This window comes from Pleurodeles waltl, chromosome 10, assembly GCF_031143425.1.
Source record: "Pleurodeles waltl isolate 20211129_DDA chromosome 10, aPleWal1.hap1.20221129, whole genome shotgun sequence".
Classification (NCBI taxonomy): domain Eukaryota; kingdom Metazoa; phylum Chordata; class Amphibia; order Caudata; family Salamandridae; genus Pleurodeles; species Pleurodeles waltl.
Genome location: NC_090449.1, coordinates 574,954,420 through 575,026,508, shown reverse-complemented (window position 1 = coordinate 575,026,508; position 72,089 = coordinate 574,954,420). Strand labels below are relative to the sequence as shown.

The 72,089-nt window shown below is 43.9% G+C and overlaps 1 protein-coding gene across 1 annotated transcript; it reads right to left on the bottom strand.

Moving 5' to 3' along the window:
* Positions 1-21,549: 21,549 nt before the first annotated feature.
* On the bottom strand, positions 21,550-64,382 carry IBA57 (iron-sulfur cluster assembly factor IBA57). Its single transcript, XM_069211029.1, has 3 exons — positions 64,047-64,382; positions 28,876-29,222; positions 21,550-22,255 (listed from the first exon to the last, which is right to left on the bottom strand). Exons 1-3 carry the CDS (start codon positions 64,298-64,300, stop codon positions 21,837-21,839), a joined length of 1,020 nt encoding a protein of 339 aa, XP_069067130.1. The 5' UTR covers positions 64,301-64,382; the 3' UTR covers positions 21,550-21,836.
* Between the last annotated feature and the right edge of the window lie 7,707 nt (positions 64,383-72,089).

Here is a 72,089-nt window from a genome sequence, read left to right as displayed (position 1 = left end):
AATGTCCACAGAAAACATAACCCATGTCAAGTGCCAACCTACTCCAGCGCACAGACGTCTGGGTGACAGTGGTTGGTCAAAGGCAGTGGCCTATGTGGAGAGCCTGCTGTGCATGACTGAAGACCTTGCCCATTGAGTTCCAGGGCTTAGGTGTCAAGTGGGTCTAGGGGCCAGGCCCTGCACCTCGAGTTCACTATGCATTACCAGAATGGAGGGACACTTGGAGCCTAGGAACAGGGCATTACTGGTGAGGACCTTACTTTATTTATCTCAATTCCATTTTAGTGTGGCTTGTTGCTTCCACCACCCTCACCACTGCTGTTCGAGTTAAAACTTATTGGAGCAGGGCCAAGGCTGATTTGCATATGGCTGAGTCTACCTGAAATGGCATGGTGGGGGAAAAGTGTTGGAATGCTACCCTGAACGAACGCTAATAGTTAGACAGACTATTTGCAAGTATTTCTCCAATCTTATTTTGTGAGTTTGATGTCTAACGCCCTAAGGCACCAAGCCCCAGACATGGGCCCCATGCGCACTTTGACACGGACTCCATACTGCACGTGACTGAAGAGGGCTAAATAGGCCAAAACCACCAGTCCTGGGTTGCTTGTGCTCTAGTTCAAAAACCTGGGTTGACTGTTTAGGCTGGACTGTCTTATTGGGTAAGGAACAAGGCTGATTTGCATGTGGTTGGGTATAATCTGATGTGTCATTGTGGAGAAAAATACGATGGGTTGGAATGCAACCATGATTGATCGTTCGCGGTTAGACTATTTGCTAAAACTTGTCCCATCATCTTTTGTGTGAGAGGTACGACCACAATGCAAAGCAGCAGGGGGCTAATAGAGTGGACTCCTACTGCACTAACAGAGTGACAAATCAAAAAATATGAAAATGAAGATCACAGGCTCAAAATCCCACATCAATATTACATCTCTTTATGTTTTCTTGTATTTGATACTAAAGTGCACTCAAATATTTTACAGAAATATTCTGACTACATCTTGATACTCCACAAGGCATACTCACCACATTGAATTTTTTATTTTACATGAAACATATCTGTCACCTGTTATCATGTGCACTAGTATATTTAAGAATGTACAGGAATGATCAGTGGAGTAAGGAAACAGCACATCTCATCAACAACACCCAACATTCCTGTCTTCTGACGCACAGAGGATCAACTGCCAACCCTAAGTCAGGTTGCCTCACAGGCAAACAAGTGATATTACTATCACCTTCACTGCCACCATTAGCACAACCACTTCCAAAATGACACCCGCCCCCCTTATCAGCACCAGTGATACCACTACGCCACCACCAACATTATCACCCTTATCTCCGATGTACTATGGAACAACTGGCAGAGCCTTGTAATTTTATTTAGGTTTGATTTTTTTCACAATGGTCTGCTCAGAAATACAGTAATATAAGCATCTGCTTTAATACGGTCTAAGCGATGGACTCTTGCCCATCTTCGCAATGAGGATATAGCTATCAATTTTGCAATATTTGAATATTACTGTTACATCTTGTGTTTAGATAGACTTTCATTATGAGGTCATTGGAGAGTAAGGTCAGGCTGATTTTAATCCAAATTTGAAACTCTGAAATAAAAAGCAAAAAAATAGTAGGTATGGAACTACTAGGACGGTGAATTGTCTATGATTGTTCACAGTGAATTATGGAAATTGTTGTATTTCAGAAGCGTTTCTGATGCAGTTTCCTCATGTTTCGGAGGATCTCAAATCATTTGACAAATGGAGGCATGGATAGCTGAAGATGTCTGTGCCTCCATTTGGATGTGTGAATTCCCATCCCACTTGGAATCACCACCTTTTTCTAGATTAGAGTCCGAAAGAGGTACCCCTCATTCCTGTCTCAAGGACAACTCTTAAAGCCTTTTGCTGGAATTTCAAAAACGTTTCGCATTGAACAGATTGTTAAACAAGTGGTAAGCAGTGAAAATGTAACAGTGACTACTATCTTGGAGAGCCTCCCACAGTCCTCAAGTGGCCTTCACTCCAAGTCAAAAACTGATAATTATGTGAACGAAAAACAAATACCATTACCTTGCACTGCAGCACAGCTTTGAAAGTCTTCTTGCAGCAGAAGATAGGAGACTTTCAGAAGCAACGTCCATATTTTGATGTTAAGGCACATAAAGCTTGAAAGGATGCAACGAAGGGCCCGGAGATCATTAGAAAGCATTACATTTAACAGTATTCAGTCATTCCTGTGTACATTTCAATTATCTAATTATAGACCTACCTCCCTGTCAATATCCACAAGCTGGTTTTTTGAAAACCGTGAAAATGATTTATTCAGCAAAACAGTTGTCAGACAGAATCAAAACATCTAAACGAGGCCTCCTATTTTCAGTGTTAATTGTGTGGATTCAGAGGTGTTTTCCTAACTTTTGGAGATTCGACTAAATCTATCCTTATTGAGCTGTTCCATCAAAAAATACACAATAGCACTTTTCCAGTACTCACAAAACATATGCTTGCATTATACCACATGAATATTAAAGGTAATAGTTTTCTTTGTCAGTTTGGGTAACTAACTTATGTTAGTGTTAAGTATAGTCATCATGTCCATGGATTTATGTATCTTAGTCAACTCTGTCCTGCTCATACACACTTTTTGGGGCATGTATGACTTTAAAATGGGTAAAGATTTTGTCATATTCAAATAATATTTATTAAACAAACGTGCAGAGTTGGATGTTATTCACCCAATTGCACCTACATTTGTACAGGTAGTCACCTCTTTCCAAAAGAGGATAACCTGTGTAACTTTTAAACTCCACAAGAATAAGAGCCTGATTTCTATGTTGGTGGACAGGGAACTCTGTCAAAATGGCGACACCGTACCCCTTCGCCAACCTGAATGCCCGCCTCATTTAACACCCCCCCCACCCAAGTTTTTTTTAATTGCCCATCACACCAATGAAAAATGTGGCGGTAAGAGACAGTGACAACTTTTAAATGACACCCTTCTGCCCCCCCCCCATCCACCAGTGAGGGAATGCTCTCATGGCGAGGGGAGGTCGTTCTATTAATTTTCAAAAAGGTAATCCCACTTTGAGATTTCCTTTTTGAGAAAAAGAAATTGTGAGTTTGATATACAGCTCTGTCATGCTGATGAGTCATCCGTCAAACTTAAAGTGCAATTCCCAGGAACCACGGTGAGGGCGATTCCTGGAAATGTGAGAGATATCTGCAGGTGCAGCAGGCATCTCTAAAAACAGCTGCGGAAAACCATCGCCATGGCGGGAGAAAAGTACTTAGTTATTACTCCGTCGCCCCATTTATAAATCAGCCCCAAAGTCATACCTCTCCTTTTTAAAATAGGTACAGGTATCCCCATTCAGCATGCTCTCCATTATTTTCAGCACTCTTTCCAATAGAGACAGTTCTAAAAAAATAGTAGACAAATCTAAAAACATATTTGTAAACAACACATCTTATCGCAACCAAAGAAGAAAAGGAGAAACAAAAGAAGAAACATACTTCATTGACATCACAAATCAAGAAGACTAATCTTATACAGTTATTCTTTGCTGCTGTCTGTATCAGTGCTGCATTGTCTGGTTGCTTCAGAAAGAAATCAAAACGTCCACATGCTTCATTTTCTTTTGATGGCATTTTATTTCACCGTTTGTCTGTTTACAGTGATGAGGAATATTTACCTTTCGAGGGAGGGTTTACCTGTGCTTAAAGGTTTAAATTGTAAATAGAAAGGCATATATTTAAAAAAATATATATCTGCCTATGTGGAGGGATGATCACAGTCCTTGAGCCTACCTCCGAAAGCAGTGCTGTGCAACGCTCCATAAAGTAATGTATTTTAATTATTGTTATCTTGGCACTAACTGGCTATACATATATATGGTGCAAGAAGCAGGTTTGTGCAGGATCGCTGTTACCCTGTTGGCTCCTAAGCCTTTCACGTACCCAAAGCTGAGCCTTTTTTTTTTTTTTTTTTTACATCTGTGGCACTTTGTGGGAAAAGAAGTTAGGAGTGCTTCAGCGCAAACAGCATCCAGGCTAAATTTTCCCATATCTGTGGGGATTCTAAAGTTACACTGGAGGGATCAGAGAAAATAGCCTAATTTTTTTTAAATAGGAAAAAGTACTCTGCAAGACAGTATGTTTTTTTCTAAAAAAATGGCATGAATAAAAGGTTGTCTGTGCTAAGATCACCATCTTCTCAGCTCACAGAAACAAGCAGAGCTTTAGAAAAAATGACGAGAAGGCCAAGTTGAGTTCAATTGGTCACAGTTTTTGTCCATTGCTGTTGCAGACCCTAGGCTCAGCCTCCCAAGTGGGGTTCTGTTTTTATTGGGAGATGGGTGGGAATGCTAGTTGGCAGGTGGTGTGTGGATTCCTGTGGTTTCTGTAACTTTGTCCTATAGAAATGTGAGGAGGGGAAAGTGTGATTTAGTCAAATTTGAGGTTTACAAGGCATTGTGGGTTACAATAAAAAAGGTAGTGGGATCCTAGCAAGTGGAATCATCCTGGAATCCCCTTAGCTTCTTGCTTTCACAAATGCCCAGGGTTCATAGGGCTGCCTGGTTGCCACCTGACCCAGAGCCCGAATAGTGTGGCCGTTTATTAAGGCGAGTGAGAGGAAATTGAATTGAACTCCCCCAGCACATGTCAAATCTACTCCCAGAATAATCCAGTTCTTCTTGCGCTATGGGCAGGCTCTAGGCCGAAGGGAGGATGAAAGACTATTGGGGCTTTAGGAGTGGGATTCACTGTCTGATGCCTTGGTAGACTGCCCCACCCACTTATTATTATTATTATTTTTTTTACTCCATTTTCTTTGTTGCTTAGTGGGCTTTCTACCCTCCCACCACCCCCGGGGGAGCAGATAAGGGGGTAAAACTCCCCAGTCTGTCCCCCAGGGAAGCAGAAATACTGCTGGGGGCATGACCTGATGCCTAGTTGGGCCACCACCTTTATTAGATTGGGATAACTCCCACACCGCGAATCAGCACCCTGAGGAGACAGAAACAGTTGGGCCCCTCTGGGTATAGGGGCACAGTCATGTTTGGGTATACCAATCCCATCTCTTTTTTTTTTTAACTTTTATTCCCTGGTATCTAGTCTGCTTTCTGCATCCCTGGGGTAGAGTGGGGTGGGTCATATTGTGGGTAAGCCCTACTAAATCATAAAGAGTGTAAAGCACCTGAGGAGTGTGCATTGTATAGGCTGATATCCCTGTTCAACATCAAGTAAAATTTGGGCTAAGGTACTGCCCAATATACTGGATTGGTTAGGCAGTGGAATGATTCACCCAGACCTGTTGGGAATTATTTGTATTTAAGTATTTTAAGGCGCATTCTGGCCTTAGCATCGAAGCGCTAGAGTAGGTACAGTGAGAGTCCGAGAGAGAGGGCTCGCTGCCGAAACAGACAATTAGCGAGGAAACAGCCAAGTTTTTACCCACCTCCTGAAAGTCAGGAAGTTGTCCTCCTTCCTAATGTCCCAAGGGAGCGAGTTCCAGTGCTTAGCCGCCGCCACTGTGAACGCTCTGTCCCCCCATCTTGCCCTGCGAGTGCAACGAACTTGAATCAAGTGAACATTTTTAGATCTAAGTTGCCGACATGGCCTATACCACCGTAGTCTGGCAGTTAAGTAGTCTGCTCCTCCTCCATGTACCGCCTTAAACGTTAAACATAGAGTTTTAAATATAATCCGCTTCGCAACCGGAAGCCAATGCAGTAATTTTAGGCTATTGCTGGCCGAAGCCAAGCGAGGGAGATCTAAAATCAATCGGGCTGCAATATTTTGAGTCAATTGGAGCTTTCTCAATGACATTTTATCCAGGTCCAGCAGCAGAGAGTTACAGTAGTCCAGTCTGGACATTACCTGTGCCAGAATAACCCTAACTCTCTCCTCCTGCTGCAGATAAGGAAAAATGTTGCTTAATGTTTTTAAAACCCAATAGCTTGTTTTGTCCATGGTGTTTACTTGAGGCTTAGAGCACAGACAGTTATCAAAGATAACTCACAAATGTTTCGTGGCAGTAATGGGGGTGGGAAGCTTCCCACACTCCAAAGGCCACCATTGAGAATTCCACACCTCATTATGACAAAACACAATCTCCAGAGACTGCTATATCTTGATGCTGAAGAAAAGTTACTTCTCTCTTTCTGATACTGTAGGAAAGTACCATCTTGCCTGGCATGTTACCCCCATTTTGTGCTTGTATGAATGTTGTTTTTGCCTGTGTCACTGGGATCCTGCGAGTCAGGACCCAAGTGCTCATAAAGTGTACCCTGTATGAGTTCCCTGTGTGTTGCCTAACTGTATCACTGAGGCTCTGCTAACCAGAACCTGAGTGCTTATACTCTATCTGCTTTTAAAATTGTCACTGCAGGCTAGTGACTAATTTTACCAATTCTCATTGGCACACTGGAACACCCTTATAATTCCCTAGTATATGGTACCTAGGTACCCAGGGTATTGGGGTTCCAGGAGCCATTTTACACTGCACTTAATTAACTTATAAGTCACCTATATGTCTAACCCTCACTTAGTGAAGGTTAGGTGCAAAGTTACTTAGTGTGAGCTCACCCTGGCACTAGCCAAGGTGCCCCCACATTGTTCAGGGCAAATTCCCCAGACTTTGTGAGTGCGGGGACACCATTACATGCGTGAACTACATATAGGTCAATACCTATATGTAGCGTCACAATGGTAACTCTGAACATGGCCATGTAAAAATGTCTAGGATCATGGAATTGTCACTGGACCTGGCACAAGGTGTAAGTACCACTAGGTACCCACTATAAGCCAGGCCAGCCTCCTATATTGGTGGTGCAGCGGTGGGATAAGTACTTGTAACTGCTTTACCACTTTGTCATTGGTGCTTTTCATAAGGAAAACATATACCAAATACTTCAGAATATACACAGTAACCTAAACAGTTTACTTTCCTTCTCTAAAACGTTCTGAAAAGTTTCAAAAGTTTTAAAAAGTTTTTCTCTGTTCTTTAAAAAGTTCCAAAAATGTTTTTTCTCTCTCTGTCCTAAACCTTTTCTATCATGTCTGCAGTAGAACTTACTCCCACAGTTGTCCAGGCAACATAAGGGAATCTAAACTTTAAAAGTTTGAGGGGTCTCTGCATACAAAGAGGTTTAGCAATTGGTAAGAATCCTACAAAAGATCTCCTTAGCCTTCGCCTAGAAAGTTACCAGAACCAGTCTGGCCCATCACAGGATCAGGAGGTAGAGGAAGCGGGTACCCAGCCAGACTCAGAGGAGTCCCCTGAGGATGCTGGGGAGGGTTCTTCCAAGGAACTGTCAGCTAACAGGCCATCTAGTGACACTGGTAGTGGGAGGGCGTCACACACTAGTAGGGCACCTTTAACTCCTAAAGGCCAGGTTACTAGAGTCCAGCCAGTTAGGGACAGGTCTCTCTCTGCCAATTCCCACATTTCTTCTGTGTCTCACAATTCCCAAGCCTCCCAGCCTGCGGATAACTTAATGCAAAGGGAACTCAGAAAGCTGAGGTTGGACGAGGCCAGGCTGAAGCTTAAACAGCAGCAGCTGGCCCTAGCCAGGGAATCTCTGGATGTGGAAAGGGAAAGGCAGAGGTTAGGGTTAGTACCCCATGGCGGCAGCAGCAGTGTTTTTGATAGCAATCCTGTTAGAGAGCAAGATTCCAGAAACCTGCATAAGACAGTCCCCCCCTTACAAGGAGGGGGATGACATTAACAAGTGGTTTTCTGCACTTAAACGAGGGCCTGTATGGTACCGTTGGTCCGTCAAAGGCAATGGGCTGCTATCTTTCACTGGTAAGGATAGGGATAGGCTCCTTACTGTCAGTTAAAGTGATGCTAATAACTACAAAGTTTTGAAGGATGCACTCTTGAATGGATTTGGCTTAACCACTGAACAATACAGGATTAAGTTCAGAGACACCAGAAAAGAGTCCACTCAAGATTGGACAGACTGTGTAGACTGTTCAGTGAAGGCCTTGGAGGGTTGGTTACATGGCAGTAAGGTGACTGTCTATGAAAGCCTGTATAATCTTATCCTGAGAGAGCATATTTTGAACAATTGTGTGTCTGATTTGTTGCACCAGTACTCAGTAGACTCAGATCCGATCTCTCCCCAAGAATTGGGAAAAAAGGCAGACCAATGGGTCAGAACAAGAGTGAACAGAAAAGTTCATACAGGGGGTGACAAGGATGGCAAGAAGAAGGATGGTAAGTCTTCTGACAAGGGTGGGGACAAAGATAAAAAACAGTCTGAGTCTTCATCAGGCCGACAAAAATCCTCTGGGGGTGGTGGGTCCAAATCCTCTTCTCACAATCAGAAAAAGCCATGGTGTTATTTATGTAAAGTAAAAGGCCATTGGGCAAGTGATGCTACTTGTCAAAAGAAAAACACCAAGGCTCACACTACCACAACCCCAACTGCAACCCCTAGTGCCCATAGTAATAGCAGTAGTGGTGGGAAGTCTACTACAAATAGCCAATCCAAGGGTGTAGCTGGGCTCACCATTGCAGTGCAGTTGGGGTTCGTCTTGTTAGGGAGACCACAGAGGCTATTTTAGTCTGTGATGGTGGCATTGACCTTGCCACCTTGGTTGCCTGTCCCCTTAATATGGGTAAGTACAGGCAACTTCCCTTAATCAATGGTGTTGAGGTTGAGGCCTACAGGGACACAGGAGCCAGTGTAACTATGGTTATAGAGAAACTGGTCCACCCTGATCAACATCTACTTGGTCAGCAGTACTAAGTGACTAATGCTCACAATAACACACTTAGCCACCCCATGGCTGTTGTGAATCTCAACTGGGGGTGGGAGGTGGATGGGGGGTTTACCGGTCCAAAGAAAGTTGTGGTAGCCACTGAATTACCTGTAGATTGCTTAGTAGGCAATGATTTGGAGACATCAGCTTGGGCTGAAGTGGAGTTGGAGGCTCATGCAGCAATGCTGGGCATTCCTGGGCATATTTTTGCTTTGACAAGGGCTCAGGCCAAAAAGCAAAAAGGACAGGGAAACTTGGATCCTGGAACAATGGACCCAGTGCTCCCAAAAGCTAGGAGTAGAAAGGGTAAATGCTTGCCCAGTATCCCTCCCTCACCAGAAGATTCCCCCTTCGAGGAAGGGGAATCCTCTCCCTGCGCAGAACCTAAACCAGATGAGCTGGCAGCAGACACTGCTGAGCTTTTGGGTGCAGGGGGGCCTGCTAGGGAAGAGCTGAGTGTGGCACAGCAGACCTGTACCACACTAGAGGGTTTGAGACAGCAAGCTGTCAAGCAGCAGAATGGGGATGTCAGTGATAGCCATAAGGTGTATTGGGAAGACAACCTCCTGTATACTGAGTCAAGGGACCCTAAACCTGGAGCTGCCAGGAGATTGGTCATCCCTTTGCAATACAGAGAGTTTCTTCTTACCTTGTCAGATGACATTCCCTTGGCTGGGCATTTGGGCCAAAGTAAAACTTGGGACAGGCTTGTTCCCCTGTTTCACTGGCCTCATATGTCAGAGGACACCAAAGAGTTTTGTCGCTCGTGTGACCTGCCAAGCCAGTGGCAAGACTGTTGGCACTCCGAAGGCCCCCCTAATTCCACTTCAAGTGGTTGGGGTACCCTTTGAAAGGGTAGGGGTTGACATAGTTGGCCCCATTGACCCTCCAACAGCTTCAGGCAATAGGTTTATCCTTGTGGTAGTGGCCCATGCCACTAGGTATCCTGAAGCCATCCCCTTAAGGACCACTACAGCTCCTGTAGTAGCAAAGGCCCTCCTGGGAATCTTTTCCAGGGTGGGTTTCCCTAAGGAAGTGGTGTCAGACAGAGGTAGTAACTTCATGTCTGCATACCTCAAAGCAATGTGGAAGGAGTGTGATGTAACTTACAAGTTCACTGCTAATCATCATCATCCACAAACAAATGGTCTGGTTGAGAGGTTTGATAAAACTCTCAAAGGTATGATAATGGGACTCCATGAAAAACTCAGGAGGAGATGGGATGTCCTGTTACCTTGCATCCTTTTTGCTTACAGGGAGGTACCCAAAAAAGGAGTGGGCTTTAGCCCCTTTGAACTCCTCCTTGGGCACCCTGGGAGAGGTCCCCTTGCACATGTTAAGGAGGGTTGGGAACAACCTTTAAAAGCTCCTAAACAGGACATTGTGGATTATGTACTTGGCCTAAGATCAAGAAAGGCGTAGTACATGAAAAAGGCCAGTAAAACCCTTCAGGACAGCCAGGAGCTGCAAAAGCAATGGCATGACCAAAAGGCTGTCCTGACCCAGTACCACCCAGGACAGAAGGTGTGGGTATTGGAGCCTGTGGCCCCAAGTGCACTCCAGGACAAATGGAGTGGACCCCATCTAATTGTTGAGAAAATGGGTGAAGTTACGTACTTGGTAGACCTGGGCACCGCCAGGAGTCCCCGTAGGGTGCTCCATGTCAACCGCCTGAAACCCTACTAGGACAGGGCTGATCTCACCCTGCTCATGGCAACTGATGAGAGACAGGAAGAAGAGAGTGACCCTCTCCCTGATCTCTTCTCCACCACTGAAGCCGATGGCTTAGTGGAGGGAGTAGTACTGGCAGGTTTTCTTACTGCTGAGCAGAAAGATAACTGTGTAAATCTTCTAAGTCAGTTTTCTGAACTCTTGTCACGGATACCAGGTACCACTACTTGGCGTGAGCATACAATCAATACTGGAGACTGTTTACCTGTCAAGATTAAGATCTATAGGCAGCCTGACCATGTCAGGGACTGCATTAAACAAGAGGTTCAGAAAATGTTAGACTTAGGAGTGATTGAGCCTTCAGAAAGCCCATGGGCTAGCCCAGTGGTGCTGGTTCCAAAACCTCACAGTAAAGATGGTAAAAGAGAGATGAGGTTTTGTGTTGACTATAGAGGGCTCAACCTAGTAACCAAGACAGATGCTCATTCTATACCCAGGGCAGATTTGCTGATTGATACACTGGCTTCTGTCAAGTATCTGGGCACTTTTGATTTAACTGCAGGGTATTGGCAGATTAAATTATCAGAAGATGCTAAACCAAAAACTACATTTTTCACCATTGGAGGGCACTATCAATTCACTGTGATGCCCTTTGGTCTGAAGAATGCACCAGACCCTTTTCAGAGGTTGGTGAACACAGTCCTGCAAGGTTTGGAAGCTTTTAGTGCAGCATATCTAGATGATATAGCTGTCTTTAGCTCCAACTGGGATGATCACCTGGTCCACCTGTGGAAAGTTTTGGAGTCCCTGCAAAAGGCAGGCCTCACTATCAAGGCCTCAAAGTGCCAGATAGGGCAGGGGAAAGTGGTTTATCTGGGCCACCTGCTAGGTGGGGAACAGATTCCACCACTGCAGGGGAAGACCCAGACCATTATGGAATGGGCTCCCACTACAACTCAAACCCAGATGAGAGCGTTTTTATGCCTTACAGGGTACTACAGGAGGTGTATTAAGAATTATGGCTGCATTGCAGCTCCTCTTAATGACCTCAACTAGTAATAAAATGTCTAAAAAGGGATTGTGGACAGCTAGCTGTCAAAAAGCTTTTGATGAGCTCAAACAGGCCATGTGCTCTGCACCTGTCCCAAAAAGCCCTTGCTACTCCAAAAGGTTCATAGTCCAGACTGATGCTTCTGAATTGGGGGTTGGGGCAGTGCTATTACAGCTTAATACTGAGGGCCAGGATCAACCTGTTGCTTTTATCAGCAGGAGGTTGACCCCCATAGAAAAGCGTTGGCCTGCCATATAGAGGGAGGCCTTTGCTGTGGTCTGGGCACTGAAAACGTTGAGACCATACCTGTTTGGTACTCACTTTATTGTTCAGACAGACCACAAACATCTACTTTGGCTAAAACAAATGAAAAGTGAAAACCCTAAATTGTTGAGGTGGTCCATATCCCTACAGGGAATGGACTATACAGTGGAACATAGACCTGGGAGTACCCACTCCAATGCAGATGGACTCTCCAGATATTTCCACTTAGACAATGAAGACTCATCTGGGCAAGGTTAGCCTTATTGTCCTTCGTTGGGGGGGCATGGGGGAGAGATGTGTAGGAAAGTACCATCTTGCCTGGCAGGTTACCCCCGTTTTTTACTTGTATGTATGTTGTTCTTGCCTGTGTCATTGGGATCCTGCTAGCCTGGACCCCAATGCTCATAAAGGGTGCCCTGTATTTGCTACCTGTGTGGTGCCCAACTATCACTGCGGTTCTACTTACCAGAACCTCAGCGGTTATGCTCTCTCTGCTTTTAAATTTGTCACTGCAAGCTAGTGACTAATTTTACCAATTCTCACTGGCACACTGCAACACCCTTATAATTCCCTAGTATATGGTACCTAGGTACCCAGGGTATCGGGGATCCAGGAGATTCCTATGGGATGCAGCATTTCTTTTGCCACCCATAGGGAGCTCAGACAATTCTTACACAGGACTGCCACTGCAGCCTGAGTGAAATAACGTCCACGTTATTTCACAGCCATTTTACACAGCACTTAAGTAACTTACAAGTCACCTATACGTCTAACCCTCACTTAGTGGAGGTTGGGTGCAAAGTTACTTAGTGTGAGGGCACCCTGACACTAGCCAAGGTGCCCCACATTGTTCAGGGCAAATTCCCTGGACATTGTGAGTGTGGGGACACCATTACACTCGTGAACTACATATAGGTCAATACCTATATGTAGCGTCACAATGGTAACTCCGAACATGGCCATATAACATGTCCAGGATCATGGAATTGTCACCCCAATATCATTCTGGTATTGGGGGGGACAATTCCATGCGTCCCTGGGGCTCCAGCATAGAGCCCGGGTACTGCCAAACTAACTCTGGGGTTTTCTCTGCAGCTACCGCTGCTGCCAACCCTCAGACAGGTTTCTGCCCCCCTGGGGCCTGGGCAGCCCAGTCCCAGGAAGGCAGAACAAAGGATTTCCTCTGAGAGAGGGTGTTACACCCTCTCCCTTTTGGAAATAGGTGTAAAGGGCCTGAGAGGAGTAGCCTCTCCTGGCCTCTGGAAATGCTTTGAAGGGCACAGATGGTGCCCTCCTTGCATAAGCCAGTCTACACCGGTTCAGGGATCCCCCCCAGCCCTGCTGTGGCGTGAAACTGGACAAAAGAAAGGGGAGTGACCACTCCCCTGACCAGCACCTCCCCAGTGGAAGTGCCCAGAGCTCCTCCAGTGTGTCCCAGACCTCTGCCATCTTGAATGCAGAGGTGTGAGGGCACAATGGAGACCTCTGAGTGGCCAGTGCCAGCAGGTGACGTCAGAGACCCCTCCCGATAGGTGCTTACCTCTCTTTGTAGCCAATCCTCCTCGGAGGGCTATTTAGGGTTTCTCATCAGATAACGAATGTAAGAGCTCACCAGAGTTCCTCTGCACTTCTCTCTTCGACTTCTGCCAAGGATCGACCGCTGACTGCTCCAGGACGCTTGCAAAGTAGCAAGAAGACTACCAGCGACATTGTAGCGCCTCATCCTGCCGGCTTTCTAACAATTTCCTGGTGGTGCATGCTCTGAGGGCTGTCTGCCTTCACTCTGCACTGGAAGCCAAGAAGAAATCTCCCGTGGGTCGAAGGAATCTTCCCCCTGCCAATGCAGGCCCCAAACCTCTGCATCACCGGTCCTCTGGGTCCCCTCTCATCCTGACGAGCGTGGTCCCTGGAACACAGGAGCTGGGTCCAAGTGTCCCCGACAGTCCAGTGGCCCTTCTGTCCCAATTTGGTGGAGGTAAGACCTTGCCTCCCCACGCCAGACAGTAATCCTTTGTACTGCGTGAACCGCAGCTGCTAGGGCTTCTGTGCACTTTTGCAAGACTTCCTTTGTGCACAGCATAGCCCAGGTCTCCAGCACTCCGTCCTGCAGTGCCCAACTTGCTGAGTTGGACCCTCTTTTGTTGTGCTGAGACGACCGCCATGCTCAGATCTTCTGAACGCCTGTTCTGGTGCTTCTGCGGGTGCTGCCTGCTTCTGCGTGGGCTCTCTGTGTTGCTAAGCACCCCCTCTGTCTCCTCCTCCTAGGGGCGATCTCCTGGTCCTTCCTGGGCCCTGGCAGCAGCCAAAACCTTCAACCGCGACTCTTCCAGCTAGCAAGGCTTTTTTGCACTCTTTCTGTGTGGAAACAACTCTGCATCCTCCAGCACGCCGTGGGACATCTTCTGACCAAAGGAGAAGTTCCTGGCACCTTCCGTTGTTGCAGAATCTTCAGCTTCTTCCACCCGGAGGCAGCCCTTTTGCACCTTCATCCGGGTTCAGTGGGCTCCTGCCCCCCCGGACACTTGCGTGACTCTTGGACTTGGTCCCCTTCCTTTGCAGGTCCTCAGGTCCAGGAATCCGTGTTCAGTGCTTTGCAGTCAGTTGTTGTCTTTGCAGAATCTCTATCTCGACTTTACTGTCTTTCTGGGGTAGTAGGGTAACTTTACTCCTAAGTTTCAGGGTCTTGGGGTGGGGTATCTTGGACACCCTTCGTGTTTTCTTGCACTCCCAGCGACCCTCTACACACTACACTAGGCCTGGGCTCCATTCATGGTTCGCATTCCACTTTTGGAGTATGTGGTTTGTGTTGCCCCTCGGCCTATTGTCTCCTATTGCATTCTATTGTGTTCTACAGTGTTTGCACTACTTTTCTAACTGTTTACTTACCTGATTTTGGTTTGTGTGTATATTTTTTTTTATATTACCTACCTCCTAAGGGAGTATATCCTCTGAGATACTTTCGGCATATTGTCACTAAAATAAAGTACCTTTATTTTTTTTGTAACTCTGAGTTTTGTGTTTTCTTGTGATATAGTGCTATATGATATAAGTGGTATGGTAGGAGCTTTGCATGTCTCCTAGTTCAGCCTAAGCTGCTCTGCTATAGCAACCTCTATCAGCCTAATCTGCTAGAACACCTCTAATCTACTAATAAGGGATAACTGGACCTGGCACAAGGTGTAAGTACCACTATGTACCCACTATAAGCCAGGCCAGCCTCCTACAGATACTGACTCTAACAACATCTTTTGAATATTCCCCAGGTGTCAGACTGGATCCAGAAACTTTTGAGCAGTACCTCCATGCACTGGAGGTGGCATTGTGTGCAACCACACTGATGTTGTTCTGCCCCGGAACTGACGAGCGGTTCCCATATAGGCGCCACTCTTGAACGCTGACGTCAGTTGTTTAGAGGCTGTCCACGCCACCAGAAGAAGAGCCCCAACAAAAAAAACAGACAGGTTGATAGACTTGAGATCTTATTAATGAGGGTTCAATTCACAGAACCGGGAAGCCTGGAAGGCGGGAGAGGAATCTGTGGTTAGATAAGAGTCTCTACCAGGTAGAGCATTAATAAATGTAAGTAACTTTTTCCCTTGACAGAAACGTCTAACACAGATTACTCGCCTTTTGAAAAGATACCAGAGCTCCAACTAAAAAGTCCTGCAGGACTGACTGGGTGAAATGACCTTCTTGCCGAATCTGGCTGTTGAGACAATATGTTTTTTTCAATGTATGTAATGACACCAACGTAACTGTCTAGCAGATGCTTAGGACCGGAACACTGTGTCCCAGTGCAGCGGTAGCAGCTTTGGCTCTAGCAGAATAAGCTCAGGTCCTTCTGGAGGCTGCTTTTTTGGCCAATGTGTAGCAGATCTTTAAGAAGTACACAATCGAACAGGAGACCGTCTGCATCTGCACGGCCTTGCCAATTTTCACTCCAGAGAAATCCATAAAGAGCTGATCATCCATCTGGTGTTCTCTGGTATTATTGATAAAAATGCTCAGTGCCATTTTGGGGTCCAACCAATAGGATCTCTGCTCCTCCTTAGAGGGGTGAGGTGGAGCATAGGTCACTGGTAAGGTGATAGCTTAACCAACGTGGAACTGTGTGATGACTTTCGGCCAGAAGGACATAAGCGTCTGCAGAACATGTTTGTCTGGGAAGATGGTGATGTATGATGGGTTAATAGGGAGAGCCTGACGCTCACTCACTTGCCGCGCCTATGTGGTGGTGACGAGGACCACTGCTTTGAAGGCAAGAAGCTTTAAAGGTAGCTGTGAACCTGTTCAAAGGAAATGCACATCAAATACGTGAGGATCATGTAAGGTCCCACAGTCTGGCACGTACTGCATCAATCCATAAATGTATGCCAATGATAGGTGTATACTGTTCAAGTTAAGGGACCACAGTTTGACAAGATGAAATGCACCATCTGTGGAAGAAGGTGAAAGGTGTTCAGCTGTCGACACTCAGACTCCAATTATAAAGCTGGAGATTGTGAAGGCCTGGATGTAGAACCTTGCCCTGTTGTTGATCCAGATGATCGTTCTGGAGGGGCAGCCTTAGTGGAATAAAGATGCTGAAGCCCAGGAGCTCTAGATACCATACTCTCCATGCCCAAGCTGGGTCCACGAGGATGACATGGGTCTGTCAGTTCTGATCATCTTAAGAACTCAGGGAAGAACAGGTATTGGTAGAAAAGCATACAGGAGTCCTGAGTTCCACTCTATGCAGAGCGTGTCTCCAAGAGACAGGCCCCTTGGCAACTACACTGCACAGAATTTCTGACGGTGCGTGTTCTCAGTGGTGGCTAATAGACTGAGCCAAGGTTTTCCCATTGTGCAGATGAGACTTTGTGCCACTTCTGGATCAAACTGCCTCTCGTGATCTGCTAGGTATCGACGGCTGAGGTTGTCCGCCTTAGCTTTCAAAGATCCTACCAGGTAATTCATCACCAGGAAAATCACTTGATGGTCCAGCCATTTCTACAGTCATAATGCTTCCTACAAGGGGGCCAAGACCCCATTCCACCCAGCTTGTTGCAATACCACAAGGCAGTGGTGTTGTCTGTAAGCAGTTGTAGCAGCCTCTTGTGATGAATTGAAGCAAGGCATTCAATGCCAAATGAATTGCTCTCAGGTCCAGGAGGTAGCTACGGAGCTTGGACTTCGCCGGTGACCAGAGAATCCTGGTTGCCATCACACCCATAAGTTACGCCTCAGTCCCCACTGTCAGCTCTGTGTGGGGTCAGGAGAGGAGTCTGCCATTGACGCAATTGCAGCCTAGCAATCACCACTGCAGACCTTGTGCAGTCTCCTCTACAATCTGGATGTGGCCAGAGAGGTCCTGTTGATGTTGGGCCCAACGAGTCTTCGGATCCGCATAAAAAGGCCGTATAAGCCACATACTGTGCTTGACCAGGAGGTCATCAGACTCAGTGCTGACCTCACTGAAATCCAGGACAGATGCTGAAAGATCAGGATCAGAGCCTAAATTTCCTAGCCTCTCCTTTTCTGGGGAAAGGCACAAAACTGAACCATGCACAGAATGGCTCTGATGGAGAGAGTCTGAGGTGTCAGGAGTGACTTCAGCAAGTTGACAGTAAACCCAGAGATGACAGGAGGTTCACCGCAGTCTGAAGGTGGTTGATGACTGCCTGGGGTGAGCCTGCCTTCAACAGTCGTCAAGATAGGGGAAGACTGGGACCCTGGACCTCCAAAGATGTGCTGTCATCTGCACCATCACTTTTGTGAACACTTAAGGGGTTCAGTGAATTGAAAATGCTCCTGTCACACCTTGAATTGCATGTAGCACCTATTGGCCTGCTGGAGAGGTATATGCAAATAGGCATGTATTGGATCTAACGCCACACTCCAGTTTGTAGAGTCGAGAGCAGGCAAGACATAAGCCATAATGAGCATCATGAATTTCTCTTTCCAGAGGAAGGTGTTGAGAGGGCGTAGGTCTAAAACAGGTCAAAGGCCTCTGTCCTTCTTTGGCTGAATATAAGGAGTAACAACCACAACCTACTTCTAATACCAGCATTCTCTTGACAGCCCTTTTGGTTAAATGAGCCTACATTTCCTGCCACAGAACAGAAGGTCCTCAGTCAGCTGTTTCAGAGATCGTGAAAGGTGCAGTGAAAAAGTTAAAAAGGATAGGGCATACCCCTTTTGTACAATTTGCAGGACACATTTGTCTGATGTTATAGTCTGTCAACCTGGTAAGAACAACTGGAACCTGCCGCCAATGGGTTGGTTGTGCTCTAGTAGGGGTGTGCTAAAGGGGCTTGGCAGGTAGTGCAGCAGGGGATGCCGTGACATGACTGGTGTGGTATAATTGACTGTTGGGCTTGTGGGTAACACAACCTCAGCCACAAAACGATTAGGTACCTTTCTAAGGTTGAAGCAGCTGTCTGTATCGGATACAGCTTTCCAAGCTGCGAAAACAATAAAGCGGCTGCTATGCCGGAACAAACAGGACCAAGGAGAGTGCTGTGGCCATGCTCTCTTTGAAGTGCAGAGTCATGTCAAAAGGCATATCGCTAAAGGACAACTGGACATTGGCAAAAAAAAAACCTGTTGATCGCAGCTAGACATAGTGATGAAAAGCAACGCTAATGTTAATAACTTGCTCAATGACAACGCATTTCATGCATGTAAAAGGTTACTAGCCAGCTTGGTAACAAGAATGTTCTAGTTTGAGTCCCTATTGTAGAATGTCAACCCAGCATGGCAGGAGAAGAGGGACACACCCCTGTAGTCACACAATCCTCAAGGGTGCAGTGTTGCCTGGTACCTATCTTGGCCCTCTTTTATGCCAGCTCCAACACCTATTGGCCATATTCCACAATAGGGAATCACATTTGAACATTCCCATTACCAAGTGATCTATTAAGCTTTTACATGCATGAAATGTATGTTGCATGTGTATTTATCCATCCTCTATAAGGGAAGCTGGACGGTTAGTAATAAAATATTTTTTCCAGGGCATCTTTTTGTCCTGTTGAAAACCATGAACCTTTAAGGCGTTTTATTTGGGGCAGAAACATGTTGACAATCTTGAGAGGGCAATAAGATCATTATATCCCTTAGTTTACCCTAACTATTGGTGTTTTAATCATACCTGAGGAACCCCTAATAAAAGGGATACCTTGGTGTTCTAGGTATTTGTAATTGGGAAATACCCCAGTTGCAGTTCTCCTTGGAAAATGGTCGAGCCCATCCTGTTTTTTTTAGGGACCTGGATGAGACCTGCTGATGACGCATGCTACTACTAGAGTGGCTGAGAGTCTAACAAAAAAAAAAAAAAAAAAAAAAGTGTTTTCTTTCCATTGCATATGGTGACACACTGGTTTAAAAAAAAAAAATAAAAAAAAAAAAAAAAGGTTGAGAAACCTTTATGTATGTCTAGATTTAGAAACAGGAAGAATGCTACCTCATCCCCTAAAATAAATGTTCTCTCTCCACTCCCCTGAGGAATGGTTTACATCCCTCTGGGTTTTATGGTTACAGAGTACTTCAGAGGTCTACATAGAATAACGAAAGGGAGGTGGGGATGGGATACCAAGGTAATGGTCCTGTGGTTATGTAAGCAGACTCTGAAAGGTAACAGGTTGGGAGTGAACTATTAAAAAGGGAGACAACCCTGTGGGACAGTGCCTACGGGCCGGAGTACGATAAGTACAGAGAAAATGGGAGACATATGAAAGAAGGCAGACATGAAATGTTTTCATTTCCTGAATGTGGAATTTTCCCTCCAAGATACCCAACACTAAAAAAAAAATATATATATATAACAACTCCAACGGATCCAAAAAGGTGCGCTCTTCTCATGTCGGTGCCTGCATGTGGGAAGGACCTATTCCCATCAAGACTTGTCAAGACCGTGAGGGTCGAAACGCGTTGGTGTTAGTTTGTATGGGGTCCTGTCATGAAATAAAAGTAACCTGCTGTAATCCTGTGAGTGCCGCAATTTTGACTCAATTGACAAATTGAGGCATGTCCTAAGGTGATACAGGGACAAGCGGATAACTCACTGAATGGAATACAGAGTGACTTAAGAAACGATAATGAGGAAGACAATATCCAAACTATACAAACGGTTACTTTATAATATCCCCAATATGCTAGGGAATTTGAGAGCTAAGTGGGAAAGAGATGTTGGAGCAGTGGAAGATGCAGACTGGGAGACAGCATGTATGTATACCCAGGAAGTTGCAATACGAGCGGGATTTGAGTTGAATCAGCTGAAAATCCTACATCTTGTTTATTTCATGTGCACACAACAGCTACATTTTAGTAGGATCACAGGAGGGAGTTTCAGAGGACTTTCCGAGGTGAAGGAACCTTCTTACACGTTCAATGGGAGCAGTTTGTGGCTTTTCGGGACAAAGTTGTGGATTGGCTATCTGAGGTGACAGAGAACTCAGTTGATCCTTTGGCATGGCTTGCACTGCTGGGGTTTGGAATAATGGGATCCCACCAAATTATGGAAAGAATCTATACTATTCAGGGATGGAAATGCCACTACCAGATTGTGGGGTTCGCAAGTGCACCAGAACTGGACGTATGGTGTGGCAACATGAACTGGTGCACGAGGGCCCAGAAAGTCATTTACTAGGAGAGGAAATGCCCGAAGAAATGTGCTAAGATCTGGGTAGGAGAAGGAAGAAAGCCAAGAACGACAGTGCAACATATATTAAAATAGATTGGTCACAGCATCAAAACAAGATCGGGAACTGGGTGGCGGCGTAAAGAAAGGCATGATGCAGAACGATGAAAGATACCATTTGCTAAGATAATAATTGGACTGATATAACTGATTGCACATTACTTTTTCATCATGTGGCTGAATCACTATTCACGTAACATACTGTGTCACAATGCTGCATGCCAAGTGATTGGCAAAAGTCCATAAAAATAATATAGAAAAAAGGATACAACAGTAAGGGGGCTCAAAAAAAGGCAGATGAATTGGACTACACTAATTCAAGACGGTTTGGATTTACAATGGATTCCATCTGTGAAAAGCTACAGCTTTGTCAGATATGCCATTGTTGCTAACCTCCTACCCCTTTCGGCCGTTCTGCTAAACACCATACATCCTTTTAATGGCATTAACCCAGGATTCATGACTGGAATACCGGACTCCCAAAAAGGCATAGATGTATTAGAAGAAAGACCTCAGGTCTGCTAATGTTTAGCTAACCGCTAATCGGAATAAAGATGGACTTTCAATTATGTCTGACATTCTTTCTTTCGGAAATAAAAATCAAGTGACAAAAATACTGCAGTTCAGACAAGGCACAAACTTCTTGCAGAAATACATCATTGCTGTTAACAGGGTGTAAAACTCAAAGCATGGTAAATGAAACAAGTGTCCACGAACTTTAAACAATCCAGAAGGACAATCTGATTGAAATGTATTTTTCCCTTTGCCTTGGTATTTTGCTTCTTGCTAAAAGTATACCCTACATGTAAGTACACTTGCACCTATTTACCACATACCGCTGTGATTCGTTGATATTGTCTAACGTGATGAATTTTCCAGCCCATGTCTAATGATCGTCGTGAAATGGCAACAGGTTTTCCCACTAGTGATATTTCTGGTAGTCAACCTTCAAATACTTACATGCAATCATTTGCGGATGTAGTGAATGTCACTGACAATGTGTACTAAAAGGTCGATACTAAGCTTTTTGAGGCCTTCTGAGCATTTAGTGCCTTCTAACCATCCAGCAACAGGTGAAAGTTTACATGAGAAAAGACATGGCCACAACATCCAAAACTGAAGTTTATTACCCTAATCAATTTTAAGGATATTTTTGCCTTCTGTGCGTTTTAATATCCATCGTATTTTATTAACAAACTCGAACTGGGCAGTGGATTTGAGACCTATGCAATTTTAGAAATGAAAGTACAACCCAAATAGTTTAAAAATGAACAAACAATATTCCAGTGTTACACTTCTTAGTATATAAACCTGAGCAAAACGACAATAAATCTGTGTATTTATGAGGTGTACGGCAGAAAATTCCTCTGAACAGGTTTTGAATAAATAAAGCATTCTACAATTGTGGTATGTTCAATTCACTATTGCCATCTTGAGGCCACCACTCTGGCAAAGATGTTGTCAGATCAATAAAACTGTCTGAGACGTTGACCCGAAGCGGATCATTTATGTGAGCTAGTCGAAGCAAAGCCAAGCCAGTGGCATCCTCACCAGCTCGGTACTTTCCAGCTGATTTGCCAGATACAGTTGAAATCTCAGCACCACTTGGAATAGCACCTAATCCGGGAGGAAGTGGAAGCATAAGCTGAATTGGCATTAGACGCTTGCGAATGACACCTGTGTGGTGGGTTCTAGCCGTTAATTCCTGCCCAATGTAACAACCTTTGCTGAAACTGATGCCGTTCATGTAGGCCAAGTTGGATTCAAGTGGCAGAGCAACTCCAGGAGGGAGGTCTCTCACACCTTCGGGGACACCTGTGGAAAAAAAGCACAAAAAAGAATAAAAACAACGACTTTAATAAAAAAAAAAAAGAGAAGTACTATTTATGGATGCAACCACAGAGCCAATGCTGACAATTTTTAAACTAGAGCCTGAGAGAGCGTATTTTATATGATCTATATTAACATGAAATGTTTATAAACTGATGTGTGATAATGCCGCATAAAACTATATTAACGTGTTTTGCTTAAACATGCACTTAAAATGTGACCACGGGGAGTGGCCGCCGAGGTATACGGGGACTAATGAAAATGACTAATGCTTATGAATCTTTATATTAAAGAATGGTTTTATACCGATTACTAATGATTATGCTATTAAAGTTTTCTAAATAAATCGTGTAGGCCTTAAATTAGCATGAGCCGAAGCTTAGCTGCCTGGCTCTCATATTAAATGTGTTTTTTTTAACATGCAGTGTGCTGATTCGCAAAAGGACATGACCGCTTATTTCTTCAACTAGAAACTGAATGTAACTATAGTGGATCCGTTCTCATGAAATTCATATTGCTTGTAGAAATGTTTTAGTTAAAGTGTAACAGTGTAGATTAGTATAATGTACAAGGTCGTTCAAACCGGTACAGACAATGGAGCTACTGACCAAAAGATGTGCAAAGAATTACAGAAGGATCAAATGACACAAGACGTGCTACCTCTGAAGACGTCAATCATATGGACCAATAAAATGCTTTTGAACTGTTGTGGGATGACAAATTTGATGAGCTAATTCAAAGTTAATTGGGTAGATATAGTGGGGTGCAACCCCTTAGCCAATTAGATTTTAGGGGAATGTACAATTAAAAATTTATAAAAACCCATGACACGGGGAGCCTTTAGAGAAGGAGTTAGGGAATGCTACTGATTTTATCCAGAAACTTTGTCACTCTATTCGGTGACTTATTGGTTTATTTAAAACCATCCTCTCCCTTAGATTGCCCATTTTACACTTTACCTCCTTATGAGGGAAGTGCACTTTTGCCCCAGAAGCTGAGTTTTGACAGATGGCGAATCAACTGATGTCCTGAAGACGAAGACTGAACCTGAGTACTGACCTAAATCCTTGGAGGGTAACTATGACACTGAAATTGTGATTTGTCGGTTTGCTTTTCTTTTCTAGGTACCAACTGCTTACTTTTGACAGAGACCATAGCTAGATGTTTTCCAAATTGGTGTTCTAAATTGTTTTGCATGAAGCCCAACATGCCAATGCTAATCAGCGGTTCGGACAGGTGTTCACTAAACTGACGCAAATAGACAAACAACTGAACCTATGCTTTGTTGAATTGACACGTTGAAGACACTCTGCTAAAGTTAATCTATGTTCACACCGTGTTATGTTCTGATGTTTGTGATTCTTGCCTTAATGAAATCTTATCAGAGTTGCCATATTGAGACTAGGCTATTTTGTTTCTTGCTATTGAGATTAACACATCTGCTTTTAGATTTGTAATTAATAGGGAATACAACTCATAAAATTCGACTAAACTGGTGTGGTCATTCATGACTGCAAGGTCATGGTGGGTCTTGAGTTGATTAATGTCTTTGACTAAAGTGAAATGCATTGTGGTAATAAATATTGATGACATTGATTGACATATTGATTAGCTATCTCGTCCTAAGGTGTCTCTCAACTGGGTCAAAAGATTCATTGGCCTAAAACGAGTCCTAATGTGTAATAAATTATCATAAAGGGACGCGTTAACAAGCCCATGGTGTAAGGCTCTGCCATCGTTAATTTTGCCCCATCTCCCTTTGCCAGGCTTCCACTTATGTAACTCTCCCTCCCATGAAAAATGCAGTCATTTTTCTTCTAAGACTGTCTTTGTGACGCAGCATGCATCTGTCAGACACTCCCATGGAGCTGCTAAGATTAACTGGTACAACATGGCTTTACATGCAACAGCCATGGGATGTTTAAATGGTTATTTAGTTGCAGTAGTTCTTCAAGAGCTGTCCTATATAGGGCCACACTCTTCTGCATGTCACAGTCTACGCCAATACAGCAAATGTCTTAATTATATGGTGTAAACAATTTAGTGCGGCCCTATGTCAATGTATAATGGAAGAAGAGGGACACTATTTTTAAGAATGTTTTCCCACTACAGTAGGCTTAGTGTCCTATACATATTCCAATTCCTACGAACCTATGTAGGGCTGTCCCCAAAACATTTACTTTATAGATTTCTAAGGTCGGTGAAAAAGGTCTTACGGTTGTTTTTTTGCATACAATTTTAAACATAGCATGGTGTCAGACTTTTAGTGCACTTCCATTGATCTGAGAAAACCAAGACATGTTATTAGATAACCTTGCACCAAGGTATTCAAAGTTTGTGACACGCTCAATCGTTTCCTTGCCATCATTTATATAATCCTTGTGCAATTTATACGAGTTGAATGACATATTTAGTTTTAGATGTATTTAACTCCAATCCTCGATCATTGTAGGATGTCATGAATCGATCAATCAGCAGCTGCAGTGCATAAGGAGTTTTGGAAATTAAGAGCGCGTCATTGGCAAGTAACAGCACTGGCACTCTTAATCCACCTGTTTTTGGTGCATCGTTGAAGGGAATGTCTAGATATTTTCCTACTTTGTTTACATATAATGAGAAGAGGGTCAGGGCCAAGATGCATCCCTGCTGGACACCCTTCTCAGTTTGAATATGGCTGTTAACTTCGCCCTTTCTTTCCCATCTCACCTGGGCGGAATTGGTTGGTTTTATATAACCTTATTAAAATTGATAGGATGTTATCTGGGACCACCCATACTTTCTAGAACGAGACAAAATCTGTTAAATGCGACCGAAGATCAAAAAACGCCACATAAAGGTGACACTTAGCCAGTGTAAAAGTTTTCCAGTATATTTAGCAGAATCAAAATATCTAATCAATACTACTGGTTTTCTTACAACAGTCTGCTTATATGTCCAACACTATTCTGTTGTCTTAGACCCACTCTAGAAGGTTCTTCAATATCTGATGGCAGAAAGTATTCAGCAGACTACTATTTAAACCTATTGGCCTATGGTTCTGGTGGTTTCTTCACCGGCCTTTTTTATTATTGATCAGTACGATCACAACCCACAACAAGATTTTGGTATCTCAGTGGCCTCCAAACTGCTGTTGGTAAGATTATTAATATAAGGCACTAACACATGGTGTCCTGACACATATAGCAAAGGTACAGAACATCCCTCTCCTACATCATATCATACGCAAAAAACTTCTTAAAAAAATAATGTCTTAGACGTTTAAATTTATTCACGATAATCACAAAAATATCAAACCTTATATCTACATAGAAATCGTTCTTATGTACAAACACCTCCAATATACATGAATCCACCCCACATAGGACTAAGACAAAAAACACCACAAACAATGACGACAAGAACCACATATATCTATCACAAAAGATTTCAAAAACAAACATAAGGAAAAAAGAAGTCTTCTGGATTTTTTTGCTTGATACATATAAGAGGGGACTCAATGAGGAGTTACTGTGGCACAATGCTATGTAAGATAAGCATAGAGGTGGTTTCAGGTATGCGGCTTACAGGTCCTGTTTATGTTTTTATATTTGTTTTCAGATGTATTACAGGATTTAAAAATGAAAACTAGAGGGCACTGTTTTAAAGTTGGTTGCATTTGTTCATGTAGATGATTGTTTGGGTAAAGTTCGGTCCTTTTGCCACTTTAAGATGGCCGCCACCCTTAGACTAGAGGACATGGGCCGATTTGGTCCATTTTCTATTTTTATTAAAATTCCAGCCGGCGCTCTTTGACGGCAGCTTTAAATACTTTAGCAACGCGAAGGGCTCGTTTGATGCGAGCCGTCTGAAATTGCGCTAGTTGAACTACCCCCGTTTTCCAACTAAGACCGGTAAGTGGCGTGCTGGTGCACCGGGCGGTTCAGTTCAGCTAATGGCATTTACGTTGCAGTTAAGGTTGTACTATATTTCTTAGCAAGTCTATGTCTTTTTTGTTGTAGTATTCTTCAAGAGGCTTAACGGAGGATCGAGTTCCTATCTGTGTCACCGTGTGACAGTTGGCTACAAGTAGAAGTTGCATTAGGTATTTGGCTACTGTGCTGGTCATTTTTCATCTGCCTTTGTTGCTCTTTTTCACTGGGTGTTTGTTTTTAGTTTGGCTTTATTTGTTATCAAGTGCACTAAGCTTTTCTATTGACACTGTTTCCAGTGGTGGTTGTGAGTGTGAATAGAATTAGTTTAACAAAATGTTTGGTATTATTTAGATGGTGTAACTAATACACCTTTATCAATTTGTATTAGAGATCAAGCGATTACGAAGACCCCATGTTTCAATGAAAATCGAATACCCTGAGGAAGGTCAATAAAGTCAATAAATTTGGATAAATTGTTTGTGTATGTCCACCGAAACGCGCGTCTGCGAATTGGATGGGTTGTTATTTAATTGGATGAGACACCTAATGGCGATTTGGGTGTTTGACTACCAAATTCAATATGAGATCTGAACCAAGGAACAATACCTTGGAACCCATTTGGAAATTAACCATGTTTAAGTGAGAGAGAGAGCTAGAAAGGTCTCTCACATGCAGAATACATGCGATTGAACTCAGTCAGCGAATTAATGAATGACTATTATTAGCAAATCAAGTTATCTAATACTTGAAGGATATTTATGAATTTGTGTACATTTGTTATTCTTGACTTTTTGTGTAAAGTTTGAAATATGTTTTATGTCTTTAATGATTATATGATTGGTGTGGGATACATATGATTCGTGTTTCTTATTTGTCTTTATGTTTGTTTTTGAAATCTTATGTGGTTCTTGTTTTCATTGTTTGTGGTGTGGTCTTTTTTGTCTTAGTCCTATGTGGGGTGGATTCATGTATATAGGGGGTGGTTGTACATAAGAACGATTTCTATATAGATATAAGGTTTGATATTTTTGTGATTATCGTGAATAAATTTATATGTCTAAGACGTTATTATTTTTTGAAGAAGTTTTTTGCGTATGATATGATGTAGGAGAGGGATGTTCTGTATCTTTGGTATATTATCCTAGATCTCTCTCCATATTGATTTAGGGACCCTGTTTTCTACCTGGCTGACACATATAGGTCACCAGGTATTTTGTTAAGTCAGGGGCCTTATCTAGGCTAATCCTATAGCGTCAAAGGCTTCTTCTAGTGTTATCACTAGGGGACTTGATATTTCTGGTATCTAATATGATTCAGTGTGTAGTATCACGCCTTTCTTCATATTGGTTTTCTAATACAATCCTTCAAAGTGATCTACCCGTATCTGTAGCTGAATATGGTAGTCAACTTCAGATTTAAATGTGGCGACTGCCATGGGCGACCACATGCCAGAATAGTTTATTATCCCCACTTTTACTGCTCCAGTTAAATCTTGCCAGAGTGCATTCTCCCATTCTGACCTTACAACCACATAGGTACGTTTGTAATTTTTCCCGGCTTGTTTATTTTTTTTATTTTTGCTTTTCATAGAGGCTATAAGGACACATAGCCTCTTTGCACTGTTATTTAAACCGGGATGAACTCCATAGTTAGTTGTGGTCTTAGCTTCCCTCCTAAACATTTCTCTTAGGGAATCAGAGCTTCTAATGGACTGTTAAAGTGCTAATAGGCTCACTAGCTGCTGTAGTACTATTTCTCAAAATATCAAATGCCTCTGCAACTTTGACACAGATTTGGGACATTAGTTGCAGATATCTCTTGACATGGGAACATTTTTACGTATGCTCATTATTCAAGAGGTATAATATCCCATATTGAACAGATGTCGGTCCACTAGACCCGATATTAGAAACCTTGCATTGTAAGGTAACGGGCATTGTGGTCACTCTCTTCCCTCTTTAGTAACACCATGTTCTTCATATATAGCCACACTTTCAGCTCTAACATTATATAATCTAGTCCACTGGACTGATTGGCCAGGTTGAAGGAATAAAAACCAGCAAGTCAGCCATTACATGCTTTAAGTCCTATACTAATGGTCATCCCCATAAGTTTGGTGGATAAAACTGACAAATATAAAGAGCTATTTCTAACGTTTGATAGAAACCATGCCCCTCTGATGCCACAATAAACTTTTTAGATATGTCTAGCAATATCTTAAAATAGAAGAAAGTAGGTGAAGCTGCATCGAGGGAGAACAGCGATCCATCACTCTATCCTGTGTAGAGAGGTGGCAGTAACCAAAGTCTGATTGTCCCCATAGCTTACTGCTCCATACGTTTAGCACTATAAAAAACTAATAGAACTGAGAACTGCTCATTTCATTTTGTGCTATTACTAATGCTCCTAAGGCCAAGTAGAATATACCACCATACCAGACCTCAGCAACAATACCTTCCACTCAGTCAGACTTAGCCATATTTCCTCCTGGAAGAATATAATTATATATATATATCGTTATTGAGACTATAATAGACTACATACTTTCACTGTTAAAACTGGTTATTAAGAGATACAGCAGAAGCAATTTGTAAATGGCCTCAAAGGGAATTGATACATAGCATCAGGGCTACGGTGCTCTGATACTGGGTTTACCCCTTCTATAATTTCCAAATTATACCACTTCGTTCTTACCTTTTTTGTACCTGTACTTGTGGTACTGTTTAATATCTCCAATCTGCATTCCAGGGAAAGCACTAAGTACATTTTGATCTTTGCTGGTGACCAATCTCCAACCCATCGCTTCTACTCTGGGATCAGGTGTTAGAAATGTAGATGAATCAAGGGAGTTTTCTAAGATGGTAGACACATTTTCATTGCTCTCACTTGGCAGGACAGCCCACAAGGAGAGCTCAGGGCAGGGGAGAAGGTTGACTTTTCTCCTGATCTTGTAAACTTTCAGATGCTTCTGTATTGAGTCCAATATTGAACTGTCACACTCCAGCAGGATGTTCAGCTCCTCATCCTGTCTTTCACTGAGTCTGTAAAACACAAATTACACATAAACTAGAAAGCACAACTAGAAATAAATCCAACATAACATCACACATTAATTGGGTGCATCAGAACTGCACTGGCCGTGACTATGATTGAATGTCTTCCGAGTGTATACTTCACCAATTTATACAAGGATGAGTTAACTTTTTTATTAATCCTAAAAGATTACAAAACATGAGAACAATATTCACACAATCCTGTTGTGTTTAAAAAAAAAAATCCTATTTGTTCTGCTGAAAGTTGATCAATTGCACGCTACCAGCTAAACAAAATATCCCCAAAAAAGATTAGGTCAACTCCTTCCTCTCCCAGATGAAATTTCAATAGAAGAGTAGTTTATGAATGCTGATTTAGTTTGTGGATGGCTGAATTAACTGCACACGCAGAAACCAGGATTATGAGGGTACAGATCAATGCTTTTGAGTTACAAAGTAAATATCTAAATAAACAACATACAACCTTAGGATCTTTTCAGTGGCTTGTTCTTTGTTGTTGCGTAAATACTTGTTCACTGTCTGAACACTATATCCTCATACTAAAGCTGTGAAAACAATCATGATACAAGATATTGTGTCCTGTACCATTTTTGAGTACCATTGGGTATGACACAAGTTAGTAATTGAGTGTTCACAATTTCAAACAAAAGTAGAAGTGTTGGTGAGTGTGTCTCACAGGACATTTGTTTGGTTTTTTAGTTTAGGGAACTTAGGCAGTATTACCTAGCATGTTTGCATTAGTTTCAACAGTAGATATGCTCACTCGGTTTGAGGAATGAGGTCTTGGAAGTCATACTCGGAAACCCCCCAACTTGCATCCACAAACTGGAAGGAGTTGGAGTTAGAGCCGTAAGTGCGCTTAGGCACATGAAGGATAAATTTTCTTGAGCTTCAAGTAGCTAGTGACGAAGGTGTTAGTATAGGTTCACTTGGCAAGTACACAGGATTGGTCAGGACCCTGATGTGGACAAAGACATGAACAGGTACAAAAGCTTAGAGTAGGTGTGCTTTCATAGGGATATTGCATAGGTAGAAGGCAGACAGTAAAGGTAGTATAGATACACATGCTATCACTTCATCTTCACCTACGGATTCAAACTCATTGGCGCCAAACTCGGCCCAATATTGAATCACTCCCTCACTCAACTATACAGATGGCTCCCAACTATAGAGAACACAGCAGACAGCCTCCTCTCTAAACATCCCAATACCCACACCTGAAACTGCTTCACTGACTCCCAATCTACAGCTCTTTTCAAACTTCACAAATTCAAAGTCTTACACAGCACTGGTCTAGCATACCCCAATACACCTTAGATTTCAGAAACCTTTCTGACACATCTTCTCAGCATAAGCAGTACCATGGCAAGGAGAATAAACTTCTCCTAACTGGCTCCAAAGGAGTGGAATGACCTGCCTCTGCACATATGTTCAGTCTCTAAAATTAGTACATTCTACACGAAGTTGAACACCTGATTCTTCGACTAGGTTGCTCCATGGATCACCCCGCCTGCCCTTGAATCTGCGACAGGATACCTCCCGGGTGGAAGTGCATTTTACTCAAAAAAAACATTACAAAGAACTCTGGACCCAAGTTTACACATGTATGGGTAAAATGTTTGACCTGCTTGCCATGTTCATCCGCTTTTAGAACCTAGTAGATGTTCAGTTTGCTGTATAAGTAGATTACAGTCACAGCACTGCACATAACGGTGGATGGGACATATGCTACGTTCTCACAGACTACCCTGGGAGTCAAAACTACAGTTCTTCATAGTTTATGATGTTCTCTTTAGGGAACTTCAGTAGTATTTTTCAGCATGTTTCCCTTAGTTTCAAAGGCAGATATGCTCACTCAGTTGAAAGAATGATGGAAGACTGTGGGTAGGTGGGGATGGGGAGTATTGTCGCAATGTGGCTCCCCGTAGATACCAGAACATTCCATCACAGAAATGTGAGGAAAATGTGTTTTTTAGTAAATGTTTGAGGTCTGCAAGGGATTCTGAGTAAAAAAACGTTTGAGACCAATGCAAGTCAGCCCACCCTGGATACCCATAGGTGTCTGGTTTAAAAAAATGTACAGGTGTGCTAGGTTTACCTTGGTGCTGGCTGAGCTACGATCCAAACTCTAGAGCTACAAACAATGGAAAAAACTGTCTGTTTTCAGTGGAAAAATGAGATGCATTCATGTTAGGTTTTGGGCTATTTCCTGCCACAGGCACTATGCCTACCCACACAACTGAGGTACAATTTTTATCAAGGGACTTGGAGGAATGCCGGGTGGACAGAGGTTTGTGGCTCCCCACAGATTCTAGAACGTTCCATCACAGAAATGTGAGGAAAATGTGTTTTTTAGTCAACCTTTGAGGTCTTCACGGGATTATGGGTAAAAAATAAAAAAAAACAACTGGTGAAAGCTATGTACCTCAGCCCACCCTTGATACCCCTAGGTGTCTAGTTTTCTAAAATGTACAGTTTGCTTAGGTTTCCCTAGGTGCCGTCTGAGCTAGCGTCCAAAATCTAGAGCTACTCACACTGGAAAAAAGGAACAGTTTTTAGTGGAAAAATGTGATGTGCTCATGTTGTGTTTTGGCCCATTTCCTGTTGGAGGCACCAAGCCTACCGACACAAATGAGGTACCATTTTCATCAGAAGACTTGTGGGAGCATAGAAAAGCAGAACATGTGTTATTACAGTTGGGTTTTGTTGCATTTGTGCCTTTCGCATTTAAAACAGTGTATAAGAAAGAAAACATTTTGAAAAATATGTTCCAAATCATATGTTAATGCGGGTATCCACTGATTCAGAGATGTACAAATAACTACTGCTCCTATAATCTATATCTTGTGCACATTTCAGAAATACATAGGTTTCCTTAAAGCCCATTTTTCACTGTACCTATTTCATTATATGATATGGTCTAAACTCTGTACTCAATAAAAAACCATTTAACGGTGCAGCTCAGTCACTGGCTTTGGGTATTGTGGGTTCTTGGACAACTTAAAAACCCTATATATATTCTCTCAGTCAGAAGTTTATAGTGGACATAACGGTATACAACATTTGCAAATCAGCCATTGTGACAAAAAGTTACTCTTGAAAATGTTGTGAAAATGGCTGTGTTTTTCTCACTCATTTTCTATATTTCTTTGTTTCAATAGTTATCTTCCTTGGGAAAACCTTGAGCGAGCTACACATGACCCCTTGATGAATTCTGAATTTTGTGTACTTTTCAGAAATCTATAGCTTTCCTGGATCACCCAGGGGCTTCCCACTGGTTTCCACCACAAACTGGAAATAGGTTGCAAGCTCCAAAAAATAGGAAAAAATGGGCTACCTTTTTGAAAAATGCCAAACTGTGGTAGAATTTTTTTTTTTTTATTCAGCTCACACAACACCCCCCACCCTAACAGCCCCTCCCTCCCCTGTCGGACGATCGACTTACCTTGTCGAAGAGGTAATCTGTCAGGTAATGGGAACAGGTGCTTCCACCGCCGGCAGCGCCCCGCCATAAGGACACCAACCAGGCCGTAGTACAGGTCATAATACGGTTGGTGGAGTACTTCGGGCGGGGTGAGTGGTGGAACTGCCCATGTGCCTCCGACCGCCAGCATGACTACTGGAGGATTTCCACCCAAATTGAGGTGGAAATCCTTCAGTATTCGTAATATGGTGGTCGGAAGACCACCAGCACTGGTGGTCTTCTGGTGCCCATGGCTTCCGCGGTCTTTTGAGAAGACCGCCTAAGTCATAATGAGGGCCAATGTTTTTTTTTTATGTTCTACTGCCTAGGAGTAATTTGAGATCAGATTTGTGGTAGCATTGCAGCATAATTCTAATCATTAACCAAGCATTGGGAAAGCTTGCACAACTGATCTTACGTGGAGAAATTGTTATTTTTTTACTGCAAGCATGTGCGGCAATACAAACCAAGCATTTACAATGCAACGGGTATCGCGTTTGCTCATGTTAGAGCTGATCGCGTTGTAAACTCCTAACCCGACTTTTCACTTATCGGGCAAAAGTGCATTTATGTACATAACCCGAAAAAGTGAAATTAACTATTTAAAGCGCTTGACTTCTACCAAGCGAGATCGCGCTCATAAATTAGAGAAAAAGAAGTCCACGAGCCCGATGGAAAACAGCGAGCCTCGCATGTTTTCTGTACTTGGTCGCTGCACTCGAGGAGGGATAGCTACCGGAAAAGGCATGACGTATGCGTGCCTTCGACTAATGAAAGCACGCAGATTTTATTAGGCAAGCCCACGAACCAATGAAAAACACTGATGTGAAGTTGACAGGACTCCGAGCCCTTTTCTAAATACTAAAGCGTCCCGCTGCGATACGCATGCGCGAGTGCATGCAACGCAGACTCAAACCTAAAAAAGTTAGCTGGTGACACATTAATGTGGCTGCCGTATGCTTCCAATACACATTTAGAACTAATCATCACATTTCATTTTAATTGAACAGCAGGAATGATTCATAAAAGAAGGTATACTCAGGAGGGCTCTAAAAACATTTCTTGGTTTTAGAGCACATCACCGGAAAATATAATTCTAATTGGCAAAACTAAAATGTACTATTGGCTTTGAATTACTGGAACGTGAAGGCAGTTTAAAAAACACTAGGATGAAGGCAAAATGCCACCAATCACAGTGCAAGAGAGTGAATGGCTGAAGTGAGCTGACCCTCTGTATGGAGTGTCCTAGATGGGTGGAAGCAAAATGTGATGCTCCCTCTTTGTATGCAGGTATATTACTTTTCTTATAACTTGATGCTTTATTTTTCTTATTACATGATGCTGGCGACCCTTATCAAACTGTATCTAGGCCAAACATAATAAAATGGGCTTATGACAAGTAGCAGTTAATCATCATTTGATTGCCTTTTTTAGGTTGCAGCCTACCAGACAGATGAAGACATCGTGGGGACTTTCAGAAAGCTGACCTAGGATGCATTCCGCTCGTTGATTACCACTGGCATTTTGTGGTTTGTAACTCACATTTCTGGCTTTATTTGCTTTTCGACTTTCCAGGTTCAGTTTGTACCTCTTGTTGCCTAAACCATGTTTATTGTATTCTTTCATGAAATCTCCTTCTTTAAACAGGCCTTCAAATTTTTTTCTTATCTTGTCACATTTTCTGTGCATTCAAAGACCGAGGTCAAATGTCAGGTGCTGTCTTCCGAGAGTGATTGTTTACATTTCTTGCCCTGACTTCACAGTGAGAGGATTTATGTGACAATCTTGCTGGATTCTGGGTGTAGGAAAGAGGTTGTTTCTAGGATACAACAACATTTAAATGAACTGTGAAAGTATTTCAGAATATATCAGAATTACGTAGGCACAAATGAAGCACATTTTTTGTTATTTCTAAAGTGTGTTAGAAAGAAATACTTTAATATGATGAAAAAATCATTAAACTCACACAAAAAAAGTACGGGGTTCAAAGAGAGCTCTAAGCTGTGGAAAGTTTCCTAGTAGCTCTTGGACCCTATTAGGTAAGATGTTGCTGGTGGGTACTGTGGAGAAGGGGGAAGGAAAGTTTCCTTTATGGACTAGGTGGTCTCACACACTATATAGTGTCATGCTTCATCATATGACCACCTAGCCCCACCCAGGTAGGACAATGCCACCTGGGCAGACTCAACCTCACTGTTAAAGGAACAGGAGGGAGTGCGTAAATTATCACTGTTCTGGAAAAGTGTGGGATCCAGCTAACCTAGGGGTATACTTAAAAACACCTAAGCAGTCACCTATGTGAAAATACACTTTAATGGTGGAGACTGTTGGTGTGATTAAAAACAAAAATGGGGACACCCCTGTGAGAGCAAGGACTCACAGGGTCGCCTATCTAAGAGTCAATGGCCAACATGTTTCTGCCCTCTCTGTTGAGCCAAGGAAGGTCTTGGGGCATTCGGCAGGGCCTATGATCCCTATGTCTCATACAATATGAAGGAACAAGAACAAACTCCATGCAATGAGAGAGTAGGTGGAAGAGGGTGCAATGAACGCAAGGGGCCTACATTAAGCAAGAAATACCTTGTGTAGGCCTGGAGGGAATAAAGCACACATCAGAATTGTGAAGCAACACTCCACAGCAAAGCAAACACACATGTGACATAGAAAGCTGAATACATGCATTGCACACGTGTCTGGAACAAAACTAAAAACGGGGAGAAAAATATTCTTAACCTAAACCTGAAGGCAACTAGCCCCAGGTGTCCAGGAGGGGGATGGTCCCCTTATTGTCACACACTATATATGGATAGAGTAATAACATATGGTAAAAAGGAATGACAATATATCAACTACATAGCGTACTAACCGATGAAGGCAAGTAGGAAAAGTAGTGACGATACCCAACATGGGGTAAATATTGTCTCAGGAAGACAAGGTACCACAAGTAACTTACTGAAGTAAGATGTAATCAGCCTACTAAGAATAAAGCACACAACAGAAGAGGGAAATAGAAAAATAGAAATAAACAGGAGAGATCTTATCTGTGACCTGGGGGCCGACGACTCACAACTCCAAAGGGATCGCTCACTGTGTGCCTATACGGTCCCCTCGCAGGACCGCTTGTGTGAGGTGTCCAGGGGGAAGGAGGTATTTGAAGGGAAAGGTTAATTGGCCCCACCGTGTAGTTCCCAGTATTACCAGCGGTAAAGTCTACCCCTCTCGCGAGTTGCGGTAGGGGCAACAAGATCTAATGATCAGAGAAACACAAGAAAAGGTAGCAGAAGAAGAAAGTGATCAAAGAAGGGGAGAAGGGGGAAAGGGAAAACAAAAGGAAAAGGGAGGAGGGCAAGATAAATCTAAAAGTAGAAAGATAGAAATAGCAAAAGAAGAAAGTAGACGAGGGAGAGGAGAAGGGGAAAAGGGCAAACGAAAGGAGAAAGGAGGAGGGAAAGATAAAGACAGAATGAAAAAAAAGGGAGTGGTATGAATGAAATGGGGAAAAGGGTATAAAAGGTGGGTGGGGGGAGAACAAGGGGAAAGGAAAAGAAAAAAGAACGAAAAGAACGAAAGAAAAGCAGGGGGAAAACAAAGAAGAGAGGCACGGAAATAGAGAGGGCAAGGGGAGGGTATAAGGGGAGGCAGCGGCAAAGGAGAGAAATGGGGGTGGAAAACAGAGCAGAGGGGAAGGGAGGGATAGAAGGGAAACAAGGAGGAAGGGACACCAAGGAAAGTGCAGAGGGTGAAGGAGGCGGTGGGTGACTTTTCTGCACCACAAGGTGGTTACCAGGCAAATTATTGCTGTATACCAAAATTATAGCGGACAAGATTATTTGTTAAGTGATAACCATGGGATCTCATCATTCAGGCCATTAGTGTCTGAGTGTAGTCTCCAGACCCAGCGTTGTTCATAGAAAAATAACTTCTGTGTCATATTGGTGGTTGTGGGTGGTAATTGTTCTAGAACAGTCCAAGATAAATCATCCGGCGAATGGTTATTCAGAATGAAATGACTTGTGAGCTTAGTTGCATCGCGCTTGCAGCGGATAGTGCTCCTGTGCTCGCAGATTCTGGTGCCCACTTTCCTCGTTATTATTCCAATGTATTTTAGCTTGCAGGGGCATTTGATCAAATAAACCACATTTTTACTGTTGCAGTTAGTGAGTGACTTCAGAACCTACGGGGCTTTCAATCCGAGGTTTACCGTTGTAGATTTCTGTGTAATCTGGCATATACTACACTTGCCACATGGATAGTGTCCTGTAGGGGGTGGTAGATGCCATAGTGTTGTCTGTTTATCAGATGGCAGAGCGGTGGGTCTAGTATAGACCACCATGTCACGTTCATTCGTGTCTCTTTTATAGGCTTGCAATGGTTGTTGGAAGGGGAGGCCTCCAGACGTCAGTATCTTCCAGTCATCTCTGATGATTTTTTGGATCCTGTTGGACAGTGGGTTGAATGTAGTTACGCACACTATCTGTTCCAAGTTGGGTTTGTTGAAGCATGGTTGCAGCAATTGATCTCTGTTATAACTGCAAGCTCTTTTGTTGGCTCTTCTGATGAGGTATGTGGGGTAATCTTTTTCTTGCAGTTTGGTAGAAAGTTTGTTGGCATGTTTTGCATAATCTGTAAGACTCTAGCAATTCCGTCTCATTACACTAGGTGATGCAATTTTCACACTTTTTCATTTGTGCACTGTATAGTTTTATTAGTATACCTGAGTATTTGCCAATGTAATGGTCATTTCAACTGAAAGTGTATTCTGTGTAATTGAAGTGTGCTAACATACCATGCATACTCCTCTCTATGCAACTCCACACCACTGCACTCTACTCTGCACAACTCCATTATACGCGACTGCACTCTGCACCACTTCACGCTACACCTCTAACCCCTACCAATGCACTCTTCACCACTTTACTCTACACCACTGCTCTCTATACCACTCCAGTCTAGGCCACACCAATCTACTCTGCACAGCTCCACTCTACACCACTCTGCAACACTGCACTCTAGGCCAATACCCTCTACGCCAATGCACTTTACTTTGTAACACTCAACTATATGCCCCAGCCCTCTACGCCAATCCACTGTAAACCATTCTAATCAAGTCTGCACCATGACACTCTACACCTTTTAACTCAATGCCATTACACTCTATGCCATTCCACGTAACCGCACTTTACTCTGCACCACTCCACTCTATGCCACTTCAATCTGCTCTGAAACAATCTACTGTACACCACTGCACTCTACTCCACTCTGTGCCAATGCACTCTACACAACTGCACTAAACTCTGCATCACTGTACTCTACGCCGCTGTTCGCTATTTCACTGCACTATGACAGTCTACTCTGCAACACTGCACTCTCCGCCATTCTACTCTGCATTACTCCGCACTATACCACAGCACTTTGTGCCACTATGCGCTACAGCACTACATTTTACTCTGCACCACTCTATGCCACTGCACTCGACGCCACTCATCTCTACTCTGCACTCTATTCCACTACACTCTATGCCACTAGACCCTTCTCTGCACCACTCCACTCTGCGCCACTCCAGCATACTATGGATCACCCTAATCTATGCCACTGCATTATATGCCACTGAATTCAATGCCACTGCACTCTGCAACACTCTACACCAGTCCACTTTACTTTATGCCACTACAGTGTATGCCGCTCTAAGTGACTCCACACTGGCCCCTCCAATACACAACACACTCTGCCACGCCATTCTACAACACTCTCCTCCACCTGGTGTACAACATAGCTAAAACACACAGGCAAAGCCCTTGCATACCTATAGCCTTTGCCAATGCTTGTTTGATGTTGTAGGCAAAATATTTGGTAATGTGGTTTTGCAAGATCTCCAAGAATCCAACATAAAGATTTCAATCCAGGAGGGCTTTAGGGCAGGATGCGTCCCTAGGGATGAACTCATGTAAAAAAAATATGGAAGGCGGCGAAAACAAATATTTTATGTTGCACTTATTTCATTCTCCTGTGCCTTCAGCAGAGTGTGGCCATGCTGCAGAACATCAACCTTCAAACCAACAAAGGGCTGAAGATGCTTGACTGGCACCGGAGAAACATACTGGGAAAATATTTGAGGGTAATGATATGAGTTTACTTGTGCACCCCTTTTTAGGTCAAGCATAAGCATACAACCTCTTGTATAATCTTAAGGATACTTCTTCTGTGGGCTTCCAACTATTTCATTTGTTAGTTTCAGTGTGATTTAAAAATCCTTGCTTACTAGTGGTCAGTCATGCTTCTTTGTCCCTCTTTTTCTGTGTGAGAGCAGGGACCAACTACTGTATAATTACGCTTTGTCCTGTTTATCTAGTCTGTAGGGGACTTTTTTTATTTATTTTGTTTCCTGCTCCTGTCCAGGAAAGCTTCCCTTTTCATTTGCAGAACATTCTTCCTCTGAGCTTAGCTGTAAACATAGCTATAAATCAGGCTGTTATCTTGGTCACATTTTGTCTTTGTGGGCTCTCTGCACCCTCTCTCAGCTGCCTGGCTCCCACCTTTCCCTGGCTTGGATTTACTTTACTAATTGTGTCTGCCTGTGTGCTGAGAGCAAGGGCGGAGGATCGTTTGTAAATGCTCATAGCCTAGGCTACCCAGCTCTGCCAGGGCTCCACAATCCTTAGAGAGAGTGGCCACTTCTGATTCATATTGGGATGCCACTTGCAGATCCATCAGTGCACCTCAGTTCACACAGTCCAAGCCTTCAGCTGTGCCAGTGCCAGGAACCCCACACAAGCTGTCTGCCAGAGCACCTCAGTTCTTGCAGTCAGTACACTCTGCTGCTCTAGTACTGGGACCTCGGGCGGAGCTTCATCAGTGCACCTCATTTCACACACTCCAAGCCCTCAGCCGTGCCAGTGGCAGAAACCCCAAACACGCTGTCTGCCAGAGGACCTCAGTTCTTACAGTCAATAAACTCTGCTGCTCCAGTACTGGGACCTCGGGTGCTGCTCCATCAGTGCATCTCAGTTCACAAACTCCAAGCCCTCAGCTGTGGCAGTGCAATGAACCCCACACACGCTGTCTGCCAGAGCACCGCAGTTCTTGCAGTCCGTACACTCGGATGCTCCAGTACTGGGACCTCGGGCGGAGCTTCATCAGTGCAGCGCAGTTCGCACACTCCAAGCCCTCAGCCATGCCAGGAACCTCACACACTCTGCCAGACCTCTTCAGTTCTTGCAGTCAGTACACTCTGCTGCTCCATTACTGAGACCTTGGGCACAGCTCTATCAGTGCACCTCAGTTCACACACTCCAAGCTCTCCACCATGCCCATGCCAGAACCCCACACACGCCGTCTGCCACAGCACCTCAGGTCTTACAGTCAGTACAGTCTGCTGTTCCAGTACTAGGACCTTGGACGCAGTTCCATCCGTGAACCTCAGTTCTACCCCAGAGAGGTCAGTTTCTTTCATATACTGGGACCCCGCTCACATACAGTTCCATCACAGCAGCTCAATTCTAATATTCAGTCCCACTACCAAGCCTATACTGGACCCAAAAGAGCAAAACACATTTCAGCCAGAGCACCTCCAGTCTAACATCCAACTCTACTGTTGATGGGAACCACCACAGCTCCACCAGAATCCATAAATTTTAACATTCAGTGCACAATTATTCTCATTACTAAAGCTCACACACACATCCTTCAGGACTCCTCGCTTCTGTGTTTCAGAGGCAATGCCTCTTCCATACTGGGCCCACTCACAACTTCACCAGGGCACCTTCAGACTAACACTCAGACTAACACTCAGCAACACTGGTACATCAATACTAGGTTCCACATATAGCCCCATTAACATACCTCACTTCAGACCTTGGGCGCTAGTTACTATTCCAGTACTGCAGACCACATAAAACTCTGTCAGTGCACCTAAACGCTAACCTGCAGCATACCATTATTCCAATACCAGAAATTACACAGCGCTCCGTTTCTCATTCCTCACCTGTTGCCTTTCTTTTATTTCAGCACTGGGCCAGGACACAGCTCTGTCTATAACCCCAATCCTGATCTGAAGCTCCCCAATATTACTGTATTGGGGTTCACATAAACTCTGCGAATGCACCTCCTGCTGTTCTGCAGTGCCTCTGCTGTTCCACACTGACTTGTTTGAGGGCGTGAGGGAGCCAATTAAATCTATTCTTAGGTGCCATCTTTATTTGGGAGGATCTGTTTCACCTATGTCACTCCGTTCTTTCCTTTACTCCATTTACTCTCAATGTTTTCTTTCTCCCGCCACTTTTCTCTTTCCAGCTCTTAAGATCCACACATTAACAGTTTTGCTCTTTCTTTCAACTGTTTATTTCAACTTCTCTCCCTTTTTTGGGGGTGAGCGCAAAGCGCTCCGTCCCCTGTTGTAATCTCTCTTTGGGCTTCTAAGTATGCCCATGTCACGTCAGTCACTTTCATCAGTTTGTGGGCTTGCCTTTTAAAATCCGCTTGCTTTAATCAGAGAAAGGCATGCATACGTCATGCCTATTCTGGTGTTTAGCCCTCCTCAAGGGCATCGACCAACTACTGAAAAAATACAAGGCTTAATGTTTTCTGTCTGGTTTCTGGACTACTTTTTCTCTTTATTTCGCAGCACTATCTCGCTGGGCAGTAGTCGAGCGATTTGCATGACATCGATCCGGTTACATAGGTAATTGCACTTTTGCCGGTTACATGGATAATTGCACTTTTGTCAATAGTTTTCACTGTGAGCAAACTTTTATTTACCATTGTGTGTCTGCTTTGCGCTGATGGCGGCTGTAGGAGGCTGGCCTGGCTTATAGTGGGTACCTTGTGGTACTTACACCTTGTGCCAGGTCCAGTTATCCCTTATTAGTAGAATAGATGTGCTCTAGCAGCTTAGGCTGATAGAGGTAACTATAGCAGAGCAGCTTATGCTGAACTAGGAGACATGCAAAGCTCCTACTATACCACTTATATCATATAGCACAATATCACAAGAAAACACAATACTCAGAGTTGCTAAAAATAAAGGTACTTTATTTTAGTGACAATATGCCAAAAGTATCTCAGAGGATACCCTCCCTTAAGAGGTAAGTAATATACACAAATTATAGGTACACAAACCAAAAACAGGTAAGTAACAGTTAGAAAAGTAGTGCAAACAATGTGGAATCACAATAGAATGCAATAGGTAGAAATAGGCCTAGGGGGAAACACAAACCATATACTCCAAAAGTTTAATGCAAATCACGAATGGACCCCAGGCCTATGGTAGGTTGTAGAGGGTCACTGGGACTGTTAGAAAACACTAGGGTGTCCCAGATACCCAACCCCAAGACCCTGAAAAGTAGGAGTAAAGTTACCCTACTACCCCAGAAAGACAGTATAGTCGAGTTAGGGGATTCTGCAAGAACAACAACTGCCAGCAAAACACTGAAGACGGATTCCTGGACCTCAGGACCTGTAAAGGAAGGGGACCAAGTCCAAGAGTCACGCAAGTGTCCAGGGGGAGCAGGAGTCCACTAAACCCAGGATGAAGGTGCAAAAGGGCTGCCTCCGGGTGGAAGAAGCTGAAGATTCTGCAACAACAGAAGGTGCCAGGAACTTCTCCTTTGGTCAGAAGATGTCCCACAAGGTACTGGAGGATGCAGAGTTGTTTCCACACAGAATGACCACAAACAAGCCTTGCTAGCTGCAAGAGTCGCGGTTGAGGATTTTGGGTGCTGCTGGGGACCAGGAAGGACCAGGATGTCGTCCCTTGGAGGAGGAGCCAGAGGGGGCACTCAGCAATACAGAGGGCCCGTGCAGAAGCAGGCAGCACCCGAACAGGCACTTAAAAGATCTGAGGACAGTGGTCGACTCAGAGTCACAAAGGAGGGTCCCACGAAGTTGGAGTCTAACTCAGCGAGTTGGGCAATGCAGGACAGAGTGCTGGGGACCCAGGCTAGGCTGTGCACAAAAGAATCCTAGGAAAAGTGCATAGAAGCCGGAGCAGCTGCAGATCGCGCAGTACACAGTATTACTGTCTGGCATGGGGAGGCAAGGACTTACCTCCACCAAATTTGGACAGAAGGGCCACTGGACTGTGGGAGACACCTGGACCCAGCTCCTGTGTTCCAGGGACCACGCTCGTCAGGATGAGAGGGGGCCCAGAGGACTGGTGATGCAGACGTTTGGTGCCTGCGTTGGCAGGGGGAAGATTCCGTCGACCCACAGGAGATTTCTTCTTGCTTCCAGTGCAGGGTGAAGGCAGACAGCCCTCAGAGCATGTACCACCAGGAAAAAGTCGAGAAAGCCGGCAGGATGAGGTGCTACAATGTTGCTGTTCGTCGTCTTGCTACTTTGTTGCGGTTTTTGAGGCGTCCTGGAGTTGTCAGCGGTCGATCAGTGCAGAGGAACTCTGGTGAGCTCTTGCATTCGTTATATGAGGAATAGCCCAGAGGAGAGACCCTAAATAGCCCAAAAAGGAGGATTGGCTACTGAGAAAGGTAAGCACCTATCAGGAGGGGTCTCTGATGTCACCTGCTGGCACTGGCCACTCAGAGCTGTCCATTGTGCCCCAACACCTCTGTATCCAAGATGACAGAGGTCTGGGACAAAGCAAAATACAAATGCTGGACGGAATGCAGAAGCAATCGAACATTCCCCCCCAGTCACAGATCTGGGTTTAATCCATCATTCCTTTGCCCACCTTGCCACCCCAGTTTAGACCCAGCCATATGCAAATCAGTCTTGACCCTGTTCCTCATGGGAACAGTCCAGCCCCAACTGCCAGGCCAGGTCCTCCCTGGACCGGAAACAAGCATCCTGGGACCGGTTTCAGGGTTTCACCCTTCATCAGCCAGGCTAGCTTGAATTCTGTGGCATAGTGAGCCCGGGACCCAAGTCTGGGATACACTGGAGGAGCTCTGGGCACCTCCCCTGGGAGGTGCTGGTCAGGGAAGTGGTCACTCCCCTTTCCTTTGTCCAGTTTCACACCAGAGCAGGGCTGGGGGATCCCTGAACCGATGTAGTCTGGCTTATGCAGAGAGGGCACCATCTGTGCCCATCAAAGCATTTCCAGAGGCTGGGGGAGGCTACTCCTCCCCAGCCCATGACACCTATTTCCAAAGGGAGAGGGTGTAACACCCTCTCTCAGATGAAATCCTTTGTTCTGTCTTCCTGAAACCAGGCTTCTCAGGCCCCAGGGGGGCAGAAACCTGTCTGAGAGGTTGACAGCAGCAGTAGCTCCAGTGGAGACCCCGGAAAGCAAGTTTGGCAGTACCTGGGTTCTGTGCTAGAGACCCGGGATGCATGGAATTGTCACCCCAATACCAAAATGGTATTGGGGTGTCAATTCCATGATCCTAGACATGTTCGGGGTTACCATTGTGACACTACATATAGTTATTGACCTATATGTAGTGCACACATGTAATGGTGTTCTCACACTCACAAAGTCTGGGGAATTTGCCCTGAACAATGTGGGGGCACCTTGGCTAGTGCCAGGGTGCCCACACACTAAGTACCTTTGCACCTAACCTTCACCAAGTGAGGGTTAGACATATAGGTGACTTATAAGTTACTTAAGTGCAGTGAAAATGGCTGTGAAGTAGTGTGTGCACTATTTCACGCAGACTGCAATGGCAGGCCTGTGGAAGGGTTTGTCTGAGCTCCTTATGGGTGGCAAAATATAAGGATCTCCTAGAACCCCAATGCCCTAGGTACCGCATAGTAGGGAGTTATAAGGGGGTCCAGTGTGCCAACTGAAATTGGTTAATGAAGTTACTAGCCTACATTGACAAATTTAAAAGCAGAGAGAGCATAAGCACTGAGGTTCAGGTTAGCAGAGCCTCAGTGACACAGTCAAGCACTATACACAACACACACATTAGGCAATAAGGGCCAGATGCAGGTAGGTATTAAATTGCGAGTTGCAATTTGCGAGTCCTTCCGACTCGCAAATTGCAACTTGCAATTTGCTATGCAGAACGGTGTCTCAGACACCGTCTGCGACTCGCTATGGGGTCGCAAAGACCCACCTCATTAATATTAATGAGGTGGGTAGCAATTTGCGACCCCATAGAGAGTCAGGGCACTCACGGGGATGGGGGCCTGCTGGAGACAGCAGACCACCATGTCCGTGACTGCTTTTAAATAAAGCAGTTTTTTTTTTTCAAAGTGCAACCCGTTTTCCTTAAAGGAAAACGAGCAGCACTTTGAAAAAAAAAAAACGAAACCTTTAGTTTCGGTATTTTTCAGGGCAGGTAGTGGTCCATTGGACCCCTTCCCGTTTGTGCGTGGGTTACCATCCACTTCAAGTGGATGGTAACTGCGCTTTCATTTGCGACCGCAATCGCGGTCGCAAATCAAAATGCATAGCATTGAGAGTCGCAAATAGGAAGGGAACACCCCTTCCTATTTGCGAGTCGGAAATGCATTTTGCGAGTCGGATCCGACTCGCAAAATGCATTTCTACATAGCAAAGAGGCTTTTGCGACTCGCAAACTGCGATTTTCGCCGTTTGCGACTCGCAAAACCCTTGCTACATCTGGCCCTAAATTTTGAGCACTGTGGTCCTGACCAGCAGGATCCTAGTGAGACAGGCAAAAACATACTGACATACAGGCAAAAATGGGGGTGACGTGCAAAGAAAGATGGTACTTTCCTACACTATTGGATTGCAAATGCTTGTTTCCATTGTATTCTTTTCTCACTGAATACTTGCATAATACTCAATCATTTCCTCAGTAAAACACACATTACTCATTTGCTGTTCTGATATATGCAGATGTTTTAGTCTTGCTTGACCTTATTCCTTACGATTGCCAAAGACAATTAACTGCCTTAGCACAATATGCCAGCGATCACAGGGTAAAGATTTACCTGCAAAAATGTAAAAACAATGTCATTTGGAGCCACAGGGGTATTGGGTCTCCTCATAACCATAATCTGGAATTACGAAAAAACTATCCCTCCTTGATAAACATATTCAGGGTTCCACAGACCAAAGAGTCAGCACAGGTACTGTCCATCAGTTTGTGCCTTTCCTAGATATAGGAGTCTTTTGGCCAACGGGATGTGACTCCTTTGAATTTTTTTTACATTTCTACACACATATTAATAAATTAAATCTAAAACGTTTTGGGGAACATGGATAGGATGGAAAGTAAGCATTGGAAAGCTCAGATCTTAATGAAGAAAAACATATCCATTAAAGGTATCCAGCTAAGCTTAGGTCTCGTAGGTATGCACAATAGTAAGTTACTTGTATAGCATACATAAGGTGAATATAGGACTACTGAAATCACCAATTATATTTGAGTTGGTAACTGATTCTAACCAGGTGTATTAATTATCATGAGGATTGTCAAGCAGCTGCCATTTTGTTAAAAAAGATATAGTGCACAACGAACATATATATATCTAACAGGTCAGATAAGAGATCAAATAAAATGTGAACTACCAAATCTGTGTAGTGCTGCTAACTTAGCCGCAACTGTGGAAGCAATATAAGTCTCCGTGAAACACACTATGCTTTATTTAATTGTGAAAAGTCGTTCACTGCCTATAAAGCAGAAATTGTTTTAGAGGAAATTATTGCCATATAGGAGGAAGCCTGGTAATGTAAACTCGAACAGTAAGGATCGCCGGAAACTAGAGAAAGGTACTGGGCTTGTGTGGAGTGGTAAGGATTTAAGAGTAATACTTGGAAGGCCGATTTTGTCTAGGGCTATTAGGGCAACATCCTACTGGATACTGCATCTCTCACCCTTGTATGTCTGCCTATGACCAGGGCCCGCTCAATTGGTGCCTGTTGGCCTTTGGGAGCATAAGAATGACTTCGGATGCAAACATCTGCCCAACATTTTGGCTTACTTTGGCTTAGAAGGAGTGGGTGGAATTTGAGCCTATTGAGGAATGAGCAGTTTGTTCACAAGTGGTCAGCTCTGATTTTTCTTTGACTTTACCCACAGCTTTATACCCAAACACCCCCACCCATTACTTTGCATTCTTTATCTTGTATTGTTTCCCTGTACCCATAACCATTACCCTCGTACATTCAGCCCTGGACCCTTATTCCTGTACCAATAGGCCTGTGCCCATACCCTTAGCCCTGTAGCCTAAAACATGCAACATACAGCCACAGAAATGTATCCTTAACCTTGTGTCATATTCCATTATTCCTGTATCCAATACAAATAACACTTCACCCATAACCTGATAGCCCTGTCCTTAAATCTTCTAACTTCTATTATTCCTGTACACATAAAGCTTAATCTTGTAGTTAGTCCTTTACAATTAACCATGTAATCCTACCCCTGCACACTGTAGCCATAACCCCATGTCCATAACCATGTACCCCTAAACCTGTATACATAACCATGCACTTTTAGCCCGGTAGCCCTAGCCTTCTATGCTGTACACTTTCTCCTGTATGCATAACCATATGCTCCTCAGTCGTAGCCCCGCATCTTTAGCCCTGTACCCAGGACCATGTAGCTACAGTAAGTACCACACTCCTTGTACCTTTAACCCTTCATCCATAACATGTACCCATATCCTTGTATCCTCTATCATGTATTAATGTTGTTGTAAACTTAGCCCTGTACCCATAAATCTGTAGCCCTAATACTGCATGCCTATTGCGCACATCTCTTCCTCCATCATAGTGCTTGGCACTATGTTCCAAGGCAAGATAAAAGCAACTCTGGTTGCCCAGAGGATCACAACAAATACAATATGCCAACCACATGCCACCCCCACCCTGCACTGCAGCGCGCTGCCTGTCAGAAAGTGCGCTTTGGCCCTCCACATTGGAGTATGAAGCTCTATAATCAATGCTACAATATAAACGATTGGGGTACAAATGGGGAGAGGCGCAATCAATTAAAACAACTTGGTAATGCAGGCACCTACAAGGCCCAGCAGTTTATACAATCACTTTCAATTGTAAAGTGTGACAAGATACCCTATTGTGTACTTGCGGATGAGGTAGACAGTGCTTAGAGGGGCTTTCATCCCTGTTAGTTCCCCCATACCTTCCGAGTAGTTGGGATTGTTCCCTTGTAGAGGTAGGGAAGCCACTGAACCCTTGAGCAAGAGTCGATTGAGGGGACAGCCTCTGGCTCAACTCCAGGTCCTATTGAACCCTCAAGGCCAAACTAGCCGTGATTTCATGCGCTTTTGGTCTGCATCCTTGCTCTAACCCTGTGGTCTTCAAACGTTCTAATGCTGCGCTCCCCAGTTGAACAATAACAATTATTGGGCCACCACTAATAATTTTTTTATAAAGATGACAATGTTTAATTATGTCTAGACTTGTTTAAGCATTGCAGTTAAGTACGGTTTCTTTTTTAAACAAATGCAATAACATGTTTCTGCTTAAAACAAAGCACCATCGGTATACTGTTTCTTTTGGCCAGAGCATGGTGCCCCCCCCCCCCCCCCCCCACCCCCTGAATAACTTGAACTAGGGGGGGCCCAGACTCCTGCTCTAACCTCATGCACAAAGAATTAAAGACATAGTAGGGACCTTTTATGTAAAAAGGGAGAGAGAAAGGTGATCATCTAGTGGCTGAGTGAAACCAGGAAACCTGGAATAAATCCTGGCTTCCCCACTTCACCAAACTGTGTGATCCTAGGCATATATTTAATTACACTGAACCTCCTTATTCATTATCACATGTGAGATCACCTTCAAAACACGACAGTTCAATATAAGCACTGTACAAAACGTCTCATATTAGTTTACTACACAATGAGGTTGTTCCATGTGGAATATGAATCGTGGAATAGAGGGTACACATGACAAGTGACTTATCTCTGTTTACTGGTAGCATTTTTATGGGGAGGGAGAGGGTACGTGAATTGTTTCTAAGTTCACGTTTGACTACTATCATTTTTAAGAAATTTGGTGTACTAAAGTGAAGCGTTTCTGCATGCGAAATAAATACAATACTGCTTGTGACTTGGGTCTCTTTAATGCAGCTTCACAATCATAAAGAACAGAACATTTCGAATTTTGAAGACATTGTATCACATTTGCATGTGATTTATGTGCAAAACATTTTCAGGGATCGGTTTGTGCACAAGCTTTTTGAGCCAGGCCAAACATTTTGCTCGGCTGTGCCTGTTAATTTGTTGACTTGGCCGCATCTATGGCCCTGCAAGTGGACTGATTAGGATTGGAGAGTGGGGACTGCAAGGTCATAGAAAGTGAAACAAAAATAAAGCACCGTCATTCTTTAAATTGTATTAGAAGACTAAACAATACTCAACATGAGGCTGACAGTGAAGCCACGGATCCAACCCACAGAGAATTCTGTGTGACTGGTTTCTGAATCTGCTGATGCCTAAACACACAACGTGTTTTGGTGGCGAGGAGGGTCAAGGGATATGGGTGCCATTTCGCCCAGTGGGTGTTGCCCACCTGGAACTATCATGTCATGGATGCTCACAGTATGCTGAGAATTATCACCATAATGACTGGGCCCCCATTATGTCAGAAGTGGATACCTTCATAGCATTAGTATCCACGATGTGCAAAGAGTTAGCGCCAGGACCAACATCAGATAAAAAAGGGACACCATCATGCCACAGAAGGCCAACAACATACCAGGAATTACAACCTTTCTTACAAGATTCATGACCATTTTGCTAGAGATGGGTCCCATCTGGTCAGTGATGGACTGTATGCATGGTAGAAGGTAATCACAGGATCCCAAGCATGGCCTGTTATAGAGGTCAGATCAATGGCCACTGTATGGTACGCAAACTGTAAATAGGCACGTAGACACAAGATTCGCCGTGCAGCAACCAACTTGCAGGTAAACTGTCCCTTCTGCACCTTGTCATTAGACCATGTTACTGCGGAGCTGGGCGTACACTGACCTAAGAGTTGAATGCAAGTAAATGAAACAGTAGGTAAGAAGTTGAAGGTGGCCACCAGCTGGAAGTGAATGTGTGCTTATCCATGTGTAAAACTGGCAGCTATCTGTAAAACGTTTTAGTATATCCAAAGGGTGAACTTGGTTTGTTAAAATTATATCAGTCTACTACTAATGTTAATCATTATGAAATTATGTGGGTGTGAGGGCAAAATTAATGTTGAAGGCCATGGTGAAGCAAAATTAATCTTCTATTGCTTGTGACTTAGTACCTATATTGCAGCTTCACAATCATAAGCAACAGAAAAGTGATCTGTGACCCACCCTAAAATCGCAGTAACTCAGGACACAACCCATGTCAATTGCATCCATAAATCCACTTGTGATTAGTTGAAAGCCAACCTACATTATTGCAGTAATAACAAGCTAAATCACCACATAGTAGCATAATTAAACATCTCAAACAACATTTATCTGAATTGATAGGGAGAGATTTATAGACCATGTAAGTGATAGAAAGAGTAGTGATGAATGACTGTGACTGAGTCAGCATCATCAAGGAAGAACACTTTCCCAGCCTTTACGGAAATGCAGACAAATATATATGTTAGTGTGGTAGTGCCTTCTAGATTTTCTGTGCCCGTTTTCCTACCTTTACATTTCCATGCCTGCTGATGTCATCAGTAATGTTATTCAGCCAACATGTTGGCCAGATGTACAAACATTAGGAAAACCGATTTCCTAATTGTGATTATCTCAGAATCACAATTAGGAAATCAATATTCCCAGCAAATGATTTTTTTTTTCCAATTCCAAAATATCGATTCCCGGTAGGTCACAAATGGAAGTACGTCATGAACATTAATGAGGTAGGTTGCAATCTGCGACCCACTAGGAATCCCTGCCATCACAGGGATGGTGGCCTGCTGAGGTCAGCAGACCACCACATCTGTGACTGCATTTGAATAAAGCAAATTTTCTTTTTAATGCACCTTGTTTTTCTTAAAGGAAAATGGGATGCGTTTGAAGAAAGAAAATGAAACTTTTAAGTAAAATTGTGTATGCGGAGCCCCCACTGGTGTACTGGGCTGTAGGTCCTGCCAGTGCTGCTGATGTGCACACAGCTTGAATTTCCTGCCAAAAGAAAAGGGCTTTCTTTTAGGACAAAGCTGCCACTTTATTCTATAAAATCTGAGTCACAAACGCCCCTTGAGCCTATGATGCCAAAGCAGCGGCATCATCATCCCTGCAGACTTTAGACATCTCATTCTGATCGTATCTCCAGAAGCTCTCACTGGTACCCGGTCAGCCTCGCAGGCTTTGCTCATCTGAAATTTATTGATTATTTTATTGTTCAGGTTTTTTATTGCACAAACTTAGCCCAAGGTCATTAGAGCGGTTGACGAGGGAAACAGCAAGTCAATTAAGCATACCACTTGTCATATAACAAACATTAAGCGTAAGGAAACAAGAACAAGCTAGTCATATCAATAAAGGGGATGTGAAGAAGCGTTCCTTGCTTTACGCAAAGTGTCTCAGAAAAAAAGGATGATTTTCAGGTATATTTTTTTTTTTTTTTTTTTTTTTTAAGGGTGGGAAAACTGAAGGTTGGACATAGAGCTGGTGGGGGGGGGGGAGGGGGGGGGGAAGAGTTCCACTTCTTGTATCATGTTTGAATGTTCGATGCAGCAAAAGAAGGTATTCAACGTTCCTTGATCCCCATTCAGCACCAGAGATTTTCAGTTTCTCATCCAGACAGGAGGGTGTAGAGTTGAAAAGGGCTCAATGAGTAATGCACTCAGCCTTAAATTGAGCTCTTGTTTCAATGGGGAGCCATTGTAGGGTACAAAGGTTGAGTGATGTGCTTGAATTTCTTGTGATCTGTAGTAGGTGAAGTGCTGCACTTGGGGTTCCCAAATCAGCTTTAGAGAGATCAGAAAGGAATGCATTCCAATAGTACACAGTCACACACATTCCCCTCATTTGCAAAAGCAAACTCTAGGTGCTCGTTCTCCTACATCACACCCAAGACATTGAGCGACTTCCCTCAACACATCAGAGCCCCCTCTTCACTTCTTGAGTTTCCGAAAAAAGTTTAAGACCTGGTTCTTCGTATAAACACCTTCAAAACATCTACACATCTGCCCAAGTGCCTGGATAAACTCTTCGGTGGTTACATCGCTATACAAATCAATATAACATAACAAGAGCAGGCAGTGGGGCCACTGCCTGCTATTAAAATATATCTTTAAAAATTCTCAATTCCCATTTGTGAATGGGTTACCACCACTTTAGAATTGGTGGTAAAGTATTATTTTTTTGCAACCGGAGTTTGAATGCAAACCATTAATACATTGTACTGCAATTAGGTATTTGGAAGGGGCGCCATTAACATGGCCCTTCCAAGTACTGAATCACAAATGCAAACTGCAATTTGGTAACAAGTTACTGAACTGCATTTTGCATTCTGCACATTGAGAAAAAAAAATTCTCAGTTGCAAATGGCTCAATTCTGCGAATCAGGTTGCTCGCAACCTCAAAAAACCTTTATACAGCTTGCCCACAGTGATGAAATGTAGTCTGATCAGCAACACTGGCATTAAAAGAGCATTCAAACTAGTTTTAAAAGTTACTCTAAAGTAAATTTTGTCCTAAAAATACGATGAGATGTGCTTGCCTTTCCAAGTCTTCATATAACTATGCTACCAATTGGACTCTAGGGACCCTGATGGAGGGATCATTGAATCAGAGCCTACATGTTCCACTGCTACAGGAGCAATTCTGTAGGCAATTTAGCACTCCCTGGAGGAGGTGAGAACCAACATCAGAGAGGTGTGGGTGGGTGTGACCCTACTTTGGCAGGACCTCTGGAATCTGGCCACTAGATCACAATAGAATAGTAAGCCTCTCTGCTGCAGATCTGGGGTCAAAGCTAGGTTGTAAGGGGTGGACAAAGATCTGTGATATCCCCCTTGAACACTACACTTTTCCCGATGAATATTAATATCATTCTCTGGTGTGTTATTATGCATAAATCCACTGGCCCCATATCTAATGCTCCAAGAATCCCCTTCGTGAATCTCTGTAGTGTGTGCGTAAACTTTGTGTTTTGTTAGTTCTTGACGGTATTAAAGAGCACCGAACTAAGGCTTTTCAATTTTGACCCAGAGGCAAGTTCTCTTTATTTTCTTCTTTACATTCTGTTATCCCTCGGCATAAAAGGCTTCAAATAAAGCAAAACTGAATCATAGGTAATAGAATGTATGGAAAAATGTAAAGACCCAGGCAGAGCGTCTACTATGTCAGAGTTTTGATGACTATTTCAATTGGAGTATTACTGAGCCATCCTTGTAATTAAGTAATTCTATCACCTTTGCAAAGTCACGTACTAATTGTCTAAGAGGCTCTTTTAAAGGTGGGAAAAAACAATTGCCTATCCACTAATCAGGTACTGTCTTTTGTAAAGCTGGGATGTAGCACCATTTCAAGAGTGACAACATCAGCCGGCCAGGTCTTTTTTAACTAATGCAACTCTTAACTATGAAACTACAAGTCCCAGAATACACGGTGCAGTAACCTACATTGCCTTACAACTGGGATCAATAGTAAAAGGCAGGAGTGAAGACACGGTGACCGTAATATGGATAGTTTAGCACCAAACACTGCTACTTTTGCTTACGAATAGAACCCTTTCTTTTTCCAATTTGCCACTTTGAGTATAACCTACCATTCTACTCAATGTCGCCTATTTATGACTAAACTGACAGCACAGCTGTCTGCAGGCCCACTATTACCAATTCTTTGATGATAAATAGTGGGATTTGGCTTCACCCTGAGGGGTATAACCCTCTCAACCTCATGCTATTAGCTATTTGGTGTATCATTCTGCCTTACAGGAAGTGCTTCCATCGGAATGTATTAGAGACTATTTTAAATCTAAAAATCATTTATCTCAATCATTTATCACCAATATGCTCTGTGCACAGAAAGCAATCCTTTATTGCTACTTTTTTCTAGTGTTGCAAATCCAACATGATAGGCTTTAATGTGATGAACAGCAATGATGTATGAAATACATCTAAAACAGCATATTTGTCAATGCTTTTTAAGTTCAAGTGAGCAAGCGCTCTGGCCTGTTGTAATCTCTCCGTGGGCTTTTAACCATGCCCACTTCGACTACAGTGCGTGATGGCCCCTCCTCCGGTTTCAGTTTCCCTTCCATCCCAGCTGCAATCATTTCTACTCATTTACAAAGGGAGCCAATAACTCTTGTGCTCGCACTCACAGTGGCCGTGGCACTTCGAATTGAATTGCTTCTGTCAACTGTTTTACTTTTCGTTTTCAATTTATGTGGAAAGAAAAGTCCAGTTAGGAATTTACAACACTAATAGCTCTAACTCAAGCAAACGCGAGACCCGGTGCGTTGCAAATGCTTTTTATTTATTTATTTTTTTACATGGGTTGGCAAAGTAAAGCCAGTCCAGTTGGCTTTGCCAATGCTTGTTATACGTGCTATGGGTTTTATGGTGTGAGTTGTGGATTACAATAAATCATCATGAACTACATGTCAAACATCACCCACACCCCTACAGATTTGTTTAACTTTATTATCTGAGGGGTCTTTGTGCTGGGAGAGAAAGTTTCACTCCCCTACCGGACGGCTCTCAAAGTTCTCACCCTGGAGGAGGGGATGGCCGAAGCCTCCGGTATGACAGATGCTTTTTTTTTGTTTTAAAGCGCTCCCTGGACTTCCGTGAAATCCTGATTTATCCGACACTAGCGCCACAACTCCTGAAACCCCAGACGCTCCAAAGGGCTCCACCTATTCCATCCCACCTGTTGGTTTCCCGAAAGAGGTCTCCCCAGCAGACGGGCCATGTTGCAGCAAGCAGTGCAGGGTCCTTCGCCCCGAGGACTCACTGAAGAACATTGCGTCACAGAGGTCAACCCCAAGCCCCTTGGCCGGGAAGACTGATTAGAGGTTGTGTCTGGATTTCTGGTCTCTGCAGAAGACCAGGGTTTGGCGGTTGAGATGCAGCCTGCCTGCACTTTGCTGGGAACAGCAGGTCTATGCATATTAGGGAAGAGTGTCTCACAATGGAGTGGTGAGTTGTGCATCTGCTCCTCCTTTTGCCATTCCTTCTCTTCCAGCTGTAAGAAGGTGAACTAGCCACTGTGGAGGCCCAGTAAACTCCACAAAGGATCCCATACGGAAGAAGCAATCACCCACATCGAGGCCATTCAATACGGTTGATCCCCTGGATACTCTCCTCCTGTGCCCGGGGACTTGATGACAACCCGGTCATTACACCAGCTAGCATCCTTCTAGCCGGTTAAGAGGAGGCATGCCCTGCACTGGACTGGCACAGAGAGACCAACAGCTCATAGCTGGCAGCCGACTGCTCATGCTGGTCCATCACTGTGCTATAAAGTCTAAGCAGTTTGTGGCACAAGCTGTCCTTGGAACCACAGATAGTGAGACTATCCTATGAACTCTTAATTCCTTTGCAATTTGAGACTAGTTTCATCGGGTGCCGCTGACATCTGCGAGCGCATCGGAAACTGGCCCCTTCCAGAGACACACCATGTGAAAAGACAGGTGTCCCACAACCCAGGCCTAGACTAAAACAGACAAATTCACTACTCATCAACTGGGCGGAGAAGGGACTCTGATGGAGGGATCATTGAATCAGAGCCTACATGTTCCACTGCTACATGAGCAATTCTGCAGGCAATTTAGCACTCCCAAGAGGAGGTGAGAACCAACATCAGAGAGGTGTGGGTGGGTGTGACCCTACTTTGGCAGGACCTCTGCAATGTGGCCACCCGAGTTGTGGAAACAGATCGGGTCTCCACCACTGATGATAAAATTATCTCCCTTTAATCCATGGTCTCTAAACTACTTCTCTCTCCAAAACAACTTGCAGATTAATTGGAGGATGCGGAAAACAGATTCCAGCGGATTAACCTATGTTTTGTGAGCTTCCGAGAAGGGCAGATGCTGAAGACCCAGAGAAATTTCTAGACACCTGGCTGAAATCGTGAGTTTCTATCGACTTGCTTTACACATGGTTCGTGCTTGAGCAAGCCCACAGATATCTGCCACTGAAACCTCCCACATGAGCCCCCCCACACCCAATAAATGCCCGCATCATGAACTTCCAAGACCAAGATTTTATATTCATGAAGCACGTAAGGCTGGTGATTAAACATTTCAATCCACATGCATCATGATCTTCCCAGGCTACAATAAAATGATCCAGAAAAAACGTAAATCTTTTGAAGCTGTCGAGCAGAAACTGACAGCCATGAATTTACTATATAGGTTGCTGTTTCCAGCCAACCTAAAAGCTTTCACAACTCTCTGGCCCACTTCTTTGACACCCCGGAAGAGGTCTGGGCAGCAGAAAAGAAGGTTTTCCATTGGAACTCCAACACAGATCATATGGCACAAGAGCAGCTTGGTATTTATGGGCGGATCTCCCGTCCTCTCGATCACAATGGAAGACAGGATAAGATAGAGGCCATAACCTACTCCGACTGTCCCCAGGTACGTCCAAAAGAGACGTAGGGCTGCCACCAGCATATAAATAGGATTGAACCCCAGAACCCCCAGGCCACGGAAGTCCTGCAAATACTGAAACCGATACCCCTGAGGACTTGCGCACAGATGGTGCATTAAATTCTGAGGGTAACCTGCAGATACTGCTAGTTGCCAGGCAATTCACCCCCGGAACTGTAACTAGACTTTCAGTTTCCTTAGGCTTCACAGCAGTGTTGCAGCACCAGCTATCCTTGGAACTTGAAGGTCCACCACTAGTGCCCTATTATAATAAATATGTTTGGTTGCAGGGGTTGCTTAGGGGCAACTGATACTCCGGCAGGGAAAGTCTGGGGTGGTAGGACTTGGGAGGGGGATGAAAGTTAGTTTCATTTGTACTTGTTGCCCTGTCCACTGTCCAGGTCCTCAAAGCATCCATCCCACAACACCATTCTGATACACAGCCACTCAAAAATCCATGACCCTCCACTGCTAGAACTCCGGGCAACACATCAGGAACACTTGGCAACTGCAGCTCTTGACCCCCAAAGCCTGATGTCTAATTTGTCTGTTTGCTTCTGGAACGTCACCGAATTCTTGCACTACATTAAAAGAATAGCTACCCTTCCCTATGCAAAAAGAAACTACAGGCGATCCCGACCCTCCAGGAGACCCATCTGTTGGGTACGAAGTGCCCATTTCTATGCTGCTACAGCTATAATATATTATTTCAAACCTGCTTCTCTGGAAGCTTGGGAGGGGTCACTATACTCCTCCATTGGGAATTTCCCTTGAGAGTTACCGCAAGAAACTTGGACGCATTGCGCAGATATATGTGAAAAAAGGGGACTAAGGAAGCCTCACAGAATAACTTCCTTAGCAGGCTTTGAAAAATCATAAAAATTTTACTAGACCAGTAGGTCGAGTAACTTGAATAATCTACTTGACTTAACTGTATTGTACTTGACCCGCAAACGGGTCTCAAATTGTGTGATCCTTGGCTTCATTCTTACACTTCATTCTTCACACTTGAGTGCACCTTCAAGTGTGCGAGTTCAGCATTTCTGCTGTACAAAAAAAACCTTTTGTTTGATTAAATAGACTAAACATTTGCTCCATGTACAATAAGAATCTAGCCCACATATAAGGTACATATGATCCATGACTTGCCTCTTAGTTTACTAACAGCATTACCTTAAGGGCAAGAGTGTTTCTCAGTTTAAGATTAAACACTCATTTTTAATAAATATATTTCTAAAGCATGATGCCGAAGCGCACTGTCATTTACAGATAGTAAATTGCCAAGAAATGGCCAAAAACCTTCCTACTAACGTGCAGCTTTACTGATAAAAATATATAGTGTATTAAAATAATCTCTGAAAATTGAGTTCCAGAAAGCATATTTATCATTTGCACATCACCAAGTGTTCCGATTTGTTTTTATCCTATTAAAATATTTTTTCACCACACAGAAGGTCAAAAAATGGGCTTTCACAACTTCTGAAATATATTCTGAAATGTATGTACAGTTGACTTAGTTATTCAAATGTTGTGTGCTGTCTGTGGCACCCTATTGCAAATCACCAGCCAATCTGGTGTCTCAAGGCCTTGTGCCTGGTAGATCCTCAATTATTTGACTTTTTAGACACAGAACCCCAGGTACACAATCAGGTTAGGTCTCCTCAGCAGGAACTCTGTTGACTGTTGGTAAGGCCACAATCCGAGATGACGCCAAATTATTCCTGCACACTAAAGAGGGACAAAGCAAGCCCAAATGGTAAACCTAGAATTATGAATCCTTAGGCTTCAAAAATGATGCTCGGTCACATAGCTTCCCTCTCTCTATAGTGAACTGGACAAGGAACCACTCCTCCAACCAACACTAGATGAGGCTCACCAGTGTTGTGGGCTTCACTATGACGTGTCTATGAGTTTGGGGACAAGTACAGCAAATTACTGTCCTGGCTGTCCACTAGGGAAATGACTTCTAGAGTGGTTCTCAAGATCCTTGGACCACTGTCATTGTGGACACATTTGCAGACTACTACCAAACCCTATACGCCTCTCGTCCACGACCCCAACACAAACATACTAGGTCCATGCTAGCAGACATTGCCCTCCCAGTAATTTCAAAGCCCTGAAAGCGGACCTAGATTGCCCCCATTCACAAGAGAAACTAGGCCCCTGTCAAAACGAACATGTGCAAGACACCCTGCCTCGATGGCTACCCCATCAAACACTGCACAAAATTCTGGGAGATACTTACCCCCAGATTACTCGAGCTCTATCTAGAACTGAAAGCTAACAGGACACTCCTAGCGGGGCTAGACCTTGCTATCATAGTAGTTATCCATAAATCAGGCCACATCCTGAGTAATAGTCCTCAAATCGACCTACATCATTAGTCAACGCCAAAATCTAAATCTTTGTCAAAGCACTCGAGCCCATTCAGGTGCTCCCGGGTCTGGTTCACAAGGATCAATCTGGCTTTATATCTGGATGCTATATGAGACACTGCATGAGACATCTGATGCTGGCACCATTTCACCTCCACAACATCCAAGAAACATGTGCTCATCTCCTTATCGTCTTTCCGAAGGCATTTGATTTCACTGATTGGTCTTCCTCAACTGGGTATTGGGATGGGTGGGCTTTGGGCCACGATTCTGTTGACCTGTGGGGCTCCTGAACTCGTCCCCCTCAGCACAAGTATATATTAATGAGACACTCTCTAACCCATTTCCAATCCGCAGAGGATCGAGGCAAAGCTGTCCCTTTTCACCTTTATTCTTTTCCTGGCAATTGAGCCTTTGAATCAGCTCATCAGTTGGGACACGGGGTTGGCGATGGAGGGTTAGAGAAGAAAGGATTGCACTATATGCCAAAAACGCTCTTCTATGCTTAACAAACCCCCACAAAACGGGACCCCGCATGATGCAGATCCTAGCTCTGTACGAGGAGGCATTGTGCCTTCATACCAACTAGGCCAAATCTATAATGGTCCCTCTCAAAGGCGACTCAGATCCAGTTTCCTGGCATGCTTCCATCCTCATTCAACAGTTTAATTTCTAATACATGGGTATACATGATTCTGTGAACCCCAGCTTGACCTGGGGCTTTAATCTTCCCCCCCTTTCACTCGTATGAAGTGTGACTTCCACAATTGGGCACGACTCCTGCTCCTAGGAAAGGCAGCACTGTTCAAAATGATGGTCCTGTCCCCATTCCTGTATGACCTGCAAAACATTTTGCTGACAATCCATGGATCCTGGTTCTGGAAACTCAATGCCTTGAATCGCTCCTTCCTATGGGCCAGACTCCAGCCCTAAGTTGTCCTAGATGAATGCTGTCAATCGACCTAAGATAGGAATATGGACATGGTGGACATCTGTCTCAATTACTGGGCTTCTCAACTTCTAGTGAAGAATGATGAGTTGAGTAGAGATTGGTGGGAACCTGACATACAGGCTCGAACTGTCCCTACTGGGCCCTAGACAAAGTCCTCCATGTACTAAAGTGGTAGCCCTAATATGGCGAGCCACTCTGCAGATTTCTAGGTGGGAGAAGAAGCCAACACAGCAAAGCACACCGTGAACGAAGCACTGGGTCTGACATGTGTCAAGGTGAGGATCACCCTCCCCACTACTCAATTTCACAAATACCTACAGTTGAGACATGTACTCTCCTGCCATCTGGAAGAAATTGTAGGACACCACTCTGCTCCCAGAATACAATCTGCTCAAACCTAAACTCCTCACAGATGAGTTGGGCAAACAAGGGGGGAAGGGGTCTCACAGATATACAGATCCATGGTGTTTAATATCCCGCTCGAATTTGACTCCCTCAAACAGAAATTGCAAGCTTTGGTTTGAAATTGGAAGAAGCTTACTGAAGAGATGAATGCATGCCCTCCTCAGACCGTTGTGAAAAGCTCATAGTCGGGTTATGCCAGAGTGCTCCTGATGCTCTATACCAGGCGCAAACTTCTACCATATAGTCTGGTCATGCCCACTAATAATGGATTACTGGAAGGCCGTGGAGATGGTGCTGAGACATAAATACAAAAAAACGGCAATCACAGCATCCCACATGTAAATAAGCACTGGCATAGCCAACAGGTCTCGCCTTTGGGATCTTTAAATAGAATAGACAGTAAAAACATAAGTACAAAGAAAACGGCAATCACAGCATCCCACATGTAAATAAGCACTGGCATAGCCAACAGGTCTCGCCTTTGGGACCATTTACATATTTAGCTAGACCCAAATTAAACTGTGTTTGTGCATTCCTTCATACATTTGGCATTAGTCTGTAATGTAGTCTGTAATGGTCAGAATATCCCCTAGAGGGCACCACAATAAAATAAGCATTCGGAAGAAACATGGCCATGTAACCACATAATCAGCCCCTAGAGGGCATAACCACATGAAAGGAGAAGGGCAAAGAACACTGCAGTGTATACCTATATTTAGCCCCTAGAGGGCATAATGTATTACACATTTTCAGGCCCAGCAGGCCTGGGAGAATATTGTTACAATCAATGCTCTTACAACACAAACTACATGAGAGAGCTTAAAAAGACATTAAATGGTGGGAGAGGTTATGATTTAGTTCCCCCCCCCCCCCAAAACTAGTGTTAGGACCCAGAAGATGAGACGGAAAGAAAGAAAGAGCATGTTGTGCTGAACATTTTGGTGGTGGCCCCACTGTCCTAGGACTACCACAGGCTGAGTTATGGTCAAACGTGTTGAAAAGGAATGCCCCGCAAAGCATAATGGGCGGAGTTTCCCTGAGTGCTGTGAATATTGTAGTATCAGCTCTCCCAATGTGTCGGGGAGAGTAGCGTCGGGAGTTTCCCTTGTGTTTCTTCTATTTAAAAGGCACCAGTTGGTATATTTTTCAACTGCTAAACTTGGGGAAGAATGGGGCTGCAAATTTAACAGGTGCTCATGAAAAGTGCTCCAATCTTCTGGTCGAGTTTGTGCTATATAAATAAATTAAAAAGAATCCCCCCTCCATCTTGCAGCATTTGTCGGTTGAAGACACTACAAAGAAACAGTGAGATGCCAGAGGAAGAAACAACATACCACCATGAGTGCGAAGTGGAGAGGTAAAAGAAAAAAGTAGTGCACGGATAGTAAGTTATATGGCAAATCGTGCAATAATCCAAGTAACAGGGTTGGTCTCCAAGGCGGTAACAAAACAGTTACCGCAAGCGGTCACAGAGGGGAACGGTTTAGGTGCATAACAAGCACCTCCTTTGGTGTATGTGTGACTACAAGGAGACACTCCCCCTCCTTTAGACCTGGGGCCATTTGCCCTACAGGATTAGGGCCTCCATAGGGTAGCATCCCACAGGTAGGCCTCTCCTTTTAAAGCACCTAAGCTCCTCCAATTGGGGTAGCCCCCTTTTCTTGCTTCTATAGTGCATGGCACTGAGGGATCCCAAGCCCTGAAGAATGCCCCCAGACCTCCTTTGGCTCTTAGCAGTGGGCAGAAATATGTTGGCCAGTAACTACTAGATAGGTGACCCTGTGTGTCTTGACTCTCCTAGAGGTGTCCCACAATTTGTTCTTAACCTCACCAGCGGTCACCACAAATAAAGGAGTATTATTACAGAGGTGACTGAGTAGGTGTTTTATATTTCTCCCTAGCATAGCTGGATCCCATATTTTTCCAGATAATTTGAATTTCTGCACTCCCTCCTGTTCTTTTAATGGTGAGGTTGAGTCCGTCCAGGTGGCACTGTCCTACCCGGATGGGGCTAGGTGGTCATATGATGAAGCAAGACACTATGGGGGTGATTTTAACCTTGGCGGACGGCGGAGGCCGTCCGCCAAGGTACCGCCGTGAAATGACCGCACCGCGGTCAAAAGACCGCGGCGGCCATTTAAACATTTCCTCTGGGCCGGCGGGCGCTCTCCGAAAGAGCGCCCGCCGGCCCAGAGGAAATGCCCCTGCAACGAGGACGCCGGCTCAGAATTGAGCCGGCGTAGTTGCAGGGGTGCGACGGGTGCAGTTGCACCCGTCGCGTATTTCAGAGTCTGCAAGGCAGACACTGAAATACTTTGCGGGACCCTCTTACGAGGGCCCCTGCCGTGCCCATGCCATTGGCATGGGCACGGCAGGGGCCCCCAGGGGCCCCGCGGCACCCCCTACCGCCATCCTGTTCATGGCGGGTTTCCCGCCATGAACAGGATGGCGGTACACGCTCCGCCGCCATGAAGGATTCCCCCGAGCAGCGGTAAGTCGGCGGGAGCCCGCCGACTTGCCGCTTCTGACCGCGGCTGAACCGCCGCGGTCAGAATGCTCGTGGGAGCACCGCCAGCCTGTTGGCGGTGCTCCCGTGGTCGGTGGCCCTGGCGGCCACCGGCCGCCAGCGTCAGAATGACCCCCTATATAGTGTGTGAGAGCACCTAGTCCGTAAAGGAGATTTCCCCCACCACATAGCTTTAAGCAGCATGCAACATGTTGCTAATAATGTGAGATTGGAGACATTTGTTACCAGTGGTTCCAACTAACATATAAACCCCATACTTCTCTCTGTTTATGTTAAAGATAGGTAACAAAACAGCCTCAAAGTGGGACAAACCTAAGGCATTTACCTAACACACCAAAGGAATTTTCAAAGGCAGGCCGAGGAACGAAGTAAACTGATGGGTGTGTGATGGGCGTGGTGAAAGCCCACTGAAGTAAATTACAGCATGTCGAGAGACAGCGCATGTGCTCTGCCTGCGCTCGACCTAAAAATGTGGAAACAAACCACATCGATACCTAAGAATGCCATGACCATGCACATAATTACACCACAAAGTACTAAACATTAGACACTCTAACAGCACAAAATGGCAATGCTGTAAAGGAGAATAATTTTAAATTGGTTGGAAGGTCTAACCTTCCAACAAATATAGTCAAAGGAGTGGTGTGAAATTCATACAGTTGTCCTATGTTCTCCTCTCGTGACAACATCATCGGATGCAGGGGTTCGCAATTCATAAGTCAGTTCTACAGCTGCTTATCTTAGTGCTGCACGCAGGGTTTTTCATGGGAGGGCCCTTGTTTAAGGTAGAGCCCGCCTCACTCGCGCAGCCCCAGAAGAGCAGTTAATGTTGTGTCTTAACTATACAGTTTTAACAATTTCAACTAATAAACCTGAGACCTCTATTAAAGAGCACTAATCCATGCAAAACCACGTAATTGCAACATGCTCGACGGTGCCATTACACAACACAGTCTACTGGTATAGAACTGTGATACAGCACACACCACTCGGTAATTTAGAATACGGTATGCTTATTTGGGTAGTGAGGGCGTACTATCCCTGACGAGGGGCTGACGCGTTTAGCGCACTGTTAACATGCTACATTGTTGGAGTCCCAAAGTTAGACGCTCAGCCAGGATTACAGAAGATCCACTGATGCTTAAATTGGCGACTAGGCTATCGAGTTCACGTGCAGTTTCTGCTACTGATCTTGCAAAACCTCAGTGTAAATGCTTAATTTTGCGTGTGGTATAGAGTTCGAATTGATTGTTAAGTTTCTGGCATGCGGGTTAAACAAAGTTATAGGGAAACTGCGTTGAAAAAAAAATCATACCCGAAAGTGGGGATGGAACATTCATAATTAAATGTTAGCAGCATCAAACTGCATGTGGCAAAAAACATTGTTAAAAAACACCTTGTCGCTATTTCAGCAGGTCGAATAAACAGGAGGGAGGTGGATGATCTTCCAGCTCTTCAACAAGTACTACTTCCGCCGCCTCTTCGTCTGACTTTTGGGCGTCTTCTCCCCGACCCTCATGACGTCACAATTACTTATTCAAGTCAGCCTGACATAGTAGTTCGAGTCCACCGTACATAAAATTGCATTAAACACCTCTTCGGAGCAAAATCACAGTCATAACGCCTCCTCTGCACATAAAGTTACTGCCTCGGGCAAACTGTCACTCACCTATAGAGTATGACGTCATACAGCGTTCTGCCCTGCACATTGAGTAGGTGAGCGTAGAGCACACGGCGATCCTCTGTGCGCATGCGCCCTACGTCATTCGTGAGGAGTCCCTGCAGAAAAGGCTCTGTGTCAGGTCCCTGAATCCGCAGCAAGCTGCGGTTCTCCAGCGGGAAACTAGACAAACCCCTCCAATGACCGGCGTCGGACACACGAGACACAGGGCGCAGCGCCCGCAGCAGCCAGGCCGCCAACATCCTCCTGTAAGGAACGAGCGCCACGCTTACAATGGAAGTGAACTGCTGCCATCTCACACCACAAAGTACTCTTCCGGGGCAGTAAAAACTACTTCCAGAGCACTGAGACGTTTCACGTAAGGTTTTAGAACCAGAAATAAACGAAACACCCAAGTTGTAGAATATGCAGTAGAGGGCGCCATTGTAGCGGACAACGCTGCACTTGGAGTTGTTACTTTGTCGACCATAGTAAAGACTGCGAAACTTGTAATTGCATTTAGTTAGCGCTTACTCCCTTTGCCGAGGGGTTGAAGCGTTTTATAGGTGGCAGGACGACAGTGGTTTACAATAATTGTTGTAGATTGTTTTTTTGTCAAACTTAGTTTTATTAGGTTGAAATTTAGTACATGCAATACATTAGAAAAACGACTGCGATCTGTCTGAACACGGTTGCTATATAGGTAAACAGAGTTTTGCGAGACAGCGTCCATAGATTGTTTTATCATAGGGTTATTCTTGTGCTCGGAAACGGAAGAATTTCCTCCATTGTCAAGAGGTGGCGCATTATCTTAATTGTAGTTGGAGTGGGTTAATATAAGTGGAAAAGGGGGCATAGGAACAGTTTGAAGGAAATCCGAGATAGCAAGGAGAGATGAAATTGAATGAATCATTGCGATTAAGTGAGGTGGATAGTATCAATCTAATAGGAAGGCAGCGAGAATAGTCTCTATCCATAAATCAGGGTTTCTTGGAATGTTAAAATAGTGTTGACGCGGAGAAACCCTAGCTATATTTTAGTCACAGGAGACTAGATAGTGGATTTTACACACTAGGTCGATGAACCGAACCGGATCTGCTTTAAGAAGAAAGTCATTCAAAAGACATCACATATAACATATGATAATCAATTCCTCTTCAATAACCACACCAGTTTATTAAGAAGTTAATGATTTATTTCCCTATATTAACAACGCTAAGGTCACGAAAATAATTCTCAAACACAAATGATACATATAGAGAAACAATAATGGCTGATTCGAATGCTGGATATATCTAAGTTTAATCAATGCAAAAAGACAAATTATCTCTATGGTTATTACGCAAAACCATAGCAACAGAATCTGAGCAAGAGAAATTGAATACATCTGATAATGATAAGATAAAAATATCAATGACTATTTGTTGGACCTGGCCTTTTTTGCAGGGCCATCCCCAAACTTTTTGCCTCTTTCCTAATATTTTTCCTGACCTGTTTTTGTTGGCTTTTGAACTCTGAGCACCTTACCACTGCAAACCAGTGCTAAAGTGCATATGCTCTTTGTGTAAATTGTACTATTAATTGGTTTATCCATGATTGGCATATTTGATTTACTAGTAAGTCCTTCGTAAAGTGCACTAGAGGTGCCCAAGGCCTGTAAATCAAATGCTACTAGTGGACCTGCAGCACTGATTGTGCCACCCACATAAGTAGCCCTGTAATCATTTCTCAGACCTGCCACTGCAGTGTCTGTGTGTGCAGCTTTAAACTGTAAATTAGACTTGGCAAGTGTCCCCACTTGCCGGGCCTAACCCTTCCGTTTTCCTACATATAAGACACCGCTAAGGTAGGCCCTAGGTAGCCTCCTGGGCAGGGTGCAGTGTATGGTTAAGGTAGGACATATACTAATGTGTTTTATATGTCCTAACAGTGAAATACTGCCAAATTCGGTTTTCACTGTTGCAAGGCCTATCTCTCTCATAGGTTAACCTGGCATAGCTTCCCTTTGGGAGCAGATCGACATGTGGAGTTTGGAACCTCTGAACTCACAGTTGAAAAATACATCTTTTAGTAAAGTTGATTTTGAGATTGTATGCTTGAAAATGCCACGTTTAGAAAGTGGGCATTTTCTTGCATGAACCATTTTTGTGACTCTGCCTGTTTGTGGATTCTCTGTCTGGGTTAGTTTGACAGTTGGGTTGTTTTCACCTCTCTCCAGACAGTGACACCAAGGGGTCTGGGGTGTAGCCTGCATATTCCAATGAGCCATCTGTGCTAGGAAGGAGGGGAGGAGTGGTCACTTGCCACTCTCACCTGAAAGGGCTGTGCCTGCCCTCACACAATGCAGACTCCAACCCCCTAGTGTGTCTCTGAGGCCTTGCCTGGGCAAGGCAGGATTTCACAAACAAGTGAGACTTTTCCTTTGAAGTAAGCCTACTTCAAAGGCCAAAATGGGTATAAGAAGAGGACCCAAAACCCCAGACTACAGACACTTCTTGGGATAGACACTCTACCTCACAGACACTTCTGGACAAGAAACCTGCTGGTGAAGAATCCCTGAACTAGACCTGCCAAGAGGAACTGCCTGGCTGCCCAAAGGACTCACTGGGACTGCTTTTCTGACAAGGACTGCTGCCTTTCTGTTGCCCTGCTACCTGGCTGCTCTCTGGCTGTGCTGAGAAGTGCTCTCCAAGGGCTTGGACAGAGCTTGCCTCCTGTTCCCTGAAATCTCAGGACAAAAATACTTCACTCCTGCAGCTGGACTCCTTGTGTGGTGAAAATTCGATGCACAGCCTGCAAAAAACGACCCACAGCCTGCCCCATGGTGAGAAATTCACCGCACGCCGAACTGGAACGACACAGCGTGACTTCGCAAGGAGAAGAATGACGTGGCACCTGCGTTGCGACCAGAACTTTGACGCGCGGCCCACCGGATCGACGCACAGCCGACCTGGGTCGACGCAGCCTGACTTCCAGAGAGGAACAACGCAGCGCCTGCTGTGTGGAAGAAATTTCCACGCAACGCCCAGTGGATCGATGCAGCGCTTGTGACTTCGCTCCGCAAGCCCAGGATTCCACGCACAGTCCCCGGGGTGCCGGAAACCCCTGCAACCCAAAGAGGAACCAAGACCGCGCGCCGGAAATTGACGCAAAGCCTTCCCATGCGTGAAAAATAACAACGCAAGTCAGTGTGCAAAAGGGTGAAACCGACACACACCTCTCCGTTTTCCATGCATCGCCTCCTCTGCGGTCCCTTCCCGAGATTTTGAACGCAAACCAGGTACTTTGTGCTTGCAAGAGAACTTTATTGTTTTTAAGAGACATTTATTTGTTTTGCACAGACTTAAGACACCTTGTATCACTTTTACAGTGATATCTCAACATCTACTTATTGCATTTTAATCGTTTTGACCTGCATCTTATCAGGTAAATATTATATATTTTTCTAAACACTGTGTGGTGTAGTTTGGTGGTGCTATCTAGTGGTATTGTATGATTTATTGCACAAATACTTTACACATTGCCTTCTAAGTTAAGCCTGACTGCTCAGAGCCAAGCTACCAGAGGGTGGGCACAGGGTAATTTGGATTGTGTGTGACTTACCCTGGCTAGAGTGAGGGTCTGTGCTTGGACAGGGGGTAACCTTACTGCCAACCAAAGACCCCATTTCTAACGCTATCCATGAGCATGACGATAACACCTCCTGCTCTAATGTACTAATTAGCATCAACATGTTGGACTTCATGTAAAAGTTTTAGTAACACAATTTAGAATACCTCTAACTATGGCGCTATCAAAAATAAGCAGCAGTAAGTAGACATTTGCAGCTGGTACCTGAAAAACAAAAGACAAATAACAATTCACAGCTCATACATTTACCAAATCACTACGGTAATCAGCAACAACGTCTACTTCGTCAGTGGGACAGCAACATCAGGCACCAACATAAGGACAGGAACAGGTAGCATAAGGAATAAGAGTAGGGGTGATTGTTTAGGATTTGGACTATAAGATATACTAAACCATCTAAAAATAAGTTCAGTATTGAACAGAAATAGTCTATTGACATTTCTGGTATTTTATTAGTTTATCTGGAAAACCTGAAATGTCAAAATGGCAGATCATAAAGTAATTCTCTGAAACTAAGGAACCTGGAACATGGACAAAGAGCAACTCAACCCTAACTCATGGTGACTGAACATTAACTTAAACTTTTTAAATGAAAATGATTGGATAAAGCATGAGGTGAGGAAATGATGACCAGTAAGAACATTAACATATATCAAAATTATACAATTTGTCTACTCTAAGATCTTCTATTTGCTGTTATTTCATTGACAAAATCGAAACTAACACATTTGTATCCCGCGTTTCCTCTTCTCCAGTTTCATCTGTGGATCCATTGTTTTCACTCCACCAGAATACGAAGTCAGGAAAACAATTCAAAAATATGTTACCACACCATTTCTTTTCCCTCGAGGAAAGACATATGAGTTAGAAACATAACTACAAACAACAAAGTCAGTCAGACTACAGAACACACTAGAAACATTTTATACAGCTTGCATTGCACAGTGACCTAGAATCTGCTTCTACTTCAGTCCAGCAGAGGTCACTAAATACACGTTTCATTTTGACATTTATTTTAGTTAAGAAACACACTCTCTTGTAAGGACAAAATAATTTGATCAGCTTAAATTAGCATGGACAAAATGTAGGCCTTACATAAGATGGTGGCCATTTAGTTGATCACATTTCTCGTAAACAATTCTCGTAAACACAATATTATTATTACATTATTTCACACATTAATCTGTAAGTATAATTACGTAAAGACTAAGGGCCTCATTCTGACCCTGGCGGTCTTTGACCGCCAGGGCGGAGGACCGCGGGAGCACCGCCGACAAGCCGGCGGTGCTTCAATGGGGATTCCGACCGCGGCGGTAAAGCCGCGGTCGGACCGGCACCACTGGCGGGGTCCCGCCAGTGTACCGCGGCCCCATTGAATCCTCCGCGGCGGCGCAGCTTGCTGCACCGCCGCGGGGATTCTGACCCCCCCTACCGCCATCCAGATCCCGGCGGTCGGACCGCCGAGATCCGGATGGCGGTAGGGGGGGTCGCGGGGCCCCTGGGGGCCCCTGCAGTGCCCATGCCACTGGCATGGGCATTGCAGGGGCCCCCGTAAGAGGGCCCCTACATGTATTTCACTGTCTGCTGCGCAGACAGTGAAATACGCGACGGGTGCAACTGCACCCGTCGCACAGCTTCCACTCCGCCGGCTCGATTCCGAGCCGGCTTCATCGTGGAAGCGTCTTTCCCGCTGGGCTGGCTGGCGGTCTGAACGAGACCGCCCGCCAGCCCAGCGGGAAAGTCAGAATTACTGCCGCGGTCTTTCGACCGCGGAACGGTAACCTGACGGCGGGACTTTGGCGGGCGGCCTCCGCCGCCCGCCAAGGTCAGAATGAGGGCCTAAATATTTATCAAGAAAATCTCAGCTTTCACAATCCCTCCTCTGATGACTATATATGTCATCACTCAAAAACCCAAAATACATTTATTTCATTTCATAATTCAGAATCTTGATTCATTCACCTTTTTATACATTTTCTTTCTTCTCAAATTTCTCCCATGAAATCTTTCCATTTGAACATCTACCCTCCTCTGATTCTTTTCAAATCTTCTTCTTTTAATTATTTGAAATATTTTATATATTCCCCAAATTCCAATTAAACAAAACACAATAATCAAAATCCATTTGACTAATTTTAATATAATACCTTCTCCCAAGTTGCCAAGCCAATTTCCCACTGAAGCAATTCCCTTGCCAGCTTTTTCCCAAATAGTAGTTTGAGTTAACTCTTTTAGATCTGTTGTATCTTTTGTTAAATTGTTATTCAAACCTCTAACTAATTTATTATTGTCCGGTAGGTATGAACAACAGTGACGCAGACCAAGGAATTTGCAAACTCTGCCCTCTTTTGCTAAAAGAATGTCTAACGTAAGGCGGTTCTGAAGAGCCATAGCTCTTGTAGCAGCCATTTCAGTATCTGAGAGGAGAATAGCTCCTGAATAATCTATTAAAATGTTATCCACAACTGTAGACAACTTTTGTATTTTCATTGAATTCAGAACAACTCCCACTGAAGGAATTCTTGCTCCAAATATGTCTCCAACAATGCTAAAAAACTGATTCTCACTTGTGTCTCGTTTGAATTTCAGTAAATTTCGGAAACTTACTTAAGTCTTCCAGCTGGTACATTTTCGGAAAGACTATTCCCAAATAACATGTGCCATACCATCCTCTAGGAAGACGATAATAAGCATTCTTCCCACAAATATAATATACTCCAGGCACTGGAGGATCCTGACCATTTCACATGAAATTCCATTTACTCTGAAACAAAAACACATGTCTGCATTCACTCGTACCTACATATATTCTATCAAAGTAACTTTGCGGCCTATATATACAAAGCTTTCCTACATGCACATCTAATACTAACTTTCCTCCTTTAGTGATGTAAGTGTAAACATGATCAATGCCAGTTCTACGGTGAACTGCTCCCTTGTCTATCTTAGCTTTGATTGCTCTTCTCCTATCTTCTGTGTTATCTTGAAGCTTCTTTTCTACAGGTGAAAGTAAACAGGTAAGATTATTGCGGTGCGCGAATGCCGTTCTAAAGGTTAATGTAGGTTCAAAAAACCTCTCACTAAAACTATGTCATTATCTTTTGCTATTGTACTTAAATATCTAATTATAGGTACTAAAGAAAATACTACATCATGCTTTGAAAATAAATATTGAATATATTCCTGGTTATAGAATTGTGTTAGTAAAAGACTACAACTTATAGCATAAGGAAGGGGTAAACTATGATAAGCAATTCCCTCCTCAACAGAGGCTGGAATCTGCGTACAGACATAACAATCTTTTGCATCTATTGCATCAACACATTTACACAATAAGTGATAAAAGACATTAGAAGAAAGTTCTTTCTCCTCATGTAAGTATTTATCATCTATTTTAAACCTATCTATTGCTGAAAGAGTAGTAGTAGACTTTAAGAGACTAACAGTTGTGAGTGTTTTTATAGTAAGGTTGGCTCCATTCGTCTAAAAAACAATCACACTCACGATCAATAACAAACATACTATTACACAAACAGCTGCCAAACCAATACCTACACATTTACAACAACTATTTTTTGTGTGTTGATTACTAAAGTTTCCCATGGCCTGTAAAGAATCAAAAAGTAGAAGTAAACAAAATTATGGCTACACAGCAAAAATCAAAAACAAAAGACAAAAATTTCAAAAATCTTCAACTTTCAACCTTCAATTCCCCCTAATTTTTGTGGTTTTTTTTCAAAAGTTCATTCACACCATCAGAATTCTTGTAAAAAATTCACTAAAAATTTGTCAAATCAGTTTAGCAGCTTGTCAAGTCAGGTTATCAAACTCTCTTTAGCTACGACTTCATCAAATTATTTTCATGTAATTTAAAAAAAAATCAGCTTTCCAACAAATGTTCATCAGTCTTTTTCTCTTCACGTCCCAAAATATAAACTCGGAATGTCTCTGTCAAAACAAAAATTCTAAAATTCTTCTTGCCTTTCATTTGTAGTTACATATGCCCATTCAGGACCAGAGTGTCTTCGAATTGCAACTCTCTTTCTTTTCACTTTCTGACTACTACCAGCTTCTTCTTCACTGAAATCTTCTCCTTTGTTTAACTTGTTTTCTTCCTTAATTGGTGGAACCACTTTTATATTTTCTGTTTCTGAGCTTTTCTCTTGCCAGTTGTCACCTTTCAAAGGACTTCTTGTTAACACTCTTTTCAGAATTGAACTCAAACTCTTCTCCTTTGACGTTCCGGCAACGTTTTCAGGAGGAGTCAAACCCTCTTGGCTTGGATCTGTCTCGACTCCCTTTCCATTGGGGTCAGTCACTAGGTTTTAGATCGTCGAAGTCATAATGAGGGCCTTAGTGTCGGATTTTCATCATCACTGTTTGAATCTCAGTTCTCTCATCTGTGCAAGTGACTGGACATCT

Excerpts from the sequence above, each read along its gene's own strand:
- IBA57 (XM_069211029.1), bottom strand. The coding sequence starts at position 64,300 with ATGTTGGCGGCCTGGCTGCTGCGGGCGCTGCGCCCTGTGTCTCGTGTG. Across the intron at positions 29,223-64,046 it reads TATGACGTCATACTCTATAG|ACTCAGTGAAAGACAGGATG; the intron begins GTGAGTGACAGT and ends TGTGTTTTACAG. Across the intron at positions 22,256-28,875 it reads CAAGTACAGGTACAAAAAAG|GTGTCCCCGAAGGTGTGAGA; the intron begins GTAAGAACGAAG and ends TTTTTTCCACAG.